The sequence below is a fragment of the Furipterus horrens genome, unplaced genomic scaffold (assembly GCF_987537825.1).
Source record: "Furipterus horrens unplaced genomic scaffold, mFurHor1.1.pri manual_scaffold_8, whole genome shotgun sequence".
Lineage (NCBI taxonomy): Eukaryota > Metazoa > Chordata > Mammalia > Chiroptera > Furipteridae > Furipterus > Furipterus horrens.
In genome coordinates, this window is record NW_028327178.1 from 5,514,975 (window position 1) to 5,587,063 (window position 72,089).

Consider the following 72,089-nt stretch of genomic DNA (forward strand, 5'->3'; position numbering starts at 1 on the left):
GTCTGCCTTCTCTTACTTTTGTTTCCAGATGGTGCTATGGTAGTCTTACCGAATTTTCCCTTAACACAGTCTTTTCATTTTTCCTTTGTAGTAGTGTTCTCCGCAGAGAAGGAAAACTCTGATTTCAAAAACCTCCACTGCCTTGCGGCATACCTCTTCAGGGGAAAGGCTAAGGGAGTAAACCCCGACAGAAAATCCGGAGCCGGAGTCCCTAAGGCGGTTTGACGTTGTAGTCAACACTGGCAACTCCTGCGGCGCACCTGAAACCAAGCTGTATTGACTCCGTCTTTCCCTTGGACCCTTCAGCTGCGAAGAGAGGGGTGTCTGCTGCATGGGCAACAGCAGACCCTCCATATCACCCTGCCCAGGCTCTGTAGCTTCAGCTTCACTGGAGAGGACACTCCAGCGTCATCGCAAGATGTCGATTCAACACGGGAGGAGACAGATACCGTGTCACTCCTGAGTCGGACTGCACAGCCATTCTTGGCGGTGCAGATAGACTCTCAAGAAGCTACGCCATCGTCTCTCGAGACGGACGGCTGCCAATGATGATGACGATTATAATAGTGGGGCATACTATCATTTAGTTTCTTTCTTTTTAAAGTCAGATTACTGAAAACTGCAGTGAATAGTAGGCATCATGTTCACTAATAGCAATACAATTTCAGGGACTCCAAATTCAGCTAGGCCCTCTGTATCACTGACCATCCCTTAATTTGTCTTTGTTAGCGCCACCAGATTGCTGAGAAAACAGGGCAAAGAAGCCTGATATTACTCATAAGTACTTCTGAGGAGAGCCGGGGGCTTCAATACATATTTATGTGGGTATGAAGAGAGGTGAAAGAAGCACTCCTAAATAAGCCATTAGGAAGAATTCAATCACTTAAAAAAAATTGCAAAAAGCTGATGGTGGGTGACCGTGAGTGTCTAGAGCCAAAGGAAGGTTCAGGCAAAAGTGGTTTGCACCTGTTCTTAGACTGTTCTCTCTGCATCTTCACAGAATATTCACAACCAAAAACTGGAGAAAGACTGCATAAAGCTTCCCTAAGTGGTGAAAGTCTAGAAAAGAGCAGACATCGTGGTGAGAAAAATTATACATATAGATCACTTGCATCGTTCTTGCCTATGGACCAAAAGTCTTAATTTTCAGGGGGGGAGGAAAACACACCTTATCATCTCCATGACTAAATAATAAAATAGAAAAAATTACCTCTTTATCTGGGTAGGGAAAGGACCCCAGATTGAGCATATACCATTAGAGATAGCCAACCACCAGGAGAGGGTCAGGTTTACTGAAAAAGTCTCTTTGTCAAGATGCAGTATCCTGCTAAGCCTGAGGTTGACCCATGGCAACAGAGAGCCACTTTATCCACCCCACCAAACTAGAAAGCTCTAAGAAGCAAGCAACACCATAGTGCTGCTAGGAGAGGAGCACGAGATTGGAAAGAACCATCTCTGAACTGAAGGTCCAAAGGATGCCCTAGAGTAAAGGACATAATAAGAAAACCCCTCCAATCAATAGACTCCACCCTAAGAACCAGGTAACACTGCAAGAATGGGAAGCCTGTGGTTCATTAGAGGAGACCATCGTAACAAAATTGAAATCCAGATCAACCCCTGTTTACTTAGTCTCCAGTCCACATTCCCACTTTCATCAGAGGCAGAGTGGAAAAAAAGAAAAGACATGTTCATTCCCAGGAATAAATACACACACTATCTGAATTTCAAGCAAGAATGTTCAGAAAGGCGTGAAAGCAAGGAGGGAACAAAAGAAAAGAAAACCTGTCCATGGACAAAATAATCAATAGGACTTGACTCAGATGCAACCCAGATGCTAGAGCTCTCAGCCAGGGAACTTAAAATAACTATGACTGATATGTTAGAGGCACTAGTGGAGAAGATGGGAAACCTGCAAGACCATAGGGAGAGTTTCACCTGGGAGATGAAAAGAGAGAAAAGGAAGTGCTAGATTCAAAACAAATTGCTAAGAGAACTGAAGGAGACCTTTGCCAGGCTCCTCAGTAGGCTCCTACTGGACTGAAAGCTTTCAGGTCAATAACCACTTTTCTTCATATGAAGCACGTACTCAACACAACAATGTGGTGAAGGCCAGGGTGTGGGGAGGGGGGTGGGTGTGGGGAGCAAAGGGGATAAGATGGGGCACATCTAGAATGGTGTCAACAATAGAAATGTTTAACAGATCTATTAAATTTTTATATTTGTTGCTAGATTTCAAGTCACCCAATTTATATCTACACTAAGTTTTCTTTTTTGTCAATTTACTGAGCTGGGCACATATCATCCAAATAAATTTAAGAGTATTTCTATTACCCTACAAAGATCCTTCATACCCATTTTCAGTCAACCTTATATCATCTATCTATCTGTCAATTTATCTACCTACCTAGGTATCAATATATCTATATTTTTACAAACTATTTATTTATTTTATTGTGTATGTACTATGTAAAGCCATTCAATATCTCACTTGACTTTCCATTGATTTATTTTAATACAATCTCCCTGTTTCTACTCTTGTTTTATGGGAAAATAGGCACACACCTATTTTTTCCTAAATATATTGTAGATGGACTCTGACAGAGAGCATTAAGAAACAATGTCTGCATACCTAAGCATGGAAAAAAGTAAAGAAAGTCATGTAGAATATCTCAACTGACTACTATCTGCAGAACTGCATCCATTTGAAGACTTTTATATAGACCATAAATCTTCATAAGATACTTATCAAGGATGAACTTTTAAGCATAAACACAATAAATATTAAAACAATGAATTGTAAGGCTCAGCATTTAAGTCACCCGGGTTTTCCCAGTCAAGGACAGATCTTTCCTGAAAAAGATAAGCTTTCTAATTTATTTTTAGGTGTCACAGATGCAGACAAGGCCCCAGGGTAAACAGAACACATCTGAGATCATGTTAACTCTGTAAACCAGCAACAGATGGGCTTGGTTGGGGTGTGCTAACTTCAGCTCAGAGAGAACTTGCTGGCAGAGAGATTCTCATCCACACGGCTTCAGCCGCTGTCCCGTATGCATCCTGGCCCAGAAGTATAATGCATTCTCTGTGAGGGGCAGCTCTCCAGAGGACTAGCTATTGCCCTGAATCTGTAATAAAAGAAGCTAAAACAGGATCACAACATATTAGCCTATACCTTGAATAAAGAAGAGACTTTCAAATAATCCGATGTGGAAACATGTGCCTCTGCTTAAGGGGTTTCAATGTGGAGAAAATTGCTTTTTAGAATATCCCACGAATCCAGGTTAATTGTCCAAACTGGCAATAAACATTCACTTAATGCAGTCCTCAAATTTCAGCTTCAAGGAATAAGATTCCTATATCATTTCTAAAAAGTGAAATAATCCCATTTAAAGCCACCCATAATATTTATGAGAATGTATAAGATGAAATGTATATGCAGCAGTTCAAAATAAATAAATGAAACAGTGAAGCCCAAAAAATCTACAAAATACAAAAGTGGCAAAATTGCATTAAAGAGAAAGTGCTTCTTTCTAAAAGTATGCTTATTTATGGGAAAATAATAAATTATATACAATATTTATGGAAGCACTAAAGTAAATGAAAAGTGATTTTTATATTATTGTAATTCAAAATTGAGATAAATGGAAAAGAGTGGAAAGAAAAATGAAGCTATCCATTAAGAAATAATTTAGGAAAATTTAAAATTTATGTCCCAATAACACTTTTTCATAACTGAAGAGATATCTGATACCATGTAACCAAATTACGAGCATTTCATGTAGTAGAATATCACAATTTTTAAAGAGCAAAATAAAAAGATGAGCAAACAACCCAAATTCACTAAGTTTTTGAGAAAATACAAACATGATAAAATAAGGTGCAAATATTGGCCCAAAAGTCCATTTAGTTTTTTTTTTCATATGAGCGCTTAGTTGTCTTTAACTTCATTCAAAACAATTTTGTTAGATGGTATTGTGACAGCTGTCATATCAGCGTGCATTTAAAAAAACATCAAAATTGGTGAATTATTGTGCAGCCATTTTAATACTGAAGATGGAAGAAGATACACAACATTTTTGGCACATTATGCTTCATTATTTCAAGAAAAGTAAAAACACAACTGAACCACAGAAAAGATGTGTGCAGTGTATGGAGAATGGGCTGTGACTGACTGAACATGTCTCCAAAGTGATCTGCGAAGTTTCTTGGTACTATTGACATTTTGGTCATATAACTCTGCCGTGGGGCTGCCCCAGGCATTGAAAGGTGTTTAGCAGCCCCCCTGCCCTCTGCCCACTAGAGGCCAATAGCAGGAGACAGCTGACATACTCAAGATATCCAAATCAATGAATCTATGGGTGAAAATGAAAAGTGTGCCTTTTATTTTATGAAAATGACTAAACGGACTTTTTGGCCAACCCAATATCAACCGAGAGAACTAACACCTAAGGAAATAGTTACTAGACCACACAGGTCACTGTTAAGTACTTTGCAATACACCTCCCGAGAGCCGTTTAACACCCGTAGGAATGATATCTAAGACGTCTACAAGACGGCATGGCAGACGGTGGAAAGGCATGGAGAGACGTGCCTGCTTCTGGACGGGAAGGCTTTGTACTGGAAAAAGGTCAGTTCTCCCCGCGTGAATTAACCAAAACAAACCAACCAAGAAGCTTTTACCAGTAACTCAATAAGCATATGCTGAAATTCCCTGGGAAGATATAATGAGCATGAATAACTGAAAACTTTGTAAAACAAAATTAATATATATTTAAGAGAAAAAGTCATCAAACTCAATATTTGTTTACAAAAGGTACTACAAAAGTGTTTTTACACAGTTACGTATTTGTAAAAGTGCACACAAAATTGGAGTCAGAGTCTCCCAACCTGAGAAATTAAAAATCCTTTGTTGTACAACTAGAGCTTTATTTGGCAAGAGGCATGGAAACCTCTGTGAACAGAATGAGTTGCATTTACTGTGTTTAGCAGACTAAACATTGCCTGAAACAATTTTAAAGACAATGGTTTATATCATACTGTTGTGAATGACACAGTAAGTACAGTCTCCTAATGAAGTCTATTTTATTTTTAAGCGTATGAAGAGTTCAGAGAGGTATTTCAGAAACATAATAAAATATCAGGTCAATAGTTTGTGTTTAACCTTCCTTCTCTCAGATGAACGAAGCATGTTTCCCATGTCATTAAGGTCAGTGGAGTCTCTGTGATCCAGGAAGGGGATGGAGGGCATTGTGAATGAATGAATGAATGAATGAATGAGTGAGTGAATGATTAGATTTTGCTTACAATTTCTACCTTCTTTTCAGATATTTTTGTTCTTCTTTCAGCAACTCTATACTTGTTTTTGGCTTACAAATGTCTCCTTCAACCCAGGTAACTGGGAATGACTTGGAGTTACTCTACAAGGGCAGATACACCTAGAATTTCATACTCTAAAGATATTCTTAATTCACAATCTCTCTCTCAATCCTATTAGGTCACCAGCTACCTAACATGAACTCCAACTAAGTAAATGAGCTAGTTTCTTGACAGTTATCCTGAAAATACTTATTCAGATGTAATTTATCTTAAAGATTAAATGAATAGCTTAAGTGAAAAATGCAAACTATGCATAATAATAATAAGTAATATTTATTTTGCGTAGTAGGGCAGATGTCATCTATACATTTGACTTTAAGATCTAATAATTTGGATGTAACATACTAGCCAAATATTCAGACATTGTGGCCAGTAAATAAGATATTTAGAGTTAAGCAAAATTTCTTTCTGTCCCACAAATTACAACTCAGAGGTAGTGAAAAAAAATTCACCTATCCATAAGGGAAGGAAAAAAAGAAAAGAAGAGTAAAAGACGCCAGAGAAAGGAATAGTTACTCTTTCTGTAATGTTCAGAATGATGCTATGTGTAATTGTCACTTGCCTCATATGAACTTACCCTCTGAATTGTTGTGCTTTAGTTATAAAATTAAAAACTTTTCAACAATACATCCTATAAATGCTTGACAATGATTCAAATTCTATTGCATCAAGTTCATTAAGCAAATCTTACCGGACTGTGAGTTTCCTGTCAACGTTAACTTGTGCAAGTTTCTCACTTACAATTCCATTTTGAACTATAATAAGGGAGCTCATAAATGACAGCAGTTAACAGCTGCTATGAAAATCACCCAGGGCAGAACTCCATAAATGCAGAGCACTTAGAATAAAAAATGGGAGTGGCAGCAATATGCTATTATCTTTATATTAGTCAGTTGATTTAGTGCAACATTTTAATCGTTCTATCTGAAAATATGTTCTACTTGTTTTCGCTGGTTTTGGTCATTGTTTTGAACCAATTTTATATGCATTCTATTTGTAAAGCAGAAGAATCAGATTTAATATTTTGAGGAGCAAAAATCAAATAAAGTGGAGAGGGATTTGGGAGTTATTGACTTTGCTATGCTTACTAGGACCCAAGTGTTAAGATTTAAGATAAACTATTGTCTTCTTTAGGTGACGCCCAAATTAAACAAGTGACTGACAATGATATTGCTTTTCTCTCTTCCAACTTCTAATCACGTAAATTAGGAAAAGATCACTTAAGAGCTGAATTGCTTCATTTTTTTCTTAAAATGACCTATTTTAAAGTATACTTTACACTCAATGAAAAGTAAGGATGTCATAGTGTTTAAAATACCTCAAAACAATTCTCACATGTTTTGCTCCTCCAGGAGGTTAGCTAAAACATAAATATTTACAGTACCTTGAGTATTTATAATTAATAAATAAAATGGTATTTAGCCAATGGCAATGCATTCATTTTTTGAAGTTCTCATTAACAATTCATTTATAAATATGTATAACTCATCCAAAAACTATTCAGTATCCCTCACAAAGTTGTACTCTCTGAGACTCAGGCCAGTTGAGTCACTAGCATGGTTTGAAAGAGCGTGGTATTATCTTCAGAGAAATTGCTCACTCTTTAACATATGTTTGCTGTGGCACAGAATGACCGAAAATGTAGCTACTTTTAGAAATCTCAGTTTTGAAATAGTGATAAAAGTTCAAGAAAGGATTCTGAAAACAGGACAGAACACTGGGTGTCAAATAACAACTATTTAATGGAGGAAATCTTCTGCACATCTATTTTGCTGAGAAAATTATTTTATGATACTTAAGTTTTAAAATAAGAGCTTAAACGTTTTTAAAAATGTTTATTTGTAATGGAAGTTTCTTTAAAAAGAACATATGAATAACTTGTCATGGTGAGACAATATTTAATTCTTTTAAAAATGACTTGATACAAAATTATATTCAGATAATGGAAGCAAATCTAGAACAAATTCTAAGTCTTAAAAATTATCCAAAAAATTATCCAATATCTTTGAATATCATGGAGAATCTTCCATTAGTTGCTGAGGCTAGAACAACACTTAAAATTACTCAAAACCTAGTAGCTATTTTGTGGAATGAGGTTATAAACCTTTATTTACCTTAAGTCATATTGTGGCTTTGAATGTTTTAAATAGCTCCCGAGCTCAGTCCTTTCGTACCTCAACTCATAAACCATCTGTGAGGGCAGAAATCTTTATAGAACTTAAAGTGGTTAAGATTTATCATCCTGAGATAAAATTTAACAACTTTGGTTTAAATTGTATACAAATTCTTGCTTATCTATGTGGCTTTTATTTTGTTAGTATGTTTTACATGTACTATCCATGTAACTTCTAAATGCATGCAATGGTATTATCTATGTATGTTATACTCCTGCTTATTCCACATATTGACATTAAGAGAAGTAAAAAAAAAAATCACCACCAACAACAAAAAACAACAAAAAACAAGTATTCCTAATTTAAAAATGAGTGTCACCAAGAGGGCAGCAAAGGGGAAAAAATCTGGAACTACTGTAACAATATAATCAATAAAATATACTTAAAAATTTTTTTAAATGCAATAATTTTCAAAAAAAAATGAGTGGCACCAGAATGTAGACAAAACAATAGAACAATATGAAGACTACATAATAGCTAAAATTTTACAAATGATATTCAATGATAATTGCTCATTCCAGTTTTATTAAAATCAAGAATCAAACTCACTACAGATTTTCAATATTATCTTGGGAGTTCTAGCTAATGCAATAAGGTAAGAAAAGTAATCAGTAAAATTTAGCTTCATTTTATGATGATAAATTTGGAAAAGACTTCGCTACCAACACAGGATGACAAATTAGATATATTTAATGTGGTCGAAGACTAGATGCATAAGCAGAGATCAATAGTTTTAATCCTCTAGGAAGAACCATTTTGAATTTTGAATGGGGTGCCCCTTTCTGAATCTTACTTTGATGTAAAGAACTGCACCCAATCATTCAATAGCTTCCTCCTCATTAACCAGGATGAGCTTCTTTGTGGCAGACTCTTTGCTGCATCAAATGATCAGCAGCGCCTGCACGCGGAGCATCCTGCAAGCCACACACATACCAACATGTACTGTTTCCACATGTCTGGTCTTGGTGAGCTGAAGCCATTCACATCCTGAGGGTGCCTGAGCCAGGGTCTCCTCAAGAGCCCCCAAGGGCTCTAGCAAACATGACGTTCAAAGAACTTTTTCTAATTTTTATAATGCTGCCTGGGTCTCTATCCAGTGAGTCAGGCCAAGGCAGAAAGACGAGTTATCAATGCTTATCATGTTATTCTATAAGAATTAGCCTCAAATAAAAAGTTTATATTAGAATTTTATTTTCCTATTTAATTGTATTGCTTACTATACACACCATTGGATAAAGAATGTTGAGTATGTTTCTCCATCCTGGACTCCCATTCAACACAAACAAGACATGATATTTTAGTATAAGGTGTTCTTTCTTAGATTATAAAATTATGAACCAAGCATACTTGTGATGGTATCTAATTAGCTTCGCAACCTAAGAGATTTGGATCTGTTTTCTAGACTGGAAGTTCCCATTTAGGCTTCTTAGATGTTGGCTCTCCAGACTTCCCAGCAGGTCACATGAGAAGGAGACAGCGAGAGCCTTGCCACTGACACCAGGAAGCTACCAAATATTGTCATGATTTCTGTGTGCCATGCTGCCACGTGGCCAGGACCCACAACAAGGCCACAAGGTCAGTTGTTAAGCAGAATGTCCTAGGTTGCTTTCTGTGGTATAGTTATGTCTGTTTCAATGATGAAATTAGTTTTGCTGCACTGTAATTCAATTAACAACATATCAGCAAATATTAGGGTTTTAATCATGCAAACCCACCCTACAATGATTAGAGGTCATTTCTAAGATATTCATGTTCATAACCACATGGAAGAGTTATAGATAGCCCTTAAATCATTGCTTTTCTCTTTGAAAAATAAAAATAAGCAGCTCGGAGTAATTCAGTTACATTTAGATATTATTACTGCTTGCCTCAATCTTTGCCCTTATGCATATAAGAGGAAGAAAGGCTCATGCCTTTAAAGACCTAAATGAATTAAGGAGAAAAAAAACCCAAGAAACATAATTAAATTACTTTGTGGCTGGGTAAAATAAAAAATAGATATTAAAAGTGCAATATTCATTCAGTAAATCTCTAAAGAGAGTCATCTCAAAAGTAGAGAGTGAAGATAAAATGTCCTGATTATAATTCGGCATCTTTTCTTGTAACTTAAATAGGTCTATTCTTTCAGGTACACACAAAAAGATTATAGAGGCTAACAAGAACGTCTCAGAATTACCTTTGGAGAGAGCTGTCTACCAAATGCATTTTCGCTGCTTCCTGAGTGCATGGCTAGAGCACACCAGCCAGCTCATCTTGCAGTTAAACACTGACATCTATGTAACTAGGTTTTCCACAGTGGGAATACCATTACTCCCAGTCAGAACCCTTACAATTCATCACACACTCCTGACCATGCTCTTTTCCTGCTTTGTGCAGGCTGGGACTGAGATTATTCTGGAAACCTTCAAAATAACGAGTTGAAAATGGCAAGGACCTCATGGGCCTGGGTCCCTGAGTGACCAGGCAAAGACCTTTCTTCAACCAGCAGCACCGAGCCTGGATGAGCATAGGAGCAGGAAATAAATTTCTAATTTCTTTGAGATTGTCGATTTTTAGGTCTATAATTATTAGTTGTTTAGACTGCTAAATAACACAGATACCCACAGAAACACTTGCTAGTTTAATCCAATTTTGTTAAATAATTCAAGTCTGTGCAGTAAACGCAGCTGCTCTTCAGGTTAGCACCAGGAGGGCAGTCTCGAGTCTGGAACAGGGTATTGGGAAGTCTTAACACTCTGTGCAAGACTCTACTCCGCTGGGATCAATCAAGTTCTGAACACTTTGAGAGTGCCTACCCTTCTACAAGATGCTACCTGCAGGAGGTAAGGGGAGGGGCCAAACCTCTGCTTTCGGTGGTGGCTTCCCCATACAATGAGTCTCCCCTCTTCTGTCTTCTTTGTGGACGTCAGGATAGAATTTAGTGATGCTCCTTATCCATCGTCATTTCAGTCACCAGAAGCAGACATGGTTCTTGATCCTCCCTACGATTCTGAACCTCACTTTTGCTCAGAGCCCGTGAGCGCCACTCACCCCCTGAAAACCTTTCACTGCATGTCTACTGTAGCAGAGATCTTGCTTCCCCACCGAGACCCTCTCTGGGGTCCTCCTGTGGGCAGTAGGGCGCGAGGATCTCACGAGGCCAGCAGGGAGGGCGAGGGTGGTGAATGGGGTGTGGGGGTCAGAGAAGGGGCTGGAGGGTCATCAATCGGCAGCTGCACAAAGATATTTATTTAAAAGGATCATTAATATGTAAGATAATTTTTCTAGAAAAAAATCAGATCTGCATAGGAATTATAATGTGTCCAGGGAAAAAATATTAAAGATCTATAAAGAGGTCACAATTTTAATGAATTTAAGCTAACAATTGAAAAAAAATATTTAACCCAGTATGTGAAAAATAAAAACTAGATTTTTAATTTTCTTCATAGAATATTATACTTTAAAACAGATTCATAAGAAGGGGCAATCCAATATATGCAGTAAAAACTGAAAAAAATGTTTTACAGAGGTATGTCTAATTATACATGTATATATTCAAATTGGGTTGTCTGCTTTTATACAATTTTTTCTTAATGTCGTCTCTATTTTAAACATGTACTCATTTTGTATCTAATTTTATCTCCATATGTTCTATTGTTTTTCTTAAAAGGAGGCTCCTAATTTGTATGAGCTTCAGTCCCCCAAAATCTAGATCCATCCCTGGATTTACTATTTTGTTTAGGATGTTGAAGTTTAATGATATTATTCCCTTGGGCGTTTGTTTTCTTTTTTCCCTTTTCTCTTTTCCAAATATAGATATTACCCATGTCCATGTTGAAAGAGATGGGAAGCCCCAGCAAAAGAAGACAACCTGGGATTGCCATTTGAAAAATGAATCTTTTCTTGTTCACTCCTTGAGTTTCAAAAGCAATAAGAAAAATGTCTGGGCCCAGGAGGTTTTGCATTTTGGATACAAAGCTCTTGGGAGGTCAAGGGCATGTTTCCTCCTTTGGGTGCATGTGCATGGCCCCAAATGAAACATTTTATTCACATTACATACACTGCCTTTCATGGATACTGAAATAGTTTCCCTAATAAAATATCATGATTTTTTACATTTTTTTTCTCCCCTTCTTTTACCCACAAGCCCTTGCTCAGCATTTACATTCACGCCCTCCATGTGGCTCCGGAGGTGCACGGTGGCCCTTTCCAGACAGCTTTTCTCTTTTTTCTTTGAAGATTGAAAGCCCCCCCTTTTTTCCAGAATGTTCAAATTACCATGCCTATTGTTTAAAAATGTTTGGATGTATTAACAATTCAATATTTATAACTTAGAAATGGGACCACGTGGAAGAAGTGAATATGGAAAAATAAGAGATGGATGGATCCGACTAGACCCAACGTGAAACTGATGTGAAACTGAAGGGGGAAATGGTCAGATCCACGAGAAAACCAGCAACCCTTCTCATGAATGCAAAAAAAAAATAGAGCAGGGTTTGATTTTCTTTGTAGTTAATTTTCCTCAAATATTAAGTGCGTAAAAAAAATGAGAGGTAAGAAAAAAGAGAGAAGAGAAAAATCCTTTCTGCATAACGGGTTTTATAATCTCAGTATGTTTCTATCAAGTGAAAAAGAGGAATGTCTTCATAGTCGAGTAAGAACGCATTTAAAACAAGTTAAATTCTTCCCATTAGTCATAAAAAATAACAGTCTGTTCATACCACCACACACACAAACTACTTGAAAACAGTGTGTTATTACAACATAGTGTAATACGTTTGATTTTTAAACAGTTTTGGAGAAGTTCAGCTTTTCAGCTACTGACCGAGGACTGCACACACTACATGAGCATTCCTGTTGAACTGACTAGCAAAGGCTGCTCAGATGGTTGGCTGCCGGTAAAATCAATAGACTGACGCATTTCTACTCCACGTGGAGAGTGGCGTGTGGGATGGAAGGACAGCAATACCGTCGGTACTTTGCATCTGTCCTATCCAGGGCTCATCTGTGCTTCCACACGTGACACTGGCAGGGTTTCGTTGTTGAGAAGAGGTCTAAGTCTGATCATGATGATGGTGTTTTTATACATTGAGATGAGTTGACATTTAATTTAGTTTGTTCATAATCAACAATAGTGTATCTCCTTCAGCCTGAAAACTATGTCTTCTTTCTATTATTTAATAGTTTGCAATGATGAACTACCCCCCTTATGATACCAGTATATGTTAGTGGGCCGGAAGGTGTATATAATTTCTGACAGCTCTAAATGCTTTAACATTTAAATGACTTTGCAAGGTGCATCTGCATACAGCTCGCAATTATTATACCGATGGCATTAAAACACTGAACTGATGAAGTCTACCGTGAAATCATCAAAGCTCGTTTAGTCATTAATCCCAACCACATCCTATACTTGAGCTCCACCAAAGACTATAAAAAATTACCCACGTAAAATAGTCCCATTGAGCAGTCGAGCACCCCACTTCCCTTCCCAACCCATTAATACACAGTAGCAGAAACCAAAGGTCAAAAACAGTGAGAAACCAACGACAAATAAAAGACTGTGGATGACTCATGATGACAATAAACTCTGAGTAATAAACTTTTCTCTTCAGATCATATCAAACACAGAGACTATTTAAACTGTGATGAGGAAGGAACGCAATCCTTCAAGACAAAGTAAATGAGCAATGTCTTTTCAAGTTAAATACCTTGGGAGATTGTTCATTTCTTTCAGGTGTCCTTAATCCAGAATCAGGGCGTCTCCTCACACAGGACGCAAGGGTCTGTGCCTTCGCACACATGGCCACCATCACTTCTTAATGGGAATGGGTGACTCAAAAAAGTGTTTATAAAGTCAATAATGGTGCTATTCAAAATGTGTGAGAAGTTGTTGACTTTGGCCATTATTCCAAAGCTAGTTTAAGAGCCACAAAACAAAGTGTTGCACTGTATCCTATTCAAACATGGTTGCTGACAAAAATATAATTTTCACTCGCCCTGTTTCTAATTACTTTTTTCCATGGCATGTTATGGCATAACAGAAAGAGCATGAACTTTCGAGGCAGCCTGGGTTTTGAATCCCTGGTCTGTTTGATGAATTAGAGCATGCTATTTAAAATGAACTGCAGTTTCATCATCTGAAAATGAAGTAAGTAATATGTACATTAAAGGTCTGACATGGGAAATACATTAGACCTTCATGTAAAGGAACATGCTAGGCATATAATAAGCACTTCATAAAAATTAGTTTTCCTTAAACTCATCCAACAATGAAATCCACATTTAAACAGAAAAGCACTCCATCACTAAATGTATTAAGTGAACATGAGGAGCTAATGAAGAAAAATATTTGATGAAATATCCCGAGGAACGGTAATGGATTTTAGAATACATTTACAGAGCAACAGCCTTAACCCCCATAAATTAGCAAGTTTCGAAGAGGACCCATCTTCTTCTGTATGTTTAGGTAGTTTAGAGATTGTCTGGTCCCACGGACATCATGGGAAAATCACAGCAGGTGATCTTACAGGTACTCACGTCTTGGCTGATCCGGACGACAAGGGAGTCCAGCTTCTCCTCTCTGTCCCAGAAGGATGCGGGGTCGCTCTGACTTCTCACTTATGCTTCGAGCCCCACGAGGAAAGGACGGCAAGAGCTGTGAGTGCCCAACAATGTTGGTTGAGGACATTCTATATTTTTACTAGAAGGCATTGTTATAATATTACATCTTATAGCATTATTTGTAGAATGTGCTTATTTAATTTGAGGTGTGAGTACTGTACAGAATGCTAATGAGCTCTAACACTGTAGAAAAATAAGATGCAAATTTATCAAACCTTTAGAAAGTTCCTGAATTTAAATTTGACAACAGTGTGTTGGTGAATCTGGAAGGTAAAGGGAAAGGGGAGACTCTGCCCATAGGCAGGACCATTCTCAGGTCCATTTCTGAGCTTTTGGGGAAACCAAGTCTGAAACACACAGAAAAGAAAGGAGCAGTGAGAAGGTAGCTGCCAAGGTAGAATTAAGGTCTGCCTGGAAAATGTTTTCCATACAACTCTTCTTAATGTCTATGCTTTGGGGTTTAATTTTAAAGATGTTATTTCATTTCTTTTTTTCCTAAATCATTTTACTTTGGTAAAAAAGAAATGTGGGAGAAAGAGTACATAAAATGAAAAACAAGAACGCCCCGCCATGCTCCCTACACTGTGATTTGTTCTGGGATTTCACTCTCCTTAGCAACGACCCTTTCGCCAAGAATCCATTGATTCTTCTCAGCTAACTTGCGGTGATTTTCCGCACTTCATGGAGACAGATCTGAAAATGTAAGCATTTCTTCCCACCGACCACAACATCTGCCCTCTGACTCAGGCTCCCCTCCACCATTTCAACCTCCTAATAAATGCAAGACGCTGAGATGATAAAGCAGCATATTTGAAGCGCAGGTTTACTCTATCGGACTAGATTGCCTTAATTAGCCGGGGCTAATAAAATAGCTACTATTTTCAAAAGGTGTTACTTGATAAACTTCAAAACCATTTTCTCATGATGTGGCCCAGGATTTTTAAACTTTGGAGATGGTTTAGAGCTAAAAATATATAGAAATGAGGTGTAAAAGATACTTTGTTATTTGATTGTCTCTGTGTATTCTTTTTGTGGTATGAGACCTCATATATATGAGTTTAGCTTTTATCTTAAAACCAACCACCAGCTAAGAGCTAAAGGAAGGTCAAAGAACTATTTAATCTCATTGTTTGGTCGCCTGTGATTTGAAGCAAGCAAGTAACCACCAGAGAGAAATGCCAGGCCTCGTAAATTCAATAAGTTGGCAGTGGTAACAACAGTATTCTGTTGAGTTGTTCCAAACAAGTCCTTCCACAAATGTATACAGAGCAACAAGAACAAGAATATAGTGCCGACCCCACCGCCAATGAATCACTTGAGATGACATTCCCAGGCACGTTCACAAACTCACGTGAGGTGTGTTTGGAGGGGAGAGGTGGATGGTGTCCCAGCTCTCAGAGTAGTGAGACCCCATTAATGGCAACTATGCTGGAGGAAATGGAGAACTGACCATTGGACTCACGAACTGCAGAGCCAAGAAAACAAATAGTCAAAGTGAGTACCCCAGATGGAAGAGAGCCTCACTCTGCCCAAAAGTCCAGCCAGGTGTTCTGGGACGAGCAGGTCAAAGTGGGAGAGGGTTTCGCTGTGCGTTTTGCTTGGAGTAAAGAGAACCTTGGAAAGTCTCAATGGCTTGCGGGGACCCTGCCTTTAGCAGTGCACAGGTGTTTGTGTTAGTTCAATTTTCTTAGGTTATACATGTTTCAAAATTGAAATGTGGGGCGGGGCGGCAGTGAAGACAATGAATACAGACAGAAACATTCTGTTTTCACTGTAGTTGTTGATAAAACATGCAGTCTTCGTAACATCACTGTTTGACAATGGGATGTAAATCTGGCACAAATATAAAAGCTCACTTAGAATGAGTTTAAAACACAAAGCAATTATCTAGAATTATGGCTAGAGTGGCCACTGAGGGAATATTCAACACTAATTTCAAATTCTAAAGAAGGCATGCATATGTTGACCCTTTCTGGCATTTTCCTATATCATGTAGATGACTGGCAATCAGGGAAAGAGCAGAATCTTCGGATCTGCAGGATCCAAGGTAATTTGGATTGTTCTGGAGGCTGTAATCAGACACCATTGAACAAAATCAGCAATGGATGTAGCATCTCATTGGTCAACAAAAGTACCTAATTCTTGCATAGTTAGTGACCTTATAACTTCAAGCTGCAAATGGTTGTGACTTAATTCAAACCCAAAAGTACTGCAAACACAGGTGATTGTCAGTAGAGGCCATGTTGGATGAGTGGTTTCCAAAACTGACTGTGTGAGAACGTTTTCGCCGGTTCACGTAAATATTTATTTCCAAGCTCCTTCTAAGTTTCCTGACTCAGAATATATGGAAGTGGAGCCCAGGATCAACAGCATAGACTTCCATCCCCAGCACGTGTGTGGTCGCCCTGGCGTGTAGACTCCTGTCAGTGAGCGCACACAATCATGAGAGTCTCAGCGTTCGCAACTGTGATTTTCAAAAGTGTGGTGTGAAATAATGGTGAGGGGGACGAGGAGGAGGAGTCCACGACCATGTTGTTCTTCTTTTGAGCTCAAACAGCTGACTTTTTGGAAATATTTAAAGTACGTCTCAGCCACATTGTCCAGCTCCCGCGGGGTAGAATTGTGAGTCACTGTCAAATGGGCTACAATAACTGTTCTTTGATGTTTAATGTTTTATTCATGATTTGACTACCTCACAGTATTTATAATTCCATTAGCATTGCTAAACTGAGAAATATAACGTGATGGCTGCAAAACCGGGAATTCTTTTGAAACGACCGAAAAGGTTAGGGAAGGTTCAAATTCATTTAAGACTATGGTTGCAAAAATTACTCCTATCTGAAAAAAAAAAAAAAAAAGGGTGTTATTTTAGATTTTTTTAGCTCAAGGTTTGCAATTTATTCATGTCGTTTTGATTATAAAATTATTTTAAAAGGCATTTATTGATAGGCACTCTCTGAACTTGATCTGTGGCACCGTTAAAAGGCAAAGGCTGTCCCTATAAGACAAAGAGGTTAAATTTTAGGCCAAAAATGCCTCTACTACCAAAGAGAAGGCTAAGAGCTGAATTAATTCTAACTACAAGAGAAAATGCTCATAAATGATTGACTCGGTTCCAACATGAGTAAGTGTTCTGAATTATATGTTCAAGTTATATCCAGAGTCCTGCCTCTGAGCTGGTTCACAGTTAATCACATTCCTCTGGCATGAATTCACAAGGCACTCACCTTTTCAGAAGATGAACTGTCTATATATATTCAGGCAAGATCAAAAGGTAAGTAAGATTGAATCAAATTCTGTTATCTCTGAGGAGACCTTAGGAACTAGTTATCCATGATTCAACAAAATTATAAAATACAGAGTTGGTGCTGACAGAAAATCCATTTAGCCCCCACGTTTCTTAGAACTCACCATGGCTCATGCATCACTCACAGTCCAAGGCCATCCCCGAACTGAGCAGTGACTCACATCCCGCGTTACTCGGCATGGAGAGATGACCCAAGGTGGCTTTCTTCCCATTTCATAGGTAGTTTTCTCTGAATCTTTTAGGAGTGTGCTTATGTCTCTGTTATTCATTACTTAAATAGCCCTTAGTATAATTTGCACCATCTTTTTCGGTTTGTAATTCATACACTTGTAACTTTATTAAACTGAAATGTTTTGAAACTGTAGAATATTTTCTATTAAGATAAGAATGATCTGTTATTAATGAAAAAAAGTGTAAAATCGGGGGCCACTAAACACTTTTTGTTTTGAGACAATACTTTGGTATTTTTCCTTTTTTATTTCAAAGTGATTTTTCTGATTACCTATTAGTGCTCCTTTTAAACACTGTTGTAGGAGATTCAGAAGTCACAAAATCACCACCTTCACACAGTTTATGTTCTTGTAGACAAACAAACACAGGATTGGAAAGAGTAGGGGAGAAGGCTAACTTCAAATAAGATGATCAGGGAAGGACTCACCCACGAGGACAGTCTGGGCCCAGGCCAGGTAACAGAGGCTTCTTGGTTACTTACATATACATCTTTTTTTGCTCCTTTCTGTACTTGTGGCCGTCCAGCGACAGACCACCTTTTCTAATTACCCTCCTTGCCCTACTCACTCTACAATATTTCTTTTTAATGAATGGAGCTTGTTTCTTCTTTCATATCAGTAGATATTCTAGAAACAATAAAACAATGACATGACTAGCACATATTCAGTTTTCAAAATTGCAACACTGGTTTGTTGGAAATAAGGCTGAATGTTTTATCTTTTCTTTAAGTCATAAAATATGTGTAGTTGCGACACCAAATTAATCATGCGTTGAAGGAACACACTCTCCAAACTCTTTCTCATTACTGAGCTTCAAGAAAGAAACTTCTCGACAGACTGATATTTCTCAACATCCTTTTGCAATTCTGGAATGTTTTCACTCTGAGGTAGAAAGCAAAGCCCGACACCCAGCTGTGGGTTCATGGTAACTGTGGTTCTGCCACTTCCCCTGCGTCCTGGACATCCTCAGCTGTTCTCACAGGACTTGCCACCATTACACGTCAACCCTTGACAATGGACAAAGTTGCAAAAGGCAAGATTGCTACTAACACTCCATCGCTTATTTTTTGTCGAGTTCTATAATAAGACTAAACTCATATTATTCAAGTGGGCTGAAATGTTCAATTTCCAAGTAAAACCACAGGATGGTTTTCATTCCATGCAGTTTCTTTATAAAACAAAAGTTCTCCCGTTAAATTGTTAAACCATAAGTCTGTTCTGATTTCCAGAGGTTTTTACGCTCTGCTAACACTTATGATGTGAGAGGTATGCCTTTTCTTTTTTAAGTTGTGAGGGAAAGCAGAATTTGCACCCCAAGAGATCTCTTTGGGGGCATTAATTATTTTAAGCTGGTTATTTTTAAGAAACAAAAAACTCAGCAAAAAATTGTTTTATCCAGATTATTTTTCCTTCATAGGACTGTTATGTTTTCCCCCTTTACTACCTTGAGTCAGGCTCTCAGGCTCTCCCTCCACAAGGTGCCTGGATGATGGTGCTACAGCTGCCTGTATTTCCCAATGGAGGATATTTTGTATGGGAAGGAACCCTGGGCACAGCCTAGGATCGGGGGGGGGGGGGGGGGGGGGGGGCAGGTTTATTCTTTGGGTGTCCTAGAGGGAAGAGGCTCTGAGGCAGAGGCTTACCATTCTTCCGGAATTGTGTAGCTTTTGTATTATGTTGCTTTAGTTTGTAAACTAACTACAGAAACTAAGGGGAATGCTAGGACAACTCCGGTGTTCCAGTTCAGCCTTAATTGATGGGCTTAAGTGACTAAAGCTGTGACTTGACAGGCTTAAGTGACTGCCTTTGAATAAAGACTCCTTTCCTTTATCAGCAAACCTTTGCCTCTGGAGTTTTGCCTAAAGGGTAGCAGCTGGCGGTGGGACTCCAATTGCTGTTCAGTAACATTACCACTGGCAGATGGCTGAGATTTTCACTGCTGTTTGTTCACGGAAAGGTTATATATTTGTTACCTTTTACTGGTAGGTTCTCATGCTGCCATAAGAAATCATGGACCATGAATATGATCATGGAGCATGAACTAAAACGGGAGCGTGAACACGAACATGCTCTCTCTGCCTTCCCCATCACCAGGCTGCCAGTGTGAGATGAGGTGTCTGCAGATCAGAAACCACTGCCTACCTTGGCGACAAAGAGCCAGCTGGTGAGGGAAGGGGGGGGTACACGCTCTAGCCAGGGCAGTCTGACTGAAGCAGAGACAGAAAGAGTCACAGAGGCACCAAGCGCCCCAAGCTGCCAGAGTGCACAGCACCAGCCCCCAGTGCTGTGTCATTTGGTCACAGCAGCATCAAGAGACCTGCTCTGTGCCATGACATCAGTGTTTCTCATCATTCTGTTCCCTCCAGGGTTAGACTCCCACCGTCCCCGGTGTTGTGAACCCTGCACAGTCCTGATAACAAGCCCCCTTTCTTCCCTCAAGCCACAAGACGTGGCTTGTGACGCTGGCCATCGGGGAGTCCTCACTAACCCACTGGCTGAAGGATGTGCCTCCCAGAGGGAAAGCTTCCTAAAAGCAACCTGCTCTCGCCTGGACAGGTGATTCGTTGCACTCACGTCATCGTGACTTGTTTCTACGGTGAGGACAATGTATTCTCCCTACATTTTAGTACCTGTCTCGGACCCCGTTCTGCTAGGAGCGTTATTGTCATCAGTTAAGCTTTCTGGTTAGTCTTGTACAAGAAAAAAACACTCTAGATACACGCACTCAGGTCGGCTTCTTTCCTGTTCTCCAACTTCCCGTGCAGAATTGTGTAAATCAGCCCCCCGCAATGAATCAAGTTGAGCACACTTAGAAGACGAAGGGACTGGAGACCTCCCAGATGTCTGGGAAGTAACCCTTCTGAGCTCAGCCTAGCCACGGCTGCTTCCCAAACCTCAACAGAACGACTTCCTGTCCCTGACTGGCTTTACCACTCTGGTTTGTTCTACACAAATGCTGAGATCTTTCTGCCTGCTCTACTGCAATGAATAATTACTAGGATGAGATGACTTTCAATCTATCTGAATGCTGGGTAGCTCTGGTGTACATGCATCCACACCGAGCACTGAGGAAATATTGCCTCTCCCGTCAAAACATATCAAGGCCATGGCTGCATGTCTGCGGGAATCAGGTAACTCCACTGGCTGGGCCTCTAAAATCCAGCCCATGTGGAACCATGCCATGTGATACAATGTTAGAATCCTGTGAGTGACGGAAGGGTTTTGCAGGCTTTCTCAGGGGAGAAAATAGAAAGGGTTAATTGAAAGTTTAAAGAATCAGAATGAAACCTATCTCCCAAATGTGAACCCTGGAAGGTAGAAGGGCGAATCATCTCCAGCCAGGATTCTGCAATGAGCCGATGAAACTTGGAGCGAACACAGACAACTTGGGAGAGGTTGCTGATAAATAAGGAAATAAAGTATTTAATTCATATGAACAAATTAAGAGGAGACGTTCACAAGTGAAGAGAAAATTAACCATCTATGACCAGGAAGCACAGCCCTCCAGGCATGGAGTGTGCCAGCGTCTTGATCTTAGACTCCCCTGTCTCCAGAACTGGGGGAAATAAAGGTCTGTAGGTTAAGTCACTCAGTTTATGGCATTTTTGTTTTAGCGACAAAAACGGACTAAGAAACATATATTCCATATGCTATTTATTATTTTTTTATTATTCAAAAATTAAATGTTAGAAGCTGTGAGATCATTTTAATTTCAAAGACCATCAACGCAGCTGCAAGAAAATTGTGATAACTACATTGTGCGGTCAGAAAGCAAAAATAGCACATAGAAATGTGTCCCTTTTTAAGCACACAATATATGAAGTTGCTAAAAATAATGATAAAAATGTTTAGAAAGACAAATTCTATAATAAATTTGCATAACTTTCTGAAAAGATATTTTAAAGCAACTTCAAGAACATGTTCCTTTTAGAACAGTTTGAAATCATTTTTAAATAGTACAGTTACTTGTAGTCACTGAAATATTCTTCTCAGATCTTAGCATTAGAAGAAAGAATGCAAAAATGCATCCAATCCAACCCTGACCTTTTCATATATATAAATTTTGGAGTTATAATAATTCTCTTGCAACGCAAATATAAATCTACATCCCTTCTGCCTTTATCTGGTTGTTGTCCATTTGCAAATGATCCCACGCTCACTGAGCTTCTCTGTGACCCTCACTGAATGCCACTGTTCACATGCGTGTAGCTAAGACCTTTGCTGGCACCAGCTGGAATCGATAGCAACTCACCCCTTTGGAAACCAGGCTTCCGGTAAGCTCGTGAATGCCTGTTGAAATCCTGTGTATGAACTAGTCAATAAAACAACACTAGCAACCTACTGACAGAAGAATGCATCAGAGCCCTCCAATACATGCCCAAAACCCAAACTTCTGAGAGCTTGATTGGTAGGCAGTCATCAGGCTTTTGATTGAAGAATAGAGTGTAGGTGCCGTGAGACTAGAATGATGCAGGGAAGTCTAAATATGGAAAAGTATACATCGCCATACTCACTTGAGTCTACATACTTTCTTTGTGCAATTCTAATATTTCATGTTTGAAAGCGTGAAGATGATTAGACTGTGGGTAGTGGATGCACAAAGTGCAATATACAGATCATGCATCATAGAAATCTCCACTTGAAACTTATATAATCTGACTAACCAGTGTCTCCCAATACATGCAATTAAAAAAATAAGAAAATAAAATAAAATTTTATGTTTGATACAAACATTGAGTATGGGAGTTTTTCTTTTCCAAAAGCTACTGAAGTTTCCATCATTAGGTCTGTATTTTCCTAACCTATTCATTCTCCAGTCTCCCGGGTGATGATTTTCTACTTTATCTTTTCTATTTAAATACCTAAAACCCTCACCCCTGAGCTTATTCTCACATGACTGTTTCCTGTTTTGCTGAGAAAACAGAACAATCAGAAGAGAACATCCCCAGGGTCTAGCGTCACAATACCCACCTACTAGGCTCTCCATCCACGGATTCTGCCATCAGTCCTGGAATTCTAGATTTTTTTTTTTTTTTCTGCCACCGTCTATAATTAAGCTTGTGCCCTTCATACCATCCCCTCCCATGTTGCCAAGTATATAATTACAGAAATATTATTCATTATCTCATACATCATCAGGTTTTCAATCAACTGAATCATTACCTTCACCAGCAAACGTGTTATAGCATCTCTGATCTATCAAAAAACTCCTTGAATCCCTACATCTCCCTTCAGAAACTTGCCCAATTCTGCAAAAGTTCTAAAACAGGGTGATCGAGGCTCTGTCTTCAATTCCTGTCCTCGCTTTCTCTTTAATCCACTATAACCAGATTTTGGTCCATTCTGCCAGAACTTTCTGGAAAAGATCTTGTGGCTTCCACGTCGCTAAACCAAAATGTTCTGATTCCTTGTATCCTTTGACCTCTGTGGAGCACATGAAGCCATGGGTCCCTGCCTTCTCAGGAACTTTCTTGTGTTCCCAAACGCCATACTTTTCTGGTTTTGCTCCTATATCTCCCGTGATCCTCCTAAGTCTCCTTTGCTTGTTACTCCTTTATCCTTACCCACTATCTATTTGAATGTCCCAGCTCTACTTACTTCCCATATACACTTACCCTACTGGTTATCCTTTTCAATCATTGCTTAAATTTATATTCCAGCAACTTCCAAATTTATACCTAGTGCCTGGGGTTCATCCTTGAACTCCAGGCTCAAATATGCAAGAGTGTATCCAGTGCCTCTACTTGGATGGTATACTAAGCATCTTCAATTTTTTTTTTAATTGAATTAATCACCCTCATGCTCTGTCTCCCCAGTTAATAGCATCTCTATACCACATGCTTAGTTTGAAACCAAAGGGAACTGCATTATCGATCCTCCAGCTCTAACCCTTTCCTCTGCTACCACCCTGGACCGGGCTACCGATATTTCTCGTCTATCTATTTTATTTTATTTTTTTTATTTTTATTTATTTATTTTTTAATTTATTTGTTTGTTTATTTATTTTGTTTTTAGAGAGAGGGGAAAGGAGAAAGAGAGGGAGAGAAACATCACTGTGTGGTTGCCTCTCACTCGCGCCCCCAACTGGGGACCTGACGTGCAACCTAGTCATGTGCCCTGACTGAACCACAGCAGCCAGGTCTTCGTCTATCTATTTTAATAGCACTCTAGATAATATCTCTGCTTTCTTCTTTACTTTCCTACAGTCTATTTTTAATACAGAAACTGGAGTGATCTTTCTAAAAACATGTCAGACTACGTTGCCTGTCTGCTCAAAACCCTCCCATGGTTTTTCTTCTCATTAAGACTAAAAAATCAGGTCTTTGTGATGGCTCATAAAGCTCTACATATTTGAACCCTCATAATCTCTGACTCATCCATTCACCCCCCTTGCTCACCCCACTTCAGCTACACAGGATTCTTTGTTCCTTTATGCCTGGGTATTTGTCTCCCAGATAATGAGCATTCCTTCTGCCTCACCTTCTTTAGGTCTTTGCCCACAAGCTACCATTTCAATAATATCTAATTTATCAACCTATTTCCAACAGGAAAACACAGCCCCTTCCTGCTTCATATTGGGCAATAGAAGTTTTTATCCCCTGAAATATATCCCAAGTACTCACTTATTTTATCAGCAACTCCTCCACTTCTCCATGAGGTCATGGAACATTTATTGAATGAACGGATGAAAAGCAGTTGCTGACATGATGGTGCCTTTTACAATTAAGAGCACTTGAGAATGGAAGAAATATGGTACATCTTGCCTTTTAAATAAAGACATTAGAGATTATTTTTGAACACTGTAGAAACATAATTGCAAATGTTCACATCACACTGAAAATGAGCCTTGTTATAAATAACCGCCTCTAATCTCGACTCAGCCTTCAATAGCTTTCAAAAATATATCCTAGGCCCTCAGTCTCTTCCCCATTATTTTTCCCAAAGCAGCTATTCTTAATTTGAGTCCTGTTAATTCACTTGTATTTCCTAAATCACCTCTTTCTCAATAGGTGATCTTGGCTTTTACTTCAAGAGGAAAACAGTCATTACAAGTGGAAACACCCTGGCAGGTGGAAGTTCTGTCTCCTGAGGAAGCTGATTTGAGACTCTAAAGTCAACAAGGTGGGAGCAGACATGGACAAGAGACAGCCAGAGGGGAGCACTGTCATATTTTTGTTTTCTTTCCAATTAAACTCAAGGGCAGTGTGACACCTGCCATCCCACAATTTTACCAGAAACGTCTTCCTTTGTAGGATCGGTCTTGACTCGGGTATATTTATCACACACTCTCAGATACAATCCAATTATACTCTATTTCTTTTGTGTTCGACTTGTTCCAGCTTTGGACATAACCCTTTCGTTGTCCCCTGTGCCCTGACGATACTACTGCAAGGTTTTATTTTGGGAAGCACTTTCTTACTTTGGGGCACTACAAAAGTTTTCTTGTATACTCATATTTCCTGACCCAGTCCTGCAACCAATCATATCTCCAAAGAGTCCTGGTTCCTACTCTGGAAGAAGAGTGTGACAAACCAAGGTCTGGGTGACAGATCGAGGAAGTCAGCATAGAGTGTGTAAACTGACCTATTGATAAACTGTTATCTAGAAATGGGTCTATATGTAGCCATCTGTATGTGTGTTAAGCTAAACACGAGCTGATACTTATGTATCCATCTCTAATCCACAGGATAGGGGTCTTCCAGCCTCCTCCCTGCCTTATCTGCTCTCCCCTAGTCCAGCCCTGACAGATCTGGCTCCCACCATACTCAATCCATTCACACAATTGTTTAATTTCAGAATATAGTGGTTTAGGAATTGATATCCATGCTCCAGTGGGAAACAACTTTATCAACTAGAGTTACTCAGTGATCTACAGAAATTTACTCTGTGCCTCAGTTTCCTGCTCTGTAAAATGGAACAACAACCATACCTACCTCAAACAATAATTACAAGCATCAAAGGATAAATACATGTAAATTATTCAATACAGCACTGATTACATATCAAATGTCCTATAGTTATTGGCATGTGCTGTTTTGTTACTATTAAGTATTATTAGAACACATGTATTCTAAATCACTAAAATTTTTTAGAGATAAAAGTATCATTATTGTTGAAAATGTGGAAAATGTAAAATGGCCTTTCAAAGTTAATGTAAAAGAAAGCAAGAGCTTATTTATATAACATTGTATATTCTACCTGTTAGCTATAAAATTGTATATATACCACTATATTTATGTATACCTGTTTATATGCATCTATGCAACATTTTTAGAAACTTTGGTAATTGATGAAGTTGCTCTATTTGGGGGTAACGGATTCATAGCTTTTTTTAAAAAAGAATATTTGTGTTCATTTCAAATCAATGTCCAAGCAACAAAACATGCCAAGTATAGTTGTGGGTCAATGTTCCATTCCTTCCTTTGTATTTATTTTATTCATGCAATAGATATGTAATAGCATTGAAGGTGAGATATTTGGATATTTTTAGGAAGGAGAACTTCCCCACCATCCTGACATTTCTTTCTAGAGGAGGGATTTTCTTAAGCCTTTCTTAACTCATGTCTCAGCTTTTATTCCTCTCATGGATATGTTACCTGGCGGCTTGATCAAAGTAGGTGGTCTTCCTTCTCGAGTAGAGTTAATATCTCCATAGTCCCCGGCAGCCTGGGAGGGGTTGGGAGTGGGGGGAGGAGTTGTTTGATCTGTTTCTCCATTGAATTCAGTAAGGACCATCATGCACCTGAGTAAGACGTAACTGTTTTGTTAACGTTCTTCAGGGAGGCTGTCTTCACTTGACTTTTCTGTTGGGTAGGATAGAGCGAGGTCATTCTGACTAAGCCACACAGAGCTGGTGGCCAGCAGGCATGCCTGCGATGGCCTTAGCGATGCTTTCTTTGGATGCTACCCTTGTGGATGATCTAAGCCTTTGCCTTGCAGTTGTCAAATTGTTTGAATTGCAGCTCTGCCCTAAGTTACACTCTACGTTTCAGCCTTTGGAAGCTGTGGGTGATCATTTTCATTATCTATCTATTGACTATTTAGTTTGTTTGTTTCTTATTTAGCAATTAGTTCATAACTCAGATAGGGGGGAAAAGCTACTTACTGACTCCACTGAATACCCCAGGGCTGCCATGTTGTGTTAACCCAGGGATTTCCATTCACACTGTCTTGGATGATAAATGTGCCCCCTGAGTACAAGAGCGCAACATCCCAGCAAATATGTCAAATGAAAAATTACCTGTCTTTAGTACAAATGAGTATATTGAATTGCTCTTTGGAGATTTAAGAATCATTTCATAAATTCACAATTCTGAACATTTATGTCAATTCTTTTTGTTCATGATTTTGTCTTAAGAGAAATTATGTTAAATAGAAATAAACAACTCAAAGAAAGTGCTAAACAGACACACACACACACACACACACACACTATATCTTCACACTACAATTATTCACTTCAAGGCAGTAGGTATTAAAGACACTGGGAGATGATAAATCAGGTCTATTGCTCTATCCCCTGAGTTTTGTGGGATCTTGAGTTGCTCGCATTTGAGAAAAGAAAGGAACAAGTTATATCTGGATTTTGTTCCTTATTAATCTTGAATCTGCTCTGCGCCACAAATACCATCCTCTTGACTAAGTAAGGTAAGGGGCCCGTGAGCTCCACTGCTGGCCTATGTTTAATCCCATCCTTCCCAGTTGGTTGTAACTGGCTTGTTTGTCTTCACATCTGTCTTTGACACCTGTTTTAGTTCACTATAATCTTTACAAAAATATCAGGAGTAGTGAGGTCAAAAAGTATACAGTATAAATTTCCTCTAGGTTCCACACATTATAGAGAAGACTCTTGCTATAAAAAGAGTGAGCACACATGCAGGGCATGGCCTCTGTTCTCAAAAATCCATCATCTAGTTGGAATTACTGAACATATCAGCACAGCATGGTGCCATATTAGATGGAGGAATTAGGGGAAAAATCGAGTATTATTCCCTTCAAAAGAATATTATCTACTACTGGCTTTGTTGATCCATATGACCAGGGAAAAGGAGACACATCTGAACACCCAAGTGAAGGTTTAAAAATAAATTGAGCCCTGGGTGGTGTGCCTCAGTGGATTGAGTGCTGGTCTGCAAACCAAGGGGTTGCAGATTTGCTTCTCAGTCAGGGCACATGCCCAGGTTTCGGGCCGGGTACCCGGTTTGGTTTGGAGCACGCAAGAGGCAGCCACACAGTGATGTTTCTCTCCCTCTCTTGCTCCCTCCCTTCCTCTCTCTCTAAAAATAAATAAAATCTTTAAAAAAAATAGATCAACAAGAGTGACTTAATAACCAGTGTGTGAAGTTCAGATAAGGAACACACACCCACATGCACGCATTTTTGTGTTCATGGTGGTGTATCCAACCAATCAGGTCTTCCCAGATGATTCCTCACCTCCCTGTTTCATGGATACCAGCAAATCAGTTAATAGATAGATAGATAAATGAAAGAAAACAAAACAAACTAGTAAAAAACCTGAAAGAGTCCACAGAGGAAAAACAAAGAGAAAGCTCCATCATTTCCTTCATTTGTGATGTAAAAGACTGTAATTATACTCCAGCTAAGAGGCTATTAAAGAAAACTGATCAGTACCTTGACTCATGTGAGAAATAATGACTATTCTTAAGGTTAAGTAAAACCCTTCGTCCTCCTGTGATCAACTGTGCAGGGCCTTCCAGCAGCGACCTGATAGTCAGGTTACAGTTAGAACTCCAGCTGCGGTGACGTTTGCATTCTGAGCCAAACAGAAGGGGGAGAAATAACGTGGTACCCTCCCTCCCTAAGGGGAGCAGCGAGATTTGCCCAGGCAGCCCCTGGTTTCCCCTGAGCGGTGCTTCTGCAGCTGGAATGCGACTCAGCCAAGGCTCTCATTACAATGCGGGTTCGGATGGACCTTTACCTAGGAAAGGGTCAGATCACGTCATTCCAGCAAAACCCAAGGACATGCCAAGGCCAGGCGTCCATAGGGAAGTTGGAGGACGAGGCTCTGGCGACATCTGGTCCCAGGTGGGAGGAGTAGGTGTGAAATAAACAAAGTGGGTCAGTGCCTTTATAGCTGGAACCTTCGCAGGAAAGCCACGGAGGCGTCGGCTGTCTCCGGGCCAAATGGATCCAAAGCAAGATAAACGATCCTTCCTGAAGAGGCAGCCGCGTCTCAAAGGTGACGTCCAGTGTGAAAACGAAAGTTACAATTTCCATTCACTTAGTTTTCTAGTTCAAAGAGGAAAACATGGACCTCACGCTCTTACAACTGTCCCTCGTGGTTCTCTCTGGATTCTCATTCTTTCCCTCTGCCCACTATTTCTTTTGTCCACATTTCCTGACTTTGAAGTTCCCATCCACTTTCTCCCTTGGAGTCATGCAAATTCCAAGTGCTTAGGTTGTTCTTATTGTTTTGCAATTCTTCACTAAGTTTGAAGTTATTCCCCCCAAAATGTTTAAAAAGGTCTCACGTAAAACGATTGGAAAGAACAAATTTATACAATCTCAACCCGAAACCATTTTTGTTGACTCAAATTATTCATCATCTGATTTCACATTTCTTAAATATCGGAGTATATCGTCGGCAGCCGTCCGTCTCGAGAGACGATGGCGTAGCTTCCTGAGAGTCTATCTGCACTGCCGAGAATGGCTGTGCCGTCCGACTCGGGAGTGACACGGTATCTGTCTCCTCCCGTGTTGAATCGACATCTTGCGATGACGCTGGAGTGTCCTCTCCAGTGAAGCTGAAGCTACAGAGCCTGGGCAGGGTGATATGGAGGGTCTGCTGTTGCCCATGCAGCAGACCCCCCCTCTCTTCGCAGCTGAAGGGTCCAAGGGAAAGACGGAGTCAATACAGCTTGGCTTCAGGTGCGCCGCAGGAGTTGCCGGTGTTGACTACAACGTCAAACCGCCTTAGGGACTCCGGCTCCGGATTTTCTGTCGGGGTTTACTCCCTTAGCGTTTCCCCTGAAGAGGTATGCCGCAAGGCAGCGGAGGTTTTTTGGAGTCAGAGTTTTCCTTCTCTGATGTGCCCTGACTGGAAGATCGAACCAGCGACACTTAGCTCGCAGGCCGACGCTCAATCCACTGAGCCAAACCAGCCAGGGTCAATTGGAGTATACACATATACACTTAGGTTTACTTTTGGGGTTAAAAACAACTTTGTATAGCAAACTGATTCTTCTATGTACAGATGGCAATATTTTGTGCTAAAAACCTCTGACTTAGTTAAGATTTTAATCATGTTGGTTTTAGAGAAATAGTTTTGCCCCAATTTTCATCTTCCCTCTTACATGTTGGGAGTTATCAGTGCTGATGTTTTGGGGAGTAGGTTAATTTCTCAGTCATGCCTTCTCATGTTTAAAAGATAGAATTTTTCTGAAATCCTATTATTTTGCCTTTTATCTTTACAATGCTTGTTACTTTAATATTTTATAATGCAAATAAGACAGGTCTCCCCAACTACTTCACTTTCTTTTTCTTATACTACTTTTAATGTAAAAATAAGCCAATTAAAATTTTTGAAATGTCAAATCATCCATTGACAGTAATTTTATCTTCAATGCCATCTTCGATTTAATGATATTCTGTTGGGTTTGCAATTAAAAATAGCTTTTGGCTTCACAATCCAGTTCTTCTAAAATTCTTGAGTTTAACAACATTTCAAGTAATTTCGGTTCTCATTATTACAAAAGCCTAAGCTCGTGTTGATGTTTTGTTGGCAATAAAGTTGAATGTAAAAATTTTTTTTTTCCAAAGGAAGCGTAAAAGTGAATCACTTTAGAGGGAGACTTTTGAAAGAATTGTTAACAGCTTTATAAACACCTCCAAAATGTGAAAAGAATCATGTGGAGTGTTTTTTTAATAGTTGGGTTGAGAGAGAGAAAAGCAGAAGGGACATTACAACGCAGAAGGGAATTGTTAAATTTGGTTCCAATGACAGTCCGCGCAAGGGCTTCTTGAAATTCGGCAAATCAATCTCCACACAGGCTCGCTGTGCTGTTCCACAGAAACGGAGATACATGGGACCCTGGCGTCAGTCGTCTGCAGCAGAAGCTTGTAGTTTCTTTCGTTTATATTGGAATTTGAAAAACAAGCACTTAAAATGTTCAGATGCGCTCCGTCATATACGTTCGTTCCAGTGACAATTGCATATCCATTTCTTTGCTTGCGTCTGTACACGGTGCTGATGGACGGCGGCTCTGATGACTTGTTTTCATATTGAGGATCATCGTAAGTGACGTTTGTCCTAAGAAAGTCGTGAAAATAATTAAATCATTTAGTCCCACGTTAGTAAAATGAGTGACTTGAAGTTTTCAGTTTCCCATTAGCTTTTTAATTCATTCATCCTTTTTTAAGTTTTTTTTTTTCCAGAGGAATGTGAGTCCAAGTTGGAAATGAGTTTACACTGTAATCTTAGTTAATATGGATATTAAGTAGATTTATATTGGTTCGTAGCTATGGTACTAAATTAAAGTGGTTTAAATGGTCTTTAGGTATATAAATTTTCCAGAATTATAATAGAAATCCTAGTTTAAATCCTCATTTCACGCACGAGGTTGTGTAATAACCATATTAATTTATAATGAGTTCTTATTAGATGGTAGATATTTTTTAGACATTATATTTCATCCTCATAAGAACTACAACAGGAAGATATTTCTCTTCATGCCAATACTGTCCCATCTTTTTAAAAACTGTAGACAAACTAAACTGAATATTTTTAGTCCTTCTTCCACCTCGAATTTCCCATGCTTGTATTCATCAGATTGAGATGTTACCTCCTACTCAAACTTCTAATCTCCCGATTATCTCTTTTCATCCTTTGAAGGCTCAGCTTTAATATATATTTTGTGGAAATTTTTCCCTCCCTCAAAAAAACAAGGTCCCTTGTGCCTGCCCTAAGCTTACACGTTGTTTTCTAAATGTCCTTGTATTGCGTGTGTGGTTGCCCCAGTCTTTTCTAATCCAAATTCTGTGCAGATAAAGGGTTTAGCTCTTCTGCCCATCAATGCACCCCGGGCATTAGTATGGTGTCTGTGGCACAGTTCTGCCCCACTAAAATTTGGTGTGTGCGTGTTAATGGTAGAATTCTCATTAACCTTGAGAATAATAAAGTACAAGGCAAAGAAGTGAGTGTGAGGATTCCCAATCAGTAAGAGACAGAATTATCATTCCAAGCACATTGCTTTTATTTCAATCCCACGTGTTTTCAAAAATGTAGGTTCCTTTGACATGGGTGTATGATTAGTGTATGACCATATTAATAGAATTAGCCTCTGGCCTAATCTCTGGAAAGAGAGAATTCAGAAGAACATCAGTATCTAGTGCATTCAATTGCTAAATCCAGGGCTGGGTGCATACTGTTATTGGCAATGTGGGGAAGGACAGGAGATTATAAGAGATCATTTAATACTGAATGGATGTGAATCACTTAATAGGAACATTGGAGAATATACTTATGGTTTTCATTTGATAAGTACAATAATAATCAATGCAAAATAAAGAAAGAATGAGACGATGTGTGTTAAACATATATGATAATGTTTTATTGGACTTGTACCGTCTAGATAATATGTTCACTCCCCTGTTGCTTTTCTGAAATGATTTCTGCATTTTACATTTAGACACAGATACTGCAAAAGGTCCAGATTTTTACCTTTTGCCATGGTCATTAAAAAAGCTAATTTAAAGAAAACTTTATAATCTTCCTCTATCAAACTACTTGACTACAATTAATGGCATTTTTTGCCTGATAAACTTTGATTTTCCACAAAGAATTTTAATACAGTGAAATAATAAAGTTAAAGTGCTTTAAAACTCTATTGCTCTCAAACCCCAAAGACTGGTAAGGAGTCAGAAATTTAGTGATACTCATCGTTGTCTGCCCTCCTGCATTCACACAGGGGCACCTACCCCCCCAAACATCCCTCATTATGCAGTGACTTGTAAGGGAGGGAGGGAAAGAGTGAAGAAATGCAGAACTTGGAGGTGAGGACAGGAGAGCTGAGAACCCTTCTCAGAGCCGGCTTGTCCTTCACCTTGAAGGTGATGAATAGGTGCTGAGGTAGGGCTGGTCAGCCCCATCCCACCCCGGAATAAACATCTTTATTATTTTTGTTAACACAGTGAAGTTCAATAACAGTCAAAATGTACATATGATCTTAACATAGCATTCATTTCTCCTTTTTCTCCATGAAACTGTACAGGTTTTGCAGTGATTTACCTGAGTTCAAATTTTGTACACCTGAGTTCAAATTCTAAACTATAGTGGGGTCAAAAGTAGCAGAAATTTTTTTCTCAACTCATTAAAAATTCATAACTTTTTTACAGCTTCAAGGAAAAGAATTCAGGTCAAGGGTAATACAAGGTTCTGCATCTTTATAGAATTGAGTTTGTTTATCTCTTTTTTCCTGCCCTGGAACATATCTAATAACAGTGACACAGAAGTCCCAGGAAAAAAAAAATTGACATTTTTTTAGATAGCACCCTTTTAGGCATGCTTAATAATGAAATTTAAAAAAATTATTTTCGATTCTTTAATTAATCGCCTTAATAAGCCAACTCAATTACTTAAGAGCAATATAGATATTTTTAGTAAGCCATCTTCTTTTTCTTTCTGCCTATTGATAGATCTATCATTCTAAATATGGTTTCTTTATTTTTAGTTTATGAATAAAGCTTTAAAGTCACACACCAACTCATACTCTTTCATGTTTCAGCAATTCTATCATGAAGTCTAAACACCCTGCTCTATTGCACTGAGGTGTCTCCAAGTAAAGTAAATTGTGCATCACATCATTAATGCAAAAAATAAATTAGTCATTAACAAAAATGCTAAATTATAATTATTCTGAGGTGAAAATTATTATAGAGTCCAATCCCGCAATTTTATTCTGAGAAAACTGGTGTAAACCAGAAAAGGTTACTGAGTTGATCTTTGTAAACCTGGGGCCATGGTCCTGTCTTTATATCTCCAAACAGAATCTCTCTAGAAGTAATTTAGACAAAACAAACTTAGTGGTAATTCTAATTTCTCCTCCTCTCTGGTAAGATCATTGTAATTTTATTTGTCTTTCTATCCTAGAAGTTGTGTCTGGAGAGCAGGGCCAATAAAATGGCATTAGTCTGGTCAGCATACCAGAAAGTACACGAAACAAAGTGGGGTTGCTCATGTCAACCAGGAGGGCTGCCAGGCAGCTGAGACACTTTGACCTAAGTCAGAGCAGACACATCTGGCATGGAGACGCACCCAACATCTGCACGCGTGACCAAAACAGCCACATTTGCAGAGCAGGACTGCCCACAGATAGTCTCCTACCCCAACACTTTAGCCAGCAATTACTTCTGATCTTAAATGTCCCAATCTTTGCTCCTCTGCACCTTCACATGTGGCATGCATGCAAATTGCAGGAGGTGCCAACACTCACACTCCATGCTACGGGGCTGTGTGAAGATGATTTGATAGACACAGCTATTAGACGAACTCGTGAACGGCCTGTCTGAATGAGACAATCCGTCAATCTTCCTAGCAGAGCGCTGCAGGGAATGATGGCTTAGCTCAAAGAAACAAAAGGCTTTGTTTTGATCACTGAAAGGGGGAGGTCTCAGCTGCCTTTATTCTAACTTTATCACTGCCTCTGGCAAATCGAGATATTAGAGAGAACTATTGTTCAGCAAAGCAGAGGAACCAAAAGCAACATGATGTGGTCTTTTCAAAATTTTCTTCAGAGACCCAGTCAAGTTGAAGGCTGAGATTCAGAAGAATGTGTTGATTTGCCATGCAATGACTATTTTTATTTTCCTCAGAAATGTCAACTTCATTGACTATCAAAGACTCACATTTTTTTCAAAAGCTGTGCTCATGTGCAAGCACCATATTTATGCAATCAGGAGTTGGTTTTACAGATCTTATTTTTTAACACAAATCAACACAGCAGTAAAAGTAGCATATTAGCAATTGAACTAGACTGAGGGCCTCGATAATTGGGTTGTTATGACTCTGCCATTCATTGCTAGGTGACCTTGACCATTGACCAGGTCATTTTTGCCTCTCGGTCTCCCTTTGATGAGAATGGGCAGGAAAACTCATTCTGCGGAGGTGGTTTTTTACTATGACTCAGCAGAATTACTTGGGGATCTCATTAACAGGACAGGCTCCAAGGCCAGCCCATGGGGGATCTAATTTAGGAGCTCTGCAGTGAGCTGAGAGAAGGTTTACGCTTAGTGTGCTTCCAAAGAGAGTCTGATGCAAAAGTATACAGACTGACAATCCTTGGGACTCCTTTAGGTTATAGGGGAAATTCCTTCCTAAAGTAGATGGTGGCTGCTTGTTAGAACTACCCAGCATGCTTTTAGAAGTTCTAGGTCCTGAAAAATTACTGGATCTTAGGCATTATGTTAGCATTGGTTTGGGGGAGAGCTTTGGTAAAAGTTGCTGAGAAAGCTCTCCTAGGTGACTAAAGTTCAGCCAGGGAGGAGACCCACTTTTTCAATGGGTCTCCAATGGGTCCCCAATATCTTGAGGGCTTCTTCATGCCCCGTGTCTACCACACTGTATGAGCCACGTTACCTCCATTACACGGAGGAGGCTTACAGAGTTTGAGTAACTTGCCAAAAACCAAACAGGTCATGTGAGGAAGGACATTTGTGGCTATGATCACCTGCCCCCGTATTCCTTCCAGCACACCCCACTATCTTTCATTGGTTTACTGACTTACTACAATGTATTGACATCATAATTGGGCTAAATAAGAAAATTTGGCCAGATTCCAAGTCTTACTAATTCCTACAATGATCAAAAGAATTTCTTTAAATGAGTGAAATCTACATTACTCCATCAGGGAACTCATTCTCATGAGCTCTCTTGGGTCAAATTCAACCAATGTAATATGGAAGTAACTATCGGCACATTTATGCAGCATCCCCTTCTCATGACCCTTAGCCAAATCCAGTATGAGTGCAACATCCCTGGGTTTGAAATAAATCTTTGAGTCCCATACCAATTAAGAAATTGCCAGAATTTTTTGGAATAAATCATGCTGATTCAGTTTTAGGAAACACCCTAGTTAGACATTTTCATTAACTCCAACCGTAGGTCAAAAAGGTACTTGAAGAAAAGCCAACTTTTAGGTTCTCAAAATGACTTTCTCTTTTTGGAATAAATGTTTCTAATCCATAGTGTTATAATGTGACCAGATGGTAAAGTCATAATGTCCCCCTGAAGTGTTTCTTACATCTCCTCAGTGAGTTATTTCACAAGTGGGTGAAATATTCACATGCAGATAATCAAAAGCATTGCTTAGGACTTATTACAAAATATTCTAAGATATTTGCTAAACATACTCCACAGGATACTTATTCTGAGGGTATTCAGTTTACTTGTTCAATTTTATGATCAGTGTCAGAAACGGGGTCTAGAATATTATACCCTGAAGACACAGAGGAAGACCCTAATGGAGACCACATGTCAGCAAGACATTACTCATACGGCTTTGACAGAATTATGGACAGGTTTACTATCTTATTTGCTTTTTTTACTTGTTTATTTTTATAAATTTATAAATATTTGCTTTTGGCGTGCTAAACCTTTAATCTCATTCTACTTCTGGCTATTCCTTCACACCAGGCTCTGGTAATGCACCAATAGCTTATGCAGTGTCTGACTCAGCTTGTTTTCAGCTATTCTAACTCCATAAAGGTGCTAAAAGGACCCTATTCAACTTTATTTATAAGAACCAGGAAGACGGCACATGTCTGAGTTACCCAGGATAGATGGGTTCTTACTTTCATATAATGGTTCACCATTAATGTTTCTTACAAAATGTCCCCAGGCCATCTCAAAAACACGCTTTTAGGAGCCTTGCTAGAACCGTCTCTGACTTACAAGTATATGACTGTACTAATTCCAATCATTATTTCGTGGTGCCTGTTTGACACTTCCCTTTCACCCCTATTTCACTGTGTTTTTATCCGGAACAGCCCCATGATCTTTACTACAGTCTGGCTGACTGTCCCTTGCTTCAGAGATGTGATTTGCTGCTCAGAGAATTAATGCAGAAGGCTGAGTGTCAGCCTACTGTCTATCTTAAATTATACTCAAGCAATTTGGGTTTTATCTGGAGCATATGTTTGGCAATATGATCTTGTTTATTGACTGGACTGAATATAAATAGAGTAAAATAAACTTGGAGTTATTTCATTTGTCAACGTGCATTGTCCTTTTATACACAGATAATGTTGTTTTCAATATCTTTGAAGTTAATTAGCATTTTTTTCATGTGGTTTGCTAATCTAATGGGACACAGGAAAAACTAGTTCTGTTTCAAATGGGTTTCTGCTCACAGTAGTAGCTGGATCCTACAGATAAATAATTTTGAAGGGTTTATTCTCAAACCAAAGGGATAAAAAAATGAAGTAGTTATCAGAGTATTTGCTTGATTATACGTAATCTACACATTACACTACACATTATACTATATAGTCTAGTAAAGGCTGAAGAGCACATCTCTAGTTGATTAGCTTTAAGAATTTATGATGTAGCCTTAAAGACAATTTCTTTGGAATGACATGCTCTCTGAATGAAATACAAGCAAAACCTATAATTGAATTGACTCTTATGACTATTGATTGAGTTGAAACTTCTTTTAAATTAAATTTTATTTTTTTTCCATCACCATTTATCCTGCTATACCCTCTTCCAATTCCAACCCTCCCCCCCACCCCCATAATCGCCATGCTGTTAGGGTACATTAACACAATACTACTTGGCCACTAAAAAAAGAAGAAAGTTTTACCTTTTGCAATTAGGGATGGACCTGGAGGACATTACGCTAAGTGCAATAAGCCAGTCGGAGAAAGACAAATACCACATGATCTCACTCTTATGTGGAATCTAATGAGCAAACTGAACTAACAAGGAAAATGGGGACAGACTCACAGATGGAGAGCAGGACGACAGCTCTGCGTAGGGTGGGGTTGATAAGGGGGATGAAGTGATTGAGCAAAAAAGAAAAATAAGAGAGTCGATGCTTTTCATTCAGCTGTTCGAATTGGTAAAACAGCAATTCTTTGGGCTTGGGTAATTATGTAGCATACCTAGTAAAATATAAATATAAAATTCAGGGAGAAGATGATGTTTATGTATGCCTCTTCTCACTATAGGAATGAAAAATGTGAGATAGTTATCAGTTGCTGCCCACCTTATTCACTTTATCATAGCTGAAAGAGACTTTCATTTGGAATTTAATAAAGAAAAATTGGGATCATACTGTACATTAATACATATAACGATATGCAAACCACATAGGTCCTATTAACTAACATAAAATTATAGACTAAGAAAAGGTTATATATACACAATATATACATACATATGTATAAATGGACTAGTGACATGTGTTTTATAATACAAACTCCATTTGGAGACAAGATAACCAGGAAGCAGCCTCTCACCAGAATCGAAAACCGCCTTGGATCTTGGACTTCCAGCCTCCAGAAATATGAGGAATAAATAAACTATGTTGTTTAGAAGCCACCCAGTCTACGGCGTTTCGTAAGAGCGGCCAGAGCACACCAGGTGACCGCACAAAGGCAGATGGCACACACACCTCGCTCCGCTAGGGCAGCGTTCATTGGCAGAGACTCACGCAGCGTCCGGTCACGCAGTGGACAAGGGCGCTAGGCTCTGGCCTTGGATTTGAGCTTCTCCCCAGAGAAGCAGGACAGCCTTGGGCTGCGACGCCAGGCTGCAGGCGCTGAGCCTCAGCCGGGCTCGCCCTTAGCCTTCTTTCCAAATGCTTAAAGCTCACCTTCTCGTCCACGCTCGAATGAGAGAGGCACCATTCTTACGGTGGTGTTGTTCACAGATGTGTTAGCGGATGCGGAAGGAGCTGAAATATTTACACAAGCCGTTTCAGATGGTCACATTCCAATGTGAATCTGGAACCCACTTCTCTGACATTACGGCCAAGCCCTAAGTTTCTCAGGTCAATTGTAATTTGGTAGAGAGGGCGTTTCCCGTTCCAGACCCCCGCGAAGTAGGAACCTTACGTTTATTCTACACTCTTCAACCTATGAAACTTTAACAACATACATATACTGTACCGAAAAATCCCGCGATATAGCGAAAAATCCGCGATAGATAATTAAATATATTTTTTTAAATCCCGCGATGCAGTGAGGCCGCGATAAGTGAACTGCGATATAAAGAGGGACCACAGTACTCAGTAAATAAGAGGTTGAACCGTTTATAATTGGCTTCATTTGACTGGATTCTGTTTGCATAAATGTAACTCATTCTTCCTCTCTGGCACCTTCTCTTTTATCATCTAGGTATAACTATAATAATACAGATATTTAGACATAGACAGAGAAGGAAAACTCTGATTCCAAAAAACCTCCGCTGCCTTGCGGCATACCTCTTCAGGGGAAAGGCTAAGGGAGTAAACCCCGACAGAAAATCCGGAGCCGGAGTCCCTAAGGCGGTTTGACATTGTAGTCAACACCGGCAACTCCTGCGGCGCACCTGAAGCCAAGCTGTATTGACTCCGTCTTTCCCTTGGACCCTTCAGCTGCGAAGAGAGGGGGGGTCTGCTGCATGGGCAACAGCAGACCCTCCATATCACCCTGCCCAGGCTCTGTAGCTTCAGCTTCACTGGAGAGGACACTCCAGCGTCATCGCAAGATGTGGATTCAACACGGGAGGAGACAGATACCGTGTCACTCCCGAGTCGGACTGCACAGCCATTCTCGGCGGTGCAGATAGACTCTTAAGAAGCTACACCATCGTCTCTCGAGACGGACGGCTGCCGACGATGATTTAGACATAGACCATAGACACTGGAAATACATATAAAATATATTTGTTTCTTGGAGAGCTATATGAACATTAGTATGGTGATGGACACAGCCACCCTAAATTAATAATTTCTAGGGTAAAAATAACTCTAGGCGTAGAGAGGATAAAAGTTTGCTGCTCGTCTCTTAGACTCGCTGTTGGTTTGCCCTTCTCTGAGGGTTAGGGTTAGGGTTAGGGTTAGGCTGAGCTGTTTCTTCACAATGCAAGCAAAGTATGCCATCGTTTCAAGGACAAACATTGCCTCTCAGTTGAGTTTCTCACGGAAGATACCTTTCTGTCTCTCATTCTCTGTCCAGATAAAATTATGAGTGGTAGGGAGAAAGGTTGATGGGGAGAAGCTCATAACACATTGGAAATCAACTCCTACTTTCTTCCTAAAAGTCTCAAGTGAGGAAAGTCCCCTGGCTGAGACCAGCAAATAGGTCCATGGAAAAAACTCCTTCTCTGTTAATTAATTCATGATATTGGTGATATCTTCTTCTCGCTGCATGCATCCTAGGCTGCCACATGGATTTTAATGCCCAAAGTAAATATGTCCATCGTACTAAGTGAGGTTTGCCTTGTTTTGTGAGGCCTTCAGAAAGCGTGTGTTTGGTCCACTGCCACTCCAGGTGGCGGTTCCCTCCGGCGTCTGGTTGCCATCGAAAGGAAGAGGCTGCTGCCGGATGACAGACCGAGCCCCCGCCTGCTGCCGTGACCAGGAGGGGCCAGGCAGCTCTGCTGCGCATTCCGTCCTGCATGTTGGGCTTCGCTGACACTGCTTCCCGAGAGCAGAGTCAGCAAAAACTGTGTCACCCAACCAAGAAAACACAGCCGAAAACCCTAGTCCCCCTGCTAACTCTGTGGGGGAGAAGAAAAGACACAGCTGCCACCTACCCACTCCCCTCCCCCCACCGTCCAGGTGACCCGGTCTTGCAAGGTGAGTCAACAACCGTTCCCCACAGTCTCCCCACTCGGTGCCCGAAGTTTCCAGGGACATTCGCCCATCATCCTGAGTTCAGGTTGTCACAAACATCCCGTCTCCCGTCAATGCAGACCACCCCTTCCTCCAAGGCCGGGACCTACAACGTCTGCTCAGTTAGTGCGCTACGTATCCACGGATCCACATCATTAATACAGTAATCCTCATTGCAGAGTGGTCTCAGACTCCCCTAATTTCTTAATCTCGTGACTGCTTACGAGATCACACACGTCATCTGAGCGAAGTTCTTTCATTCTGCAGCCGAGCCCCTGCAGAGCGACGTGAGGCAGGTGCCTGGCCGCAGGCGCAGAGCCCCACTCGCTCCCCTTCCCGGCCGCCACGTTAAGTGCTACTCTAGCTCCTTGAACCTGACTTCTCAGAACCCTGCATCTTCAGCGCCACCGTACTTAGTGTTGCTGAGAGGGAGTCAGTTACACACGCGGCCTTTGTTCCCTGCTTTTGGATTTATTTTAAATGCCTTGCATTCTCTTTTCACACTGGTACCCTTCTTTTTCTCTCAAAAAATGACTCAGAATGTTGCAATGGCTCCTCTTAATACTAAATCTCTGCAAAATACATCATCATTCTGCTGAAATCAGCTTTTGACAATGCTCTTCCCATTTTGGCTGTCGCTATGACTTAGCTGGGTTATTCCAAAGCAGAACCCTTATCTATTTGTTCAGGTTTTCCTTATCAGCCTAGTCAGAAGAATGAGATTTTTTTTTTTTTTGCATAAATCTCTTTCCTGTTTTACCTGATTGCAATGTATATTTTGTATCTGAGTCCTGTTAGCTTTCCATTCAGTGTGTCCTTTTCTGTCAACAGCGGGATTATGTATCACCAGAATAATAATTGTGCGTTTTGTCAGGTTTTCTATTCTGTTCTGTGAGATCACCTAATATTTCCTTTAAAAAAAAAAATCTTGCACGGCACTGCTTTTTCATATAAAATGTTTTATAGCGCTAGTGTTATTTATGTTATCAAATGTCATACAAATGACAATACAATGAGTTGTTCAGTCTCCCTTCCTAAGTTTCGTACGTTTATATAATGGCAGATATTTTTTCAGAGGACATTCACATGCATTACTGTATTTGCTCATCACAATACCCCATGAGTTAAGCAGACGGAGCAGATGGTGTTAGACTAACCCTCTGACTCCGAGGTTATAAGTGAAAGTCACACATTTAGCCAACAAGAGCCAAAAAGATGCTACATATTTTTTAGTAGCTAAATGGTTTTTCCAATGCACTCTCCATACATATCAGGCCCGTGATATGCCTTGAATTTCTTTTTTAAGAATCAACTCTCATTATTCCCTCTGCTGTCACACAGCGGTGTGACTCATTGCCTACCACGTGTTCAGGTTCTGGTGACACGTAGGTGAACAAAACAAGACCCTATGGTCATAGCACTTGGCAAACAACAGTGTGGATCTCTGATTATCAAGTTCTTAGCAAATTAGTGGTGATGAGGAAGATTGCTGTACAAACACATACGACGAAAAACATCTGCAGTGGAGACAACAAATAAAATTACATGCCAGACACATATTTCTCAGTAAACATTTTAGGTTTTAGGCAATCGTATAACACTAGAAATACTTGTATCAATAGTGATTATACTAAGCCAACAAGAAAACTAATCAATAATCATTTTCACTTTAAAATTCATGAAAATGTATGATCTATTTTAGAAATATTTCTACCCACACTGATGAAAATAAGAAAAGGTTAAGGCAAAAAAGAGGGAATCTCTAGTGAGCCAGAAAGCTTAGCTTAATGGAATAAATTATTTCCCAAAGGTTTTGAAAAGCAGAGCTTTTATTCAATGTAAAGAAATCTGAATAACAATAAAATAACAATATGCCACAAGGTAAAACATAATTAAACCTCTGAATGAAATGTTTTTGAAAATTGCCCTAGGAGCTCAGAAAAACATCTGTGTGCTGGGAAATGGACTCTTGGGAGGGTTTCCCACCAGGAACTGAAGGACAGAAATGACGTGGATGGACAAGTACGAGAAAGAAAACTTGACGGGAGGTAAAGAATGCAGATACCTTATTGAGAATTGTAACAAATGCATTGTATATGCAAGTGGGAAGGGGTCAGGGAAGAAGTGGACGTGAAGAGTGTTCATGTGTGGGAATGATGAAATATAGGAGCAGCTGGGGAGTGCTTTTGAAATGCAAGGTTGATATCCTTTGCATTTCAACACTTGGGAATAGACATTATTAAATGATTGTTTAATAGGGAACTTAGGCAATAATAATAGTACTGGAAGAGTTGAATGTGGGACCGCTATTTGGGATAGAGAGATAGAGAATATGGGTAAAGGAAGAAGAATTTCAAAGAAAGTCTATTAAGTAAGCATATTAATAGCAATCCAGACATGAAGTTGATAGCTCCAGGGGAATGAAAGACGAGGAACCCTCTTCAACCCGCAGGGTGCTCAGCAGCGCCCCTACTGAACTTTCAGAGGCAGGAAGGCAGGTAACTGTCCAAGGTCACACCCCCCTGGTTAATGCTGAAACCAGAACTGGAGTTCAGGTTCCCAGCCCAAGGATGTTTTTAATTTTAATACTTACTTCAATTAATTTCTTTAATTTTTTTCTCAAAGGCACGAGCCTTCAGAAACTGGGCGACACGCCAGCAGTTCGAGATTGCATTTCCCGATCTACCCAGAATTGTTTTCTTACTGTCACTTAACCTGACTGTCTGTGCCTTTTTTCTAGGCCTCTTAAATTAAGATTCTAAGAACATTTCTGGCAGATCATAGCTGTTGAAGAGAAATGCCATTCTTCCAGGAATGAGGCCGTGAATGTACTTGCTAATGTAGCCGGTTGTGAAATGCACAGAAGTCAGCCAATTCTTTTTTCATGTGGTGATGAATTTTGGCATGAATATCGTGCAAGGAGATGTATACTATTCACAAAACTGTGTTCTTCATATATATAACTGTCACTGAGTCAGCAATACATTTTCACTAAAAAAAAATTAGAAGAGAAATATATATAATTAAAAAATCAAAATGGGACCTTTTAGAAACCATTTCCAAACTTATCACCTAGAAATCCTTTCATTTTCTCCTGTTCTGTGCTTCTCTCTGCGTTGAATGCGATGCTGGATGAGCAATGACCTTTCTTTAAAACATTTTTTTTGTTATTTATTTATTTTTAGAGAGAGGGGGAGAGGAGGGAGAAGGAGAGGGAGAGCAACATTGATATGAGAGAGAAACACTGATCAGCTGCCTCTCGTATGCACCCTGACTGGGGACTGAACCCACAGCCCAGGCATGTGCCCTGACCGGGAAGGGAACAGGCAACATTTCACTTCGCAGGACGACTCCCAACCCACTGAGCCACACCAGTGGTGGGTCAGGATAGCAAGGATCTTTTTTATCAAAGCTCAAGTGAAGCTGTTTTCTTCCCCCAGTTGACCTATCTTACTCCTGCTATTTGACAATACCAACACATTTTCTTCTATTTAGTGATTTGTTCATTTTTTTAATTGATTTTTTTTTTTTTGTATTAACATAACATTCTTCTCGAGGGCCAATTATTTCCATCCTTCATTTTGGCTTCAGTGATTTCCAAGCTCCATCCCCGGGTCCCCCTGTTGGGTGGTATCTCATTTGACATTTGAGATGCTCTCATTTGGTCATACTCTTCAGTTTTCATGGCTGATTTTCCACCCGCCCCCTCGCCCCAGTCTCCATGCAGACTGCATGTTTCTTTTGTACCCTCAGGACAGTCCTTAGTTGGAGCGCAGCGCCCATCATCTAAAAGGGGTCAGCAAGATGGACGTCAGTGGCCTTTCCTCTGTACCAGAGAGCCGTGGTGTTCCCTCGGGTACTGCGCTTCTTTAATGGAGCTTACCCTTGACTTTCTGCTTCTGCCTTTTTGTGAGGTGCAAGCAGGGGGCAGGGCATACACAACGGCAGAGACTCCTGCCAGAGCAAGACCCCGGGATACTGTTGTTATTGACCTCTGCTATGGTGTTATGTTCTAACCTTTATTATTTTTGCCCTATTTGTGGGCTTGGTGCTTAATTATCTTTAAGAGTTTGATACAAGGACAGGGGGAACTTGGTAGGTAGACGGAGCAGAACAGTGGAGGATCTTGGAGCAGGTGAACTGAGAGGTACAGGCTGGCAAGCAAATGGTGTGATGGGGGCCTCTGTCAGCACAGAACAGGGCCCCAGGCACCTGTCAGGGAGGTGGGAAATGGACAGGCAAGATCCTGAGTCCTGCAGAATGGGATATGGATACACACTCTCAGGTGCATGCACAGCAATGAATCAAAGATTTCAACAAACAAAAGCAGACAAGAACCCGGCCACCAGAAGTAGAGCCTAAGACAGAATAGGTCCAATGAACCCAAGGGTCTCCTTGGAGTGGAAATTGGGTCCCCTATTTTTGATGATTCCTGGCCATGGGAACTTGGCAGTGAAGTCCTGTGGACAACATTGTTCATCGTTTTCTCTTTCCCTGAGGCTTGGGGCCAGCCTAAGTCTCAGGCGGCAGGAAAGACCCAAATGTCATCATAAAAGCATGGAGAACTAACTGCTTGGGCAGAGCTGGAGAAAAATATTCAATTTAAGTATAAAGTTAAAGACAAAATAGACATCGATGAACTAAGGGACAAAATCAGAATAAATAGTACCTACAAGTCAAATTAAAAGTTGGAAAACATTAAACACGAGGGAGTCATTCTAGAGTTTCTCTGAGGAAAAATGACAACTGTCCTCAGTCTCTATGAGACAAACAGATGGTTGGTTAAAGCATTTCATTCCCTTCCAGCAGCAGAACTTCCAAAATAACTGGTCACACTTGGGGCACTGTGGTCATGCACAGGCAGGAGCAAACTCAGTCACCTTTGCAGGGGTCCCCTCCCCACTACTTCACTCAGGGCATTAATGCACGTCTCACAGGTGGGTCTCTGGGCTGTCCCAAGTCCATGTCTGGGGCATGCAGTCCTCCAGCCCTAACAGATCAACTCATGAGACCCAGGCGTAGGCTGTGGGCTTCACATATAAAGCCCTGATTTAACATCGTGAGACTCCATACTGCCTGTGTGACCTTGAACTTGGAGCCTCAAGTCCCTAGTTGATAAACAGAGAAGGGTACAGTGTACCCGTGAGGATGAAATGAGATGATGCAAGAATAGAGTTCAGAGCAAATTTGACACAAAACCAACTGTGGCTCTTTTTACAGTAAGTCAGTATGACAGGAAATATCTTGAAGGATGAAGTATTGGTGCTCTCCCTCCAACTAACAAGGGGAACTGCTTTTGAAACTGTCAAGTGGCCTGGAAAATCCCAAATACTAATGCTGCCCAGCCCAACAGTGAGTGGTCTTCCCACGAAAACCCACGGGCAACGACGCCATGTGGTGCCTCGTATTGCTGACAGGCCTTCCTCGTTGTCATGTCAAGGACAGGGGCTCTTCCAGGTGACAGTAGCTGATCCTGGCAGTAGATCCTATTATTTGCAAAAGCTGTGTCCTTCCCAGTGGCCACATATCTATGGGAGTCTTCTCTTTCTGTGTCTGTCTCCATTCATTTATTCACAACTTTGAGATGTTGTTGAGGAATTACTACTAGCCTGGCCCTGTATGAAACTCTGAGCGAACAAAAGCAATAAGACAAGCAGACAGAGTTTGAACTTGTCACAGTCAAGTGAGTAGGACTGACATTATCTGCCTTTAGAGGCAGAACTTAATCGAGTGCCACCTAATTTTTTTCCACGACAGTCAAGGAGAAAGCAGAGTAGGCCTCTACATCAGCTCCAGCCTGCCATCAAAGTCACAGATCACTCTGTCCTCCACCTATGGCATCCTCACCAGGTGGTTTTTATCCTAATTTTCTTAAGATGTCTCTTCCACCTTCAGTTTTACTTCTATATTTCAGGCGGGAAGAAAAGACAAAGAACAAAGCAAGGAAGCTAAGGAGGCAAGCAAAACTTTCTGAAAAATGCCCAGCTCACAGACTGAATTCTCACTGGTCGAAAGATGTCCCATGGCCACCAGGATGCAAAGGAAGCTGGGAAGAGTGTTGCAGTTGGGCATACGGTGACCCCAGAGCAAACTCGGTTTTCTTAATGTCAGAATGGATAGCGACGAAGCAACTAGCAGTTTCTGACGCATCCCGCATCACGGTCCTGGACGTAAAGACCGACTAAAAATAGTTGGCCCAGCCTCAGTGAACAACTCTCCGCATCAACTAACTCTTAATCAAGGGCAGATCCTGGAATCTGACTCATCCATTCAACTCCTAGCTCTGACACTTGTTAGCCCTGTGACTCAGGACAGATATTTAACCAGACACCACCGTAACTTCTTCATTTTGGGGGGTAATAATAGTCTCTATGTCGTAGCGTTGATACAGGGATTGGTCAGATGAATACAGGTTGAGCAATAAAACACCAAATGGCACCAGTAAGCATTTACTGTTTTAGCTGTATTTTATATTAATCAAGCCATCTTTGTGTTCTGCTTTGCTATCCCATGTATATTGCCTCACTGGACAAAAATGAAGGCACCATTGATATGATCAGTTCCAGCCGGCTTGGCAGTTGGACCTCCATCGCACTTTCATCCGTTTACTACTCTGGCATATATCCGTTTTGTGTGAATGGAATAACAGGGCATTTGAGGAAACCAGATCAATCTGTGCTGCGTAAAACCTCTGGCCCTGCAGCGCTGAAATGCAAGATCCCCTCCACCGGGCAGAAGCGACCTGGAAGGTGTGGTGTCTTCATAGCAAGGATAATAATCATGTGCATTTCGCTCCTCTTTTCGCTTGTGAGAGTCTCATAGCCTCTCTATTACTTAATTATGAAAAACACTTACGAGCCCTTAGTCCACGCTCTCTTCGGAAGGCTTTTTAAGATCAAAGACACACAATAAGTGAGATGGGGGCCTGGTTCTGCAATCCTGAGTCTGGTTCTACCACTGACCCTCTTTTTGGCAAAATACAATCCCTTCCTGGGGCATCAACTTTTGTGAGAGCACAGGGTACCCCGTAGGGACACTTAGCTGCCAGGGACTTTGCTCCGACCAAACTACAGCAATTTCTTTATTGCGTTTTATTTGTACAGCGCTAACCCCGCATTATTACTGGCAAGTGAGTTAGTAACTGGGAAGAACAGAGAAACACGTGCTTTTTTTCTCTTTGGAGGCTGACCTGAACGTTTAGATACTTCAATTAAGTCTTTTCTTTTGACAAACCTCAGAAACTAATTCCTGGGCAAAGATCATTATGTGCAAACTGCGTATTACATATCTGATAGAATTCCTGTGTGAACCACTAATTACCAGAGAGACCCTAAACTCCTCCCTACCCTTCTTTCATAGACGGGAGAGAGTATCTCTCATGGGTGGTATTGGTGCATAGATGGGGTACTGTTTCATCATTTGGAATACTGGATTCCTAGCCACTACGTGCCAGGTGCCCTGGTATCAGGTAGCTATCATTGCGAAATAAACCATTACAAAATGCAAGTGGAGGAAAATAATAAAAATCCACTCTCAGGCATTGGAAGGTCGGTGCTTGTATCTCTGCTTAACTCAAAAGGGCCTGCTCACCTATCTGGTGGTCACACACGGTCGCCTGTGCAGCTCTGCTCCTTCTGGTCTTACCCTCTTCCTGGAACCAGAGGGCTGGCTACACCAGGCATGTCCCGCTTTTGAAAGAGGCAGGGGTACGGAAGTCATCAAAACACAAATTCTTCAAGCCCAGGCTGCTGGAAGCTGGCACGTCCAGAGGTCTGCCTCACTGTATGGGCCAAAGCAAGTTACTTTTTTTTTTTTTAAGATTTATTATTTATTTAAAGGGAGAGGGGAAGGGAGGGAGAGAAACATTGATGTGAGAGAGAAAAATTGATTGGTTGCCACTGGTATGTGCACCTCTGGGGACTGAAATCCCAACCGGGGCACGTGCCCTGACCAGGAATCGAACCAGCGACCTTTCGCTTTGCGGGATGATGTTCAGCCTCCTGAGCCACATTGGTCAGGGCAGCAAGTTACATTCTTGAGCCCAATTCCAGGGATGGGAACTGGATGGGCCTTTCCAGGAAGAGTGAAATGTCAGAGCTTTTGTATCCGTTTCCTTTGGCTGCTGTAACAAATTGCCACACAATTAGGCCTGAAATAACTCACACTTACAGCAGGAAAGACGTTCCTAATCTGCAGATGCAGAAACTCAAACGCCTCGAGGTGGAAGAAACACTGGTACTCGCTGGGAGAGGGTCTGTTCTAAGCTAATGCTCTGCCATTCCTCCCAGCCAAAAATTCTGGGTAATTTAGTGCAGTAAATAAAGATTGATTTTCTCTTAATCAGGGTACTCCAAATTACTCTTGTAATCAAATTGATCCTATTACAATGAAGAAAAATATTTTCAAAAGTGCAATTTAAAAAGATCATTCTTGGTCTATAGAGCTGCCATTTTCTGAAGTTTTATTCTGGGACATAGAATTGATGGTCATTGAGTATTGAAAGCTTCCTGCGTGTTTACCTGGTGTTCAGGCCTCCCGTCTGTGTGTGTTTGTTACGGCAGCCCTGGCAAGCTGATACACCAGGGGGCACCAACCAGAAAATGATACAAGTATACCTGTTTTCAAGTTTCTCAGGGAAATCAGTAGACGAAGGAGTTCTGTAGGATCATGTTCAGCCTAAACTGTGACATTTTCTCTTACTGCTCCTTAAAAGAAAACATGATCTAATTTCACCTATTTCATAAAAATAAGCTCTATGGCACCTTACCCTATCACAACACTGTTGTTAAACTGAAAACTTAAGAACAACCGTCGAACAAGAAACTTCTCAGACACCTGTCGCAGAATAGCCAGACAAAAGTTTAATGACTCGACTCATGAGAGAGTCTCAGAGGGACTCTTATTTGCTCTTATATTAAACACAATGTAAGATATGCTGGTTAAGTGGTCTCTAAATGAACAGAACTGCGTAACATTAAATCAAAACTGGGGAGATGGGCAAAGACAGAAGGTAACATTCATGCAATACAAAACCTTGCATCATACTAATTTTGAAAAGCCGAAATCCTAGAACATCAGGCTTAGGGACCATAGTAACACAGAGCCACCGGTTGTGACAGCTGTACAATGAACCCTTGCGTGGGTTCCTAACTCATGTCCAGAAGGAGCACCCAAGAGTACGAAGATTATTAACAAGACACATAATTATATTTCGTATACTGCTTATGAGAGTAGAAAAAGACGTAATATTTTTAGAATGGTAGCATTCAAATTATTAACATCATTTTGTTTCTTAAATCAATAAACTCTCAACTACCAAAAATATATGTTCTGCCTTTTAGAATGATTCATTTTCAAACACTTATTATTTATTAAAGGCTATAATTTATATGGACCACAACACATTTTTTGAGAAATAAAAAACAATGAATTTACAATATTACAAATCATAAGTTGGCATTAAGATAAAATAATGTGCCAAGCTTTAAAAGCACTAATACTTGAGATTTTAAATATAGTGGCTGATAAAAATAGAGCTAAAATAAATTACAGATAAAAATTCTGAAGGGTCATATTCTGAAGAAGCAGAAAAATGGCCTGCAAAAGCATAGAATCAACTAATAATATATCCTGTATTTATAATTTTAAAAGATTGAAATCATGCTAAAGAAATAAATTCAGCGAAAAGAAAGAAATCCAGCAATATCTACTTTGGATTGCAGTTTAGATGAGCCATGTAATTCGAACTCCCCAACACAGACCCAGGACCTCCCTTTACAAAACACACCCTCCCCACAACACCCACACATATGTGGTTTTGGGGGGGGGGAACAGTGTGCATGGAGAGCTCAAGACAGCGAGTTCCCTCAAGGAGCAGAGAACAGAATTTCTCAGCAAATAATGAAAGAACGCAGGCACTGGAGGACATGTTAGCGATCATCTTTTATATATGTCATCTTTTATATATGCCAATGTTAGATGATGTATCTGGGATCACAATTAGACATGCTAATTCTAAATTTAAAAAAAGATAAAGAAAAAGGCAGGTAAGATCATTTTATTGCCTAAAAAACAGACCTCTCCCACGTTGGTTAACAGATGACATTGTTTTCCTACTGACCACGTTGTCTAATTGGTACTTGCTAATGGGGGTGGGGGTGGGGGTGGGAGTGCGGTGGGGTTCAGGGGAGAAGAGCTGTGCTGCTCAGAGTGGAAAGACTGGGAGAAGGAATGAGCAGCTGTTTAAAAGTGAGGCCTGATTTTGGAGAACAGACCGGGGTGGGGCTTGGAGTCAGGCCAGTGAGGAAGGGCCACCCGGTCCCCCATTCGCTGGCCTACAGAGAGCCCCGAGCAAGAGAAGGCGCAAAAGGAGAGCAAACACAGGTTACTAAGCTTCACTCACTTAAAAATACAATCTACATCTAGAAATTTTTTCCTCAACAGAAAATTATAATTGTACTTTCTCCTGTGCCTTTTTGTGTAGTGCTATTTCCTAGAGCTTACTTATCATCTCTATGTACAGACATACAACATACACACAGTTTATATTATATGTATATCTATATTATATACAGAGAGATATATAGCATATATTCAGTGTATATTTCTGATTCTGGGGTTCTGGATTAAGGAGAGCTGATATTCATGATCCTGAAATAGTTAATAGTAAGTCAGAAAGACAAAACAATAAAAGTGGCAGATGTTTCTCATTAGCTTCCATGAAAACATGAATAATAATTTCGCTCTAACCCGAGATGCCTTCATCTCTTTAAATGGGCAAAGCAGAGGGGAACTTGAAATTGTAAGCTTCTGTTTAGGCTGACAAATTCACTGCAGCACCAAAAGGACTGACAAGACCTCCTCCATCCAAGAAACACAACAGGCAAGGATGAAAACTGGTGTGACCCGTCACCCGGGCATCAGCCTCACTGGGCCAATAGGTCCACTCCAGCCAGTGGATGGCCCTCTCCCCCGGTGCTAGAGCAACGGACTTAGTAACCCGGCGTGACTTTCAGCAAATGTTTTGATGTCAAGTTTGGCAAAATGCACCTGCGATAGAGAAACTGCTGCTGGATCGCTTCCTTTCATCTTTCATTTTAGAATATTTTTAGTTAGAGAAAAAGTTCTTGGTGAGCCCATGATCTCTTCTTAACCTTAGTTTGTTAAACCATTAATGTCGATTTATTGTTGGTGGAAATTTGCTCAAACACACATCGGGGAGAGAGAAAGACGAATCACATTTCAATGAAGGATCCATGAACTGGGTCAATGCAGAGATCAGAGGCGTGTGTGCAAAATGCAAATGAGATCTTTCTACCCTCCACCCTGGATTCTTTCAGTGCCCTCATCGCCCCCACGGCTGCTGTTGGGGTAGATCTTCCTCCCCCCTCACTCTAGCCACCAAAGTCAACACGAGCTGACGCCGGCCACCTTCACGGCCCCCTGTCTGAACACAAGTCACAACGGTCACCTTTCAACTGCTCCAAGTCACTGCGCTGTTTACGGCCTCAGGGCCTCCGCCTGGACTTCTCGCCGCTGGAATACCTGTGCTCTAGCACCTACCTCGTTCCTGATCATCCTTCTCTGCTTATCTCAAACGTCACTTCGAGACCATGAAGAGCTTCCCGAACTCCCCCTGCCAGAGGTCGGTACCACCACCTCCTTCACTGTGGAAGTAATATCTGAACTGAATGTGACTTGGATGATGCATCACGTAAGTTTGTTAAATGCCATCCTCACCCAACAAGAATGTGTTGCTGCAAGAGCCCGGATGGTGGTCTCCCTGCTCACTGATGCGGCCTGGCGCCTTCAGTGAAGGCAATCAGCAACTCTGTGCCATGGTAACACGCGGATCAGTGGGACACAGACCAGAAAGCAACAAATTACCGGTAATAAGGGTGCGTCTGATATAAAACTCAACAGTCCTAGCCCAGGAGAGCGAAGGCTATTTTCACAGGAGTCCCTGTTACACTGACCTGGGGGTTGGGAGCTAGAATTCAGTGCATGTCAGGAGAAGTATGCTATGCCAGCAACAACTGAGCTCATAGCCTTCCAAAGGCATTGAGAGTAGATTTCATCACACCTGGAACCCCAGAGTTGTCCGGGAGGAACATTTTCCCTTCTTCCCTTCTAGGCTTTTTGTCTAACCTAATCATTAAATTGGCATAAAACAGATTAACATGGGTATGTGACCTTATAAAATATGAAACTCCAAGACTGTCAGGCAAAGCCATCCCGAGCTAAGGACAAGGGGGCAGGGGTCTAAGGCTTCAAATGGAGCAAGACAGTTCCCAGGAAGATGAGAAGAGCAAGTGTTTGGGGAACAAATGTCTGCCAGGCCGTACAGAGAAGTCTTTCTGATAAAAGGCTTTCTGTGGTACTAGCTCTTCCTGGTATAGGAAGAGATGGATGCTTTACCTGAGTTTGCCAGGTCTTCATTGTCTTCAGCTCTAAACTATCCACAAGCCAAAGTGGCACATTCTTGCTCCCTCTAGATACTGAATCCTGAACCTCAGAATGGACGCAAACGTTAAATTACTGAGGATGAGCAGAGGATAGTGATACATTTCACAGAGCGAAAGCCTGAAACTTTGGTGGGTGTCTGAATACCTGACGAGCTACCATGGTAAGGGGATTTTGATTGATTTTCTTCTTGCTAAAGAAGAAACCTAGGGAAAACTTTTGGTTTAAAAGGAGAAGAATATTAAAGAAACAAATAATCAAAATCATCTATTACCTTCTGGGGTATTGCATTCCTGTCTCGGGAAGACTGAAAGCACAGGTCCACTCTGGCCAGGTGGGTAGTTCCGTTGGTTGGAGCATAGCCCCACTATGCCAAGGTTGTGGGTTTGATCCCCGGTCAGGGCACATACAGGAATCAATCAGTGATGCCTAAGTAAGTGGAACAACAAATCGATCTCTCTTGTTTTCTTTCTCCAATCAATAAATTTAAGACGATTTTAAGTTATTAAAAAAAAAAAAGAGCAAACACAGGTCTAGGATCAAGGGTCGAAAGGATCTTGGAGGAAATGAGCTCTAATTTTTTTTTCCTGACAGTCATTTTAATTTGGCATGAGAAATGGCAGTCATTCTTAAAATGTTTAAGATCCCAACAGAGAACTGAAGAGCACGCTAAATCACTGTACATGTACATTCTTTGCATGCTGCCTCTCTGCCATGTGCTATTAGAAAGAAAAAATTATATTTTAAACAAACATCAATATTAACACTAGGTTGCAGAGGTAAAGTATTTGTCTACCATCATAGGGTCTACACTATGTTTTAATTAATGTCATTTCAAATTCGACATTAAGAAACAAAGCGCCGGTATTCATTCTGCCTGAAGAACATCTGGATGTTTTACCGTCGTAGGAACACCACTCTGAACTCAAACACCCTCACCGACGCGGATGCACCTTATCCACGTGAACGGCTTTTACCAAAGGGTAGCTGTTCCTCCCTTTTCAGAGTTTTTCCTACTCTGCTCTTTCTTAAAATAACCAGCTCAAAAATAATCCTGCTGCCAAAGATGCGTATTTTGGGTTTGTGTAATCTGTTCCCTTCATTATTTTTTGCCTGTGGTTTACAGTTAATTTAAAGGGGTGCCTGGTGTTTTTCTGGCGTATCTAGCTTTAGATGACTAGTAAACACTTTGACTGAAAATGTCAGAATTTTAAGGGACCAGCCACGGGAAAATACCAACAGAAATGAGGACGTGCTTCTGAAGTACAACTTACAGAAAGCATGCTCAAGGATCAGCCACACAGCTGATTAGTTGCTTTAGAATGTGTTTATACAAAGGACTGGTCCTCCTCTTAAATGACACCTGGCATTTGAGACGGGCTCCTCGTAGCAGGTGTAAGGCTCTCACACTCAAGTCAAAGGGCAAAGGGCTACCGGCCGTGTACAACTCCTGTGCTCGTATTCCTGAAAGCTATTCGATGTCCTCACAATCTCATGGTGGCTTCAAAGGGATCTTGGTTCTCTCCTCAAGAGAAAAAGAAGCCTGGCTTGGAACCCTGGCTTTCAGCTGGTGTTCTCTCAAGCCCCGGGATTTCACGTTTACATATCAATGTTTCTGATGAAGATGCTTGGCTAAGAGCAGCCCAGCTTTCAGAGTTTCTTAGATTAGGGGTTAATATAGGATTTCATCAGGGAAGAAAGCCAGCTTTGCTACATTTGGAAACCGCTGCTTTAGAATCAACTATTCAACAGATGTTTAACAAATATAATCCGGCTTTGATCTAGCATCATGATGTACTTGAAAACAGGTACATGTTGCTTCCACGCGCTCCACTATGCTGTGAAGGTATTCTGTTTAGTTAATTTTGCTTTGAAGTTAAATTAGTTGAGGCTTAAGGTACACTAAAATTCACTCAAGGTGTTTAAAAAAATGTCGCTGTTGTTAAGGCATGTGGAATCTATGGATTCAAATAAAACATTTCAAGAGTATACATGAACACGATTTTTGTATGGATGTAGGAGGCAGTTGATAATTCCTGATTTATAAGTTTTATGTATTAATATTATTGTTGCTGAGGGGTGGCAAAATATGCCCCCCCCCAAATGTGCTAGCTTGGCATAAGGGTGACTTCGAGTTAAGTGCCCTTAAAAACAGCAGGTGCAAGAAGTGTATTCTAATCTCACTTTTTCTCCCTGAAACAGGAGATAAAAACTCCCATGTGAAGATGCCCTCCTGTACCAGGAAAGGAAAAAACCTTGTTAGGATAATTTTTATCTTCCTTTAGCCTCCTGGTGGTATATTTTCATTAAATACCTCTCCAGATAAAAACTGTCTTTCCCACAATCATCTCTCTTTGTTCAATTGAGTATAAATATTTGAAGTTTGTCACTTCTTTGGGTCCTCATTTCCTTACGAGGGCCCCCTCATCGTGTGAAACATTCAGAAGTTTGTATGCTTTTCTCCTGTTGATCTGTTTTACATTCTTTTAGTTCTCAGGCACAACCAAGATACTCTAAGAAGGTAGAGGTAAAAATTTGCCTGCCCTATCTTGCCATACTTTATGGTGAAGATACTTAAGAACTTGATTATTTATTTTCTCATGTGTTCATGTGAACCTAGTATTATTTTCTGAAAAAATATTGACCCCAGCTGCAGTCATACTCCTCCCTAACCTTCATTCAGAGGCATGGAGCCCTGGAATTCTGGTGAAAGGTTCATTTCAGTCCCTTTCCATTAGAGGATAACAATTTCCTTTTCTGCCTGGTTGACTTCCTTAGTCTTCCCTTATCAACAAGTTGGCATACCTTGTCTCTTGCTACAGAATTAAATCTCTACTCTGCTACGCACCTTGAAACATCCTGGTTGAAATGAAAATAAAATTAAGTAGGAGCAGTGCCTGAGAAATATGCAAGTTTCTGTCTCGGGCCAGACTATGCAAATGGATTAAAGAGGAATATATATAAAAGAGAAAATGCGAAGAGCTGAAATCACTGTTCACTGTCTTTCCTTCTGTCCACCCTGGATACATTTAACATGGAGCAGAAGAGAAGAGAATAACATGAGAAGACCTGAGGGTAAGAAGTCCTGGGTGTATAATTTACCTGGGATTGCTGGCTCAAGTTGTTAGCGCCGACATGGAGTTAGTTCTGCTGGGTTCCTGCTGGTATTGGTGCCCAATAAATAATGTAATCGACTACAGTGAATATTGTGTTCTGTATACGAATACGTAATCTTTGGGGTTACTACTGCTGCAGGTCATAGTTGTACCTGATATGGCCCCGTCATCTACAAGTATGTTGATGCAATTACCACCGGTTTCGAAGAGAAGGCTCTCAGGAAATTTAATGACATGTGGTAATAGATCGGCTCCGGTGTCTGACATTGAGCTGTCTCTCAGGGAGGGACAGGTAGTGAAAACAGTACAAGTCTGGATGATAGATGTAAGATTAATAATGAAGATTCAGCCAAGTTGGCAAGGCATGTTTGCAAGAACTATAGTGATTTTCTGTTAGGTTTCAGACAAATCACCTCTCAGGTTAAACTATTAATTTATTCCAACTGATCGTGCAACAGAAAAATAAAATACTCAGACAGAACAGCATTCACAAGCCCTGGATGTCTGGTCTCTGAGAGAGCAATTAATGATATGCATAACTCTTGAAGGGTATATTCACTTAGCAATTATTGGATGAGCACCTATAATTATCAGGCACTTTTCCAGATGCTTGGGATACTACAGAGAACAAATTAACACAGAATCCTTTTAACAGGAAATTTATATTCTACTGGGAAGAAACGGAAAATTAACAAAATAAATACCTAAAATGCATTGTATGTTAGATGGTAGACAGGAAGCTGAACATACCACCCCAAAACATGCCTCTTTGGCAGGAGGATTATCATGAGATGAGTATTGTTAAGAAAGAGCAGACAGAGGAGAAGCTCTTGAAACTGAGTAGAAGTTACCAGTCTGCAAGAGGCATCCACATTTATGAGATAAATCTCCATTTATAAGGCTGTCTCTTTCTCTATACCAGGCAGAGGCGGTGACAATATCCAGCAACTGGTATCAGCGGAGAAGGCAGAGGCTTAAATCTGCAGAACAGCCTTACCTGGTTTACTGTGCTTTCTATGATCATGTCTTCCTGGCTGGTTTGGCTCAGTGGATTGAGCGTCGGCCTGCGAGCTAAGTGTCGCTGGTTCGATCTTCCAGTCAGGGCACATCAGAGAAGGAAACTCTGACTCCAAAAAACCTCCGCTGCCTTGCGGCATACCTCTTCAGGGGAAAGGCTAAGGGAGTAAACCCCGACAGAAAATCCGGAGCCGGAGTCCCTAAGGCGGTTTGACGTTGTAGTCAACACCGGCAACTCCTGCGGTGCACCTGAAGCCAAGCTGTATTGACTCCGTCTTTCCCTTGGACCCTTCAGCTGCGAAGAGAGGGGGGGTCTGCTGCATGGGCAACAGCAGACCCTCCATATCACCCTGCCCAGGCTCTGTAGCTTCAGCTTCACTGGAGAGGACACTCCAGCGTCATCGCAAGATGTCGATTCAACACGGGAGGAGACAGATACCGTGTCACTCCCGAGTCGGACTGCACAGCCATTCTCGGCGGTGCAGATAGACTCTTAAGAAGCTACACCATCGTCTCTCGAGACGGACGGCTGCCGACTGACCAACCTATGATCATGTCCTATAAGTGTCTCCCTCCACCTACAGCATCTCTTCCTCAGTCCTTCCTTCCTTCCCTCCTTCCTTCCTTCCTTCCCTCCTTCCTTCCTTCCTTCCTTCCTTCCTTCCTTCCTTCCTTCCTTCCTTCCTTCCTTCCCTCCTTCCTTCCTTTCTCTTTCTCTTTCTTTCTTTCTTTCTTTCTTTCTTTCTTTCTTTCTTTCTTTCTTTCTTTCTTTCTAACTATCTTTCTTTCCTTTCTTGTCTTTATATAGAGATCACATTTAAGGTAGTGGTTTGGGCCATTTGGGGGAATTTACTCAGTTTTCCTGGTTATGTCCCATGTATACAGAAGGTAGACATGTTATTAAATTTCTGATCATTTCTCCCCTGTTGATCTTTTATTACAGGGGGATTTCAGCCAGGAACCTGGATAGATAGAGGGAAAATTACTTTTTGCTCCCTTTCCTAGTAATTATGGGTTGAAAAGAAAATCAATAAAAGAGGGCAGGAGTGCAGTTTACATTTCATATAATGCCACCAGAAAACATGTCTCAGAGAAACAACATTTAACGAAGAGATGCAGGAAGTGAGGAGGTGAACATGTGGGTCTCTCTGTAAGAAGGTTCCAGACAGAGAATAGCAAATGCAAAGGTACTGAGGTGGAAGCAAGACAGAATTATTTGCATCACAGCAAAGATTTTCACTGGTAGTGAAGCAAAGTGAGCAATTGGAGTCAAAACTGTCTCCATTTTACAGACAAAAAATTAGAAACAGTGGATTTAATTCATTTGTCCAATTTCACAGAATAGTATCAGATACAGGTGGGACTTGGAGCTTGGATTTATAACACTGAAAGTCCATTTCTGTAGTGCTTTGTGCTACTATTTCCACATAATTCAAGGACTGCAGTCTTTATTCTCATCTCCACATGCCAAATAAAATATAGAATTCTCCCAGCATAGGCATCTTTTTAAGTAATGCCTTCTTCTATATGAGCCGTACGACATATTTCAGATTCAAAAAGAACAATAACTTCCCCGGGTTTGTGATCATTGTAGAGGTTTGTGATTGCTCTGCGTTTTGTCTCCTCTATTTCCGTTACCTGAGCGCATCATTTTGTAGATAAATTACAACTTTATTTCATACGAAGAAGGGGCTATGTGCACAGTTTCTTTCTGTGAGAGTGTCAGCACTTTTACTCATATTTTGAAATGACATCTTCAACAATTTAGAAACACAGAACTCACATTTTCTTTTTCATTTGACCTTCATGTTTAGGATTCCAAGAGGCATATCGCTGGTAAGTGGAAGCGCTGAATTCTACCGGGCTGCCTATCAGTGGGCAGCCCTTGAACTTCTTCTGCTGCAGAGAATCTGCAGAATCTACCAACTCGCTAGGTGGCCGGTATGTTTCCCTCAGGTTGACCAAACTGTAAGTATTCCTGAATCTAAGCATTCATTTTTCAAGAAGATTATAAATTCTTTCTCTGCCTTTAACTATTTTTTTTAATGGCTTCTGACCCTTTTATAACCTAGGAATGTCTTTCTCAAAGACACGGGAATTAATCCCGTTAGATGTCATCCTCGAGGAAGAGAGAGTCCTTTTCCCTAGTGTCTGAGGGGAGGTGGGGACCTAAGTCATGGGCACCCGTCAGCAAACACAGAGGGTGGGATTACAAAGAAAACCCTCTGCAAACTCAGGAATAACTTGATGTGTTTGACATGTCCTCTTGTTCAGCCTCTCTGCCGCTCACGCGGCCACTTCTCATGTGCACTGTTGTCTCTTCTTCCACTTTTCAGGACTCATGATAAAATCGTACCTGCAGCGATAAGCCAGCATCAGGTTCCCATCTCAAGGTCAGCTGATTAGCCACCTTAATTCCATCTCTGACCTTCATTCCCTTTGGCAGTGTTGCATATCATTTGCACAGACTCTGGGGATTAGAATGTGGGCATCTAGGGGGCGGGGGGTTTGGGAATTCTACAGAGTTTCTACCAGCACCTTCTACAGTTTCTTCTTTTCACTTTAAGTGATTCTAGATTAGTAAAATTATCAAAACTGAATGGCACGCATTTGTTTTTCAAATGAGGAGAGTGCAGTTGAGTGGCAGCCTGAGTTCAAAGCTAACAGTCAAGTATTTTTCCAGGTAGAGAGAACTACTTGTCACTCAGCAAGTCAAAATGGATATAGTTTTCTTTTCAGTTCCCATGAACACCAAACATTTTGACATAAATGCTATCTTGATGAACTAGACAACGTTGTTTTGAGTATATTTTGGCTTATAAAAAGCTCCCAACTTCACTTAGATGTTACCAACTAAATTTTTTTGAAGTCCTCACCCTAGGTAGGGTATGTTTACTGATTTCAGAGAATGAGAAAGAAACATTGGTGCGAGAGAGAGAAACATCGGGTGAGAAACATCTATGGGTTGCCTCCTGTTCGTGCCCCGACCGGTGGTCGAACACACAACCTAGGCAGGTGCCCTGACCCGGATTAGAACCTGCAACCTTTTGGTGTGTGGGACCAAGCTCCAACCAACTGAGCTATCTGGCTAGGGACCAATTAAATTTTTTAAAATATAATATAAAGCAGCTATTAAAATATAATAGTATATTTTTCTATTGATAATTATATACATTTTACATTAAAATATTGATAACGCTATTATAATTACCCTATCATCAAAAGGACCTACAGTTAATAGTTTGATGTATAGTCCTCCAGATGTTCTTCTTTTTAAATACTAAAACAGAAAACAATATAAAATCACACTAACGCCACAGCTCTCCGAATTGTTACCAATTCTCTTCTGCCTAACAAGCTTTCCTTTCTAGAACATGGCTATGAAAATGTGTCCTGTTATTCGGCTTTCATTAATACTCCCTTGCCGTGAGATGCCTTAGAGTCTTATCATATTCTTATTCTTTCTCTCCCCAGAAACACATTTGAACTTAGAATTTCTCCATGGTCCTTAATCCACTGGCGATGCACTTTTTGTATGTATTCACCCTGAACAAAGGTCTTAAATCCCTTTATTTTTAGCAGAGAGTCTAGAACATAGGCACTTGATAAATGTTTGTCGAGTTAAATATGGAAAGCAAAATCCAAATGGCTTTTGGCGGATCTCAGACTTTATTAATCTGAGTCTAGAGTTGCTATTATTGAGAAGGTTAATGAATTCTCCATTTTACCAAGCCCTCAATCATGCTTCTAAAGCATTTCATGGGTTTCTTTTTGTCTTTTGTTTTTACTTTGTTTCTCACCTAGAAAAAGTCAACCAATATTATAAATCTAAAGACAAATGCTTAAGATTTTAGTTTAAAGCTTCTGGACTTCAGTACATTATAAGACTAATGGGAGAAAATAAAGACTTCGCTGATTTGATAGGCAGGCTTGAGAGTCCAAAAATAAATTCTACCACAGTCAGAATGGTTTTTGAAAGATTTTCTGTAGCCACAGTTGTAATTAGCATTTTGTTTCAAGGAACCAATCTTGGATTTGTATGCAATTTAAAAACATGAAGATTTGCTGTGGCTGAATTTAAAAACATGAAGATTTGCTGTGGCTGAATTTAAAAACATGAAGATTTGCTGTGGCTGAATTGACTACAAGTCGGTTTGGCAGAGCTGACAATCCCAGGTCTGGAGTACACATAATAGTGATATAGAAGTAATTAAATGGAGTGGGTTTAGCAGATCAATTAAGGAAAGAATAAAAGTTTAATCATACCACTTTATCAAAACTTATTTGAGTTTTAACAACTGTCTTCAATATTACACAAAAACAACTTGGTAAGCCAAAGTTCATATATAGAGACCAAAGAATTGCTTTTGAAAGAACCAGAAACAGAAGAAGAAATTTAAGATTTCATGAAAAAAAAATCTGACAAAAAAAAAAAAAAGCTTTAAAGGACAATGTGATAATCTTACAAGTGTAACTCTTCTAAGATTTATATGTTTATGATTCGCTCAGATTGACCCCTTGCCTGTCGTCATGTGTATTTACTCACACATCGTGGGGCATTTTGGGGTATAAATAACTTATGAGTATGAAAAGACCTAGGGAGAAGGGCCAGAGAGAGAAAGATGGGGAGATAATGAGAGAACATGAGAGAGATTTTTAATGTTTCAGCACTCCAAGTATGAGTCATTCGGACTGCTTGCAAACTGTGCTACATCCAATAAAAGCAAAGACTGTGTACCTTGGAGGCATTTTCCCTTCTCCATTTTGTCTGGACTTTTTAAAATGCAGAGTTGTGTATCTATAAAACATACTGCATTATGATAAAATGTATGGGAGTGAAATATGAGGTAAGGTAAGGTGATGAAAAGCTAAAATAAAATTAAAGGTGCAAGTCTTTCGTGTCATTATATTTTGAGTTCCTCAATCGTCAAAGAAGGAAAAAAATAGCAAAATTATCTCACTTGGCATTACTCTTCAGTTGGCTGCCAGTCTATAAAATATTCATTTCTGACAGACTTTTTCTTACTTCTTTTCCAAGTTTCTGGGGATAGTTAGCAGACAGACATATAGAAGCTCTGTTTTCTACTGGAAACATAACTATTAAGGCGCTTTAAGATTCCAGGCAGAGTTTTCTCTCCGAAGAACCCATAGGAAACATGCTTCCCAATGAAAGAAAAACGAGCATTATTTCAGAATGGCAAACAATAATGATGAGAGGGAATCTACATTTTGATCCTTATATTACATAAGTAAGAATGGGTAGTAAATATACTAAAACTGTAGACTGTGGATCTTTTTCTCTGTTTACAAACTAAAAAGCTAATCTCAGTAACGTAAATAAAAATTTCAATTTCAGTTTCTCCTGGGGCTCCAAACATGTTCACAAAGAAAGAGTAGCTGCCCCTAACACTAAATGACTATGCCCTTACCTATGAGTCAATACACTCTGAAACCCCTGCACAGGCAAACAATTTTGTGAATGCTCCCTGAGTAAGATACATCGAACATATATTAATATGTATTTCTCTTTCATCACTCCTCTGGTTGGCTCTTATGGGATGGTTCTTTTAGCAATCTTCTATTACATTCCACCTGGCCCCAAGTCACTGACTTACCTAATTTTTTTTTTTTTTTTACTATCATCTCTAAACATTGGGAAACACACACACACACACACACACACACACATACACACACACACAAACACACAGCTGGCCTTTAATTTCCCTAGTAAATACTGTAAGTGGTAATAATCAGAAAGATGGAGTGAAGTGAGATACCAAAGCAATAAACATTCAAGTCATTCCCTTTTGTGATAAGTTACCCCCCCCCCCAGATGTCTCAAAGTGAATACTTACACTAAGGAATTATTAAGAAATACATTTACTTTTCCTGGGAATTATTAATACTGGGGAATTCACCAGAGGCTTAAAAAAAATCTTGGATTTTTTAAAACTTTAGAGATATATGTTTTAGTCACTTTTATAGAAGTATTTTATGGCAGAAAAGGATAATTTTAAAATTTACTATGATTGAAAAGACTTTTTGTTACTGCTTTTGAAAATTTTTACTGCCCCTCCTTTCTTTACTAGAGGAAAAAACAAGGAAAACTCATTTTTATGACTTTTCCAGAATTTAGAGTAGTTTCTTCCATCACTGAGATCATTCCCCTATTCGTATTTCCATTCAGAAAAACCACAGACATTTTAATGTTTTTCCCCACAGATGAATTTAATGGGAAACAGTGTCAAAGGAAGAAGCAGCCCATATGTAAACTGCTCTGAGGTTGCCATGAGCTACATTTCGTGGTGTTTGCAGTAAGTCTTCTGAAGTGCTCCGTGGATTTGGACTAAAGGACCCTAACATGTAAGTAATTAGTAATAACATGTAAGGACAGGAGTGTAGAAGTACACTCCTTCTCCACCAAGGAAAGGATCACTAACATACCTCACATAACCACACACACCTGCCACATATCCATATTTGGCTCTTGGATCGGGAGGTAGGTCACTTGTGTTATGGAGTGTGGGGAGGCGGGAAAAGGCAGAGTCTGCACCCCCATCATGTCACACTATCCTGCCATCCTATCCCACCCCAGTGCTGTCACTGAGAGAAAAATAACCCTATGATGGGTATGTCCCAACTGCGCTGCTCTGTTCTAAGGTTTTACAAATTTCAAATGACTGCAGTCAACCTTCCAATATGTGTCATTGTAGACCTGCTTGGTCTGTAGGCTAAAGACTATCTATCTATCTACCTATCTATCTATCTTTAATCCTAAATATGTGTAAAAGCCCACAGTCAAATCTATTTTCATATTATGTGCTTACTACTGATATTTACATATTTTTATGCCTTGTAATAAAACCATTTTATGTGGAAATGCAAAAAATAAGACATTTTGTGCATTCCTCAGCAAGTTAATGGAAGCTCAGCAGTTAATACTACGGTCAGAGAGAATCAAGAATGATGTAGAAGCTGCTAACACCCCCCCCCCCCCCCGCCAGCCTCCACCCCAGCCCCAAGCCCCCACGCTCCACCCCCCCCCCCCCCCCCCAGATTATAGCCGTGGAAATAGGGAATCCCAAGTCCGGCTTGCTTCACAAAAATGTGTGGCTATGATGGCGTTATGTAATTTTGATTATTACTTTATGACACCATTTACTTTGCAGTATAATGAACTAGCTGTATTATTCTTTATAAATGTTATATTTCTGGCAAGTTCTAGCACTCAAGGATTTTTTTTTTTTTTCCCATCCCAAGATGTTAAGAAAGTAACATCCATTCACGTCCACATCAGAATGTAACTGGGACCAGGCTCTAAGGGCCAGACAACTGAGAACATCTGAACTTGGCTTCCAGGTGGAAGTGCCCAGGGAAGTTTCCTTATCAGGTGGAAACCCTGCGTCAGCACATGCAGCTGGGAGCACTGGGGGTCAGGGATGGCTCTGCAGTGCATACTGAAACAGAGCTGAATATAGAGATAAACATAGGTCAAGTGCACCTTCCTTCACAGATTCATAAATGAGAAGCCGCTGAGGGGCCGCGAGCTAAAGGGGTTGGCTTATCTGCTAAAACTTGACTTTCACTAAATGCTCAGAATAAAATGGGGCAAAATTCACCAATAAAGGTTAAGAAGCAAACCAGTACATTTTGCTCTCTGCTAACTTTCTACTAGAGGGGAACTGAACATTGGTTTTATAGATATCTTGCGCAAAGATTTTCAACGTCAAAGCCCTAAGTTATAAGACAGTAGAGTTTCTAATGATAGATGAATCCAGGTGTAGTCTTTCAGTAAAAGAAGGAAGGTTATTTTTAAGACAATCTAGTATTGCAGAGCTGAGCAGAAGTCTAACTCCCTTATTCTTCATGTAAGGGAGCAGCAGTCAAGGAGGTGAATAGCTTGCTTTATAAAGCAGAGAGGGAAGTGTTAGAACTAAGCTTAGAACATGGGATATTAATTTCTATGCTGATCCCTTAGGTCACTCATAGCCCTAATATACTATGAAAGACAACTTCCAATATACTAAGAGTCTTAGGGTTCTGTGGTAAACTTGGACTAGAGAGGCAACGGAAGTGTTATGGAGTGAATGTTTCCTCCAGAATTCATGAGTTGAAGCCCTAACCCCCAACGTGACTGTGTTACAAAGTGAGGCCTTGGGCAGGTAATTAGGCTTAGTGAGGTCATGTGGGTGGAGCCCTCATCATGGAATTAGTGCCCTTATAAAATGGGAAAGAGACTCCAGAGCTCCCTCTGTCTGCTGTGTGAGGACACAGCAAGAGGCCAGCCACCTGCAGGCCCTCACTAAGAACCAGACCAGCCTGGTACCCTGGTCTGGGACTTCTAGCTTCCAGAACTGAGAACTAAGTACCTATTGTAGAAGCCACTTCATCTATTGTGTTTTGTGATAACAGCCCCAAAAGACTAAGACAAGCAGTGTTCCAGGAAGAGTCCACAGTGGCCTAAAAGCAGCAGGGAAAGTATGCTGTGAGTACTTACTCAGGAGCACTCCCTGCTTCTGTCCTCCATGTGAAAGCCCCCACTTTTCCCAGCACTATGACTTCAGGCTATGCGTCTGATGATACTGATGGACCAGATGTCCCAAAGCAGTGGTTTTCAACTGGTGAGTCTCAAGAAGTTTTAAAACATGCAATACCTGACTATTTAGTCTGGGGCTCAGACCTCTTTTTCCTTAGATTGTCAAATAAAAAAGAGACAACTGCCCGTACAACAATCGCCATCTGCTGTGAATGCCCTGCCTTGAAGCATAAATTACAGGTCATATAGTAGAGTTGCATCTTATTGGTCACATTGCATAATAAAGTTGCATCCGATTGGTTAATTCTTGGTAACACAAATCCTTATATCTAAGTATAGGCACCTGAGTTTTTTAAAAAGTCACTTTGGCGTAAAAAGGGTAGGTCATTACTATTATTTTTCTGTAAACCACTCAAAAAAGTACCTATGTTTTCTCAGATTAGCAAAAATACATATTTTTGATGTGCTGCATAATTTTAGTAATTAGTTTACATGTCCCATAGATGAGAAAGGTTGAAAATTACAGCAATAAAACATTTGAGCTGGGTTTGGCACCTTTCCCTGATGCTGCAAAGCTTCGGAGAATCAAAAAACTTTTGTCCTGAGAAGTGACAAATCATTCCTCAAGATTCCGTTTATTTGGGCCCTTTCAATAAGAAAATAATTTCAAAATAATTTTGTGGATACAAGTACCCCATTAAAACACACACACACACACACAGAAAATCAAGGTCCTTTTTCTGTAAGTTGGATTTGAAAGTACTATACTTTTAAAATTATCTATGGAAAGCACATTCTCCTGACATAAAAATGTAAGTCTATTCTAGCTTTATGCATCATAACCTGTAATCTAGTATCATGGGAACTTGAAGGAAAAAAAAAATAAAAGGGCTTTGAATAGGTATTAGTTAAATCCTGAGCACACCAGAAACAATTTTAAAGGTGTCTTTTATTTGGCTTTCTTATTTCAGATCTTGATATATTTACATGTCACAGACGTTTCTGGAATATCTTTTGTGAAACACTGCAGTCGGCAAAGCGGGAGATTTAGAATAAAGGTGGAGACAATTAAATTTAATAATAAATCTGTGCAATCTAATGCAGAGACAAGCACATGTATAAATTATTCTAACCCAGAGGATGCTGTCACATATGTTATATAATGGATCCTAAATCATTACTGCGGGAAAAAAAGAGAGGTGAGACTATTTCTAAAAAAATGCTTGGTTAGAGGGAACATTTGGAAATGTGGAGACGTTACCTGACACCAAGAAAAAAATAGAGGAATGTCATTATGCAGGAAACAAACAAACAAAAGTGAGCAAAGGCCTGAGTGAGATATACCAGATATGTTTATGGACAGATGTGTAAATATGTGTGTGTGCTGAATATAGACACAGAAGTAAGATTGGAAAATTAAATGGGTACTTACATATTTAAAAAGCTCTTTTTCCAAGATAAAGAGTTTGGGCCTTATACTTAGCTGCTAGTAGGAAGGACATTTGATCCGATTGTTGATTTAAGCAAATTTATTATATGAAAACAAGGATAAATTAAGTTTTGGGAAGAATAGTGTTGGGGAAAAATTTTACTAATCCATCTACTCATTTTTTAACAATTATTTATTGAGTGTTAACTATATGTCAGGGAGTGTTATAGACCTGGGAAAAGCAATGAACAAAATAAAAATATCCTCAGAGATCGCACGTATAGGTCGAGCTAGATAGTTAGCATAATAATCCTAAGAGAGATCGATTATACATTAGTAATTGATATAATAATAGTCGTCGTCGGCAGCCGTCCGTCTCGAGAGACGATGGTGTAGCTTCTTAAGAGTCTATCTGCACCGCCGAGAATGGCTGTGCAGTCCGACTCGGGAGTGACATGGTATCTGTCTCCTCCCGTGTTGAATCGACATCTTGCGATGACGCTGAAGCTACAGAGCCTGGGCAGGGTAATATGGAGGGTCTGCTGTTGCCCATGCAGCAGACCCCCCCTCTCTTCGCAGCTGAAGGATCCAAGGGAAAGAGGGAGTCAATACAGCTTGGGTTCAGGTGCGCCGCAGGAGTTGCCGGTGTTGACTACAACGTCAAACCGCCTTAGGGACTCCGGCTCCGGATTTTCTGTCAGGGTTTACTCCCTTAGCCTTTCCCCTGAAGAGGTATGCCGCAAGGCAGCGGAGGTTTTTTGGAGTCAGAGTTTTCCTTCTCTGTATAATAATAGTAATATAATAGCATATAATATGTAAGTACAACAGATAATAAAATAAAGATAAAAAAGAGATAGAATGTTACAAGTAAAATGGTTAAAAAGTAAATGAAGGAAAACAATTGAGTTTGGGGATAGAGTGAGCAGATATAGGGCATATAAGAAAGAGTGATGTCACAGACAAATGTCTAATTTGGCCTGAGCAATTGGAAGGCTGGAATAGTTAGGAACTAAAATTGAGAAGTCTACAGTGAGAGCAGATTTAGGGGCCAAAGATCAGAAACCGATCTTGGCCATGTTATGTTTTATAGGTGTATTAAACATCCAAGTTGAGATGTTGGGTAAGTAGCCTGATGAAGCAGTCTGGAGTTCAGACAAGAAGGATAAGCTGGAGATTTAAATTTCGGGTTCATTTCCCTGGCTGGGTAGCTCAGTGGGTTGGAGCATCGTCCTAACACATCAAGGCAGAAGGTTAGATCCCCAGTCCGGGCACATACAAGAAGCAGCCAATGAACGTGTAAGTGGAACAACAAATCTCTCTCTCTCTCTCTCTCTCTCTCTCTCTCTCTCTCTCTCTCTCTCTCCCTAAAATCAATAAAAGTAAATAAATTTAGGATTAATTAATGAATCACGCCATTTAAAACCATGGAACCAGAAGAGATCACCAGGGGAGGGAAGGGAAGCAGAAATGAGGGAAGGGTCAGGGACAGCGCCTCGGGAAAGAGCAGCCGGAGGAGAAAGGGGGCGTCCGGGCCAGCAGTGAGGAGGAACCCCGAGGGAGCACCGAGAAGAACGTGTTTCCAGGAGAAAAGATCGTGTCGATGCTGCCGCAACTCCAGGAAGAAGACCACAGAGATTTAAGCGTTCGTTGCGCTTTGGAAAACGAGGTTTCCGCTGACTTAGACAAGAGCCGTTTGGGGGGTGACAGGGATTTATCATCATTGAAGTAGATTTTTAAAATGATTCCATTTGTATTGTATCATTTGGACGATACAGTCCAGGCTTACATGAAACCGCAATAATTATTAATAGCGTTTCCTTTTACTTTATTCCTCTCTACTAGAACGATTACCCAAGGAATTATATCATCATCTGAAACAAAGACTGGAAGGAGATAAAGTGAAGTGAGGAACACAGACAACTTTTTAATGCTTTGTGGAGAGAGACAGTAGGGAAGTGGCTAGAGGGGACTTGGGTCAAGAAGTGATCTTCGATTTGTTTTCTTAAGGAGGTAGAATTACTGAAGTGTTTTATGTTGGCAGACATGTTCATGAAGGAAAATCTGATTGCACGGCAGAAATAAGAGAGAATTCTGTAGCAGTGCCTTTCGGCAGAGAAAGGATCTGGTGTACAAAGGGAGGGCGAACCTTACCCCGGAGCACACCTGACCTTTAGCAAAGGTAGAGGGGACAGAGAAAACTTATGAACAGAAACAGGAAACCCACTCAGGACCTAAAAGCGAGGCTGCGGTAAATGTTCTGAGGATGTGAGAAGAGAGGTGAAGTGATTAAGCATCTAGAAGACAGTAAAAGTGTGGTGGAGGAAAAATCGAGGAGCGTTGGTGGGTAGCCCTGAGGGCCATTTGGCCCAGATTATAAATTATGTGGAGCATTGTCATCATAGTTCAGGCAAAATAGCAAAGAATGAGACCAAACAGTTAAAAATGTAGCAAGGACTCTAATCACATTTACGTTTTGAGGATGATGGAGAATAGGAATCAAAGATCCCTCCAAGGCTGTCTGTGCTAAGAATGAATGGTGGACCATTTATTTAAGGTTAAGGGAAGAAAAGTCCTGGGTGAGATTATAAATTAAGTTTGAATAAAACTTAATTTGTAGTATCCTTCACACTTGCAGAAGGTTGTGTTCATTCTTACAAATACAGATTCAGAAATCTGATAGAGATTAAGATGAAGACTATATATTTAAGAGTTAGGCTTATAAAAATGAATTCTGAAAGCTTGAACATGGATTTTTTTTTTTTTTTTGACGAAGAAGTTACAATATCAGGTAAAAATTTTTTTAAAAACCTGAGAAATTTCTATACTTTATTTATACCCAACATCTACTATAAAGTTTGGCCCACAGCATACGTTGATCAAATAAAACAAGTGACTGCATTCCTATAGCGAGAACAGAGCAGAAGAAAGAAGGTTGTAGAGTCTTGTTTTTCAAGACATTGGCTGGGCAAATGACGTAAAGGAATAAGGAATGACAACTATAACAGAAAAAAGATATTTTTATTAGTGTGTTTTTAGAAAGATGAGTAATACTACAAATATATTTAATATAAATCTAAACCACAAAGATATACACCTTTATCCTGATATGACACATTTAGCAAATGTAGAGGGGAGAGATTACCTTCTCTTTCTGTTGCAGAAGAAGTCATTATTATAACTTCATTCTTTTTTTTTTCAGTTACTTCCAGATTTTATTTTATATTATTTTGTGTAATGATGTTTTTAATAAGGTTGATCATCTACCTTTTCTTTGATTTAATTCACTTCTGTTTCTTCGGAGACTGTCAGACAATATATTATAAGCATACTTCTATGAATAAAACATAATTCAAAATGTAGAAAAATGTATAGAAGATTATTCTAAATAAAAGTACTGCTGGATGTGATTTTAAATACTTTCAGTGATATAGAGATTATTCTGTGAACCTTGTAAATGGAAAACTAGTCATTGTTATTTACATGCAATGTACGTGATCACAAAAAAATTAGATTGCAAAGGGATATGACCTCCTATATTTACACAATACATTGATATTTACAATTCTTTTCAAAACATATGCTTGTTATCTCGGAACAGGAGCTGATCGTTAGAGCAGAAGTGATCAGTCGCCATTTTTCATTATGGTAACTGCTAACAACTCTTTAAAGTGGGTTTAACACTGCACACATGTTAGCGAGTCCCCGTTCCACCCCCACCCGGAATCCCTTGCTCCCTTCCACTAGCATCCCAGCTCCGCCTGACTCCCGTGACCTAAAAGGCTTCAGTTACAGCCTCAGAGCCTGAGTGGCTCTGTAACCACAGCTCAAGGACAGTACATTCTTTCCTCTCACGAGGACTTGCTTAAGATCTCCCAGAGACCCATGAGGCTTTTGTGTAACAAGTTGCCACAGGCAAACGTTTATTTTATTTTTAAGCCAAGGAGTCTTTGGTTCAGCGCATCTCACATGTTCCCACAGCATTGTCCCGATGCTCATAAAGGCCGTAACTGGGACTGAGTGTCACCACGGTGTTTTCCTAAGACCACCTGAGAACATTGACAGTCTCGGGAAAAGACATGGCCTAAAAACCTTCACGAAAAAATCTCTGGCTTCAGGAACTGGAGGATGAGCTTCCAGAACTCCCAGAAGAAAAGGGAGACACTCCTAGTCTCTTACCCCAGCTCCCGGGAGGATGTAAATCTCATCACTAAAACGCCGCCCGAGGACCCAGCAGGTAGACCAGAGAACCGAGGGCTTCGTCTGAACTGTATTCGACCCTTGGGAGGGGGATTGCTGTCCTGATGCCATCCTCCCTGACTCCTTATGCTGTATGCTTTTTTTATTTTTTAAGTCATACCAGCACGACCAACTGAAACGGGCTTTCCTATGTCGTTGACTAGCAAAGAACAAAGGCAAACGTGACCAAAAATACTTCTTTAATGTATGTTTTATATTTCTGAAGGCAGGGAAAAAAAAAATAGGGCAGGTAAAACAGACTACTCTTCAGTCCTATCTCTGACAGGCAGATTTTTTCATTAAAACTCAGATAAGAAGTTAAAACGAAGCCAGGGCGCAAGGAGCACGCAGTGGCCTCCAGGCCCGTCATTTCCACGGGAGCGGGGAGGCCTAATTAACACGGGCGGCGTGGCAGGGCCTCTACGCAGGCCGTGGGACAATAAAAGACACCAATGCATAAATGGAGTTTTAAGTGACCGTGTTTAGAATTTTCAACAAACAGAGACTGTTATCATTAAAATGCAGCTTTAACGAAAGTTTATAAAGCTGATCTACGCATTATTATGGCTTTTCGAACGGGGCAGCGAAGAGCTGGATGTGGCAATGCTGAAAAGGGGCTCTTTCTTTGTGTTCCATCAGGCGCAAAGTGAACCCATTAAACGGGCATATTTATTCCACCTCTGGTGCTTGGCTTACGTTCGAGATAAATTCTAAAATCACCTGGCTTCAGAAATGAACTAAATTGCAAGCGAGCAGGAGACGAGT

At 40.3% G+C, this 72,089-nt stretch overlaps 1 long non-coding RNA gene across 1 annotated transcript; it reads right to left on the minus strand.

The window, feature by feature from the left end:
• Positions 1–3,043: 3,043 nt before the first annotated feature.
• LOC150002463 (uncharacterized) lies at positions 3,044–53,404 on the minus strand. The gene is made up of 3 exons (XR_016512610.1): positions 53,262–53,404; positions 14,070–14,187; positions 3,044–3,125 (listed from the first exon to the last, which is right to left on the minus strand). It is a non-coding gene; the product is annotated as an uncharacterized LOC150002463 (long non-coding RNA).
• Positions 53,405–72,089: the final 18,685 nt, after the last annotated feature.